Here is a 55,077-nt window from a genome sequence, read left to right as displayed (position 1 = left end):
TTCTATTAAATTTGACTCAGCTTTCCTCATCATCCCTATAAGACAAATAAACCACGTTTTTTAGGTCTTTATCATAGTTTAAGTTACTTACATACTACAGTACAAAATAAAACAGTTGATTATGAGGATACAAAGCGTTTTAAATAAATACACTAATCAAGAAAAAACTTTAAAAATACTAAAACGTGTTGTTTTGAAAATACTCCTGTTCCACACCATAAAATATACTAAATTTCAAAATAAACGAAAATGAGAGCTCTATCTGGTATACACATATTTGAAACGCTAGCATTGCAATGGATAGGGATTACAGTTCTTTTCAACATTGCTCCTTTTTATAAGGCGTAGTTATCACAATGTCGAAAACGTATCATAGGACGAAAAGTCTATAAGTATTTACATAATACACGTGTATCAACAAGTAGGATAGAACCGACTTTAATTTTATATTCATTTCAAATTTAAAATTTCTTAATATAATACCTATAAATAAAATAACAGCATTGGCAAATGACGGGAACAGTTCAGATTTAGCGGTCAATTTGCCAACAGCTGTGACCTATAGGGTACTAGGACGCTGCAGGCTGCCACAGACAGCCGGGTTATCCAGACTTGTGGTTAGGCAAGGTGCGAGGTGTTCCATAACCTGAGTATGTGCTAACTTGATCAGCGGTTCTCTCCTTGCCATTTTTTGCAAAAAAATCTCCAAAAAGCCGGCGATTTACTGCAATGAATGAATCTGCTAAAAATCCCAGGACTATTTTTCCTGCTTCGCAGACCTTAAACGATTTTTAACCGATTTTCAAGATTTAAATATAGTTTTATTCAGAATGAAATGATAATAATTTAATAACTATGGAACAATAAAGGTGATAAATATATTTGTTTTTTAAATCTGTTTTGCTGAATAGAATTTGCCTAAAACCCTTTTCAAACTTTATGTGCTGTTATTTATTGGAGGCACATTTATAAAATAACCACTTATACGATTACCTTATACAAATATGTAGTTAAAATTAAAAATAAGAAACAGCACTTAATTTTATTAATTCATCTTATTAATGATATTTTGGTATACCGCAAGAGTGAGCTAGTTACGTTTTATATTATCTGTCAATTTTTTTAAATTTTGTGTATACAGATCCATCATATAACAAGGTGGCACTAGTTTTCCCGTTACTCGAAAACTAGCAAATATTTTCCAGTATTTTGACATAGGCCACCCAAAATTGCCACTAAATTAATCTGAAAATATTTTCCTACCAGTATCAATATTTCCTACATACGCACACATAGAAGAGATAAGATATAGTAAATAATTTAATAGCATGCAAGTATAATAGTATGTAATATAATATATAGTATCACTTTTTACCTCAGAGAAGCCAATTTTGAATGCCTTACGTGCATACATGCATAGTTGTTTGAATTATCGTAATTTTTAAATGCATATAACTTCATTAAATTATTAAATAATCAATCGTAAGCCATTAAAATTTAATGTTATTATTTCGTCACTGGTGTCATTACTGTTCGGTTTCAAGGCTTGAAAATATTGCTCTAAAATAATATTGCTATAAATACACTTTTTGGGTAAAAATTATCCTAATTTATTCATCATCTTGGATTATGCCAATTAATAATATACATACTTTTGTATACAAAACTTATTATGGTAAGTAACAAGAATGAGATTAGTAAAGACTTGTATTAGTTTTATGATGCCTGATCCAGACGCCACTACACATTACACGGTGTCGCTGTCATTTTTCATACTTATAAACTAATAATTACTCTTTGTTATTCAGCTAGCTTTACAGATGATTGTATGTAGTTGCAGCTGTTACTAAGAAACCAGGGAGTATTTCCCTACACAAATAGCCCTTGGCGTATACTTGATGCCGATATCAATAACAACGGCATCCTAAGACGGTTTGGAAAAGTATGTGAGAATTAATTTTTCTTCTCAAAGGCAAACAACTAAAACCAGTATTACAGCATATGTAGACAAAAATACAAACAGAGCATAAACAATAATGTAAAAAATATTATGGTTGCCTGTAAAGTCGGTTTTACGGGCGAAGATTTTACGTGACAACGTCTTTTTCTCGGTAGAATATTTATTGATATGAATATTATTAAATTGCACAATAGGAACAAGGAATTGAATGAAAATAAGAATTGCACAAATTTTAACTATAGAAATATATTTTGTTTACTAAAACATTGTACATAATTTGAAATTAATTAAAATTTGTTATTGTAAATGGTAAAGTTGAATAAAACATTTACTAACATTGGAATTTGAAATTCTTGCTAAACACAGTTAAATTCTAACTCCGCGCGTGATGATTGGTCGGTTTAGTTCGTTTGTTTGGTCGCACTGTTATGACAGGTTAGAGGTTATAATTTGTTATTTTAAATGTTTGACTAGCAATACGCGCTGTTTCTTCTCAATCGACTGAATTACGATTGATTGCAGAGTGATTTAAACTAATAATTTACTTAACACTATCAACATTTGTCAATAGTATGACATAACCTATAAACTCAGTTTCTCAACTTTTGTGTCAATCTAACAATTAATCAATCAATCATAGTTTACGATAATGAAATATCAGTGTACAATTATTTACCTTTATTGTTGTAGTTGTTGTAAATGACGAATCTAAGCACTCCACATTTTCACGAATAAACATAGTTATCTGCTTTATCCCGTGCGGCGGTCCCACAGTTATCTGCTTTATCCCGTGCGGATCCCGTGCGGCGGACCCACTGGACGGGCATCGTAACGTTACCGGGCGTTACACTTTTTTCATGAGTGACTCCGAGCCGCAACCTAATTTAAGACGTTGTCACGTCAAAATAGATGGAACAATAAATACAGTACCAACAGCATAAATAATAAACGTGCGTGTTTATATACGTTTATAAATGATAACAACCAATAATAGATTACATCAAGAAAAATATTTTGTAATAAGTAGTATAGTTACTAAAATATGTTTTGTAATGATATTTTTTGCATTAAGTATGAATTACGAATATTAAGTAATATGAAATTTAAATAATAGATTACTCATTTTATATTGACAAATACGAATAAATTTTATAATCTAAACATAATATCTATGTTATTAATATCCATGTATTATGTGAACATATAGTTAAAAAAAACTAAAATATTAATATTTTAAAATAATATAAACAATTCAAATTTTACGCTCAATCTCTCAACAAATATGACCAATCACAGAAATCTAGGATGCTGAAGGGTGCCATAAAATAAATAAATAATTTACCATATATATTAAAGGAACTATTAATAAGGAAATGTATTAAAACATTCACATCTTACGGCCTAATCCAACACTGTGTGGTGTTATACAGCAGTCTCAGGTGAGTGATGTATTTATAAACTAAAACTTAACCATTCTTAAAATCGCCCTGACAATACAAGTGTAGAACTACAGTACATTAATTATAGTTCAAAAATTATAACAATTGGCACCTCGCAAAAGTACGGACGATGTCCAATGAGATTTTTCAAGAAGAATTCTAAAGCAAGCCAGTAAATTCTCCGTTGCCTTGAGGTGTTGAATATGGGTTCATTTTTTGACGAACGTGATAGATTCCAGCGCATCTTACACCAAATCCAACAACCGTAAGGTAAGGAACCCCGATTGTGTTTTATAAATCAGACTGTATGGAGATGTTAATATATTTTGAAATATTAGTATATCAGAAAAAGTACATTATTATATTTTAAAATGGAAGTATATAAATTAACTTAAAATAAAATAAACTTAACCTAAATTGAAAAACAAATAAGAAAGTCAGCGTGTAAAATAAACGTACCCAATAAAAGTAAATAATATAAAAGAAAATTATTTATGCTATTCTTCACAGCTCTATGCTAGCAAATTGTGGTAACCACCATTTTGCCTTTCGTTCAGTGCAGCATCTGAAATCTGACGCTGTCACAGTCTTGTTTCCTGGAATCTGGAGTCAACGTTCGTCTGAAGATATACTAAAAGGTCGGTGACGAAGAAGCTGAAAACATCGCTTAGCATCATTTCGACATCAGAATCACCAAGAATCAAGTGCAATTGAGTGTACTGTGATGTTTCAGACACGATCGGAAATCACGGCGGAGCAACCGAGATTTCTACACATAACGTAACTGTGAAGGGAAGGGTTGATTAAACGGAAGGTAAAATGGAGCAGTACTCAACATTTGCATTGAATCAACCCTTCATACCATAGCAACGTGTGTGGTAACGAGTTATAAATTTAACTATTGTGTGCTTACTAAGCTGGGAATGTCCTCGGTACCAAACGCCAACAGTTTGTGCGCCAATTTGAGCAGTTTGAAAGACATTGGGTAGATACTGTATTTCAACAGGGGTTTCACAGTGAACTTCTAATTTAATTTGTGAACGTGAGTTACTAAGGCACAAAATTAATGAGAACCCTTCACCTGGCGTCACGTCGCGCCCAGAACGAAAGTAGACCAGGACCAGGGAGAGACGGCAGGTGCTGACACAGCCTTGTCCTGCTGCGGATAATTGGGTCACAGAGTTACATTGCCGATACAATTGTGTTCTATACGACAGTGTGACACTTCCAGCTGATTATTGTCACAATTTAGTGACAATAAGATATGTCACGCTTTAGCGTGAAAGACTGTAAAACTGTTGCTAATACAGTGTACAACCAGTTACCGAGCGCACATAACGCTGGAAAGAAGTAGCGAAATCTTTATAATTTCTTAATAAAATGTGCTGAAGTAACTTTACGAAAAAAATCCGTTTTAGTAATATTATGTAGATATAATTTAAGCTTGATTATCTGATATACTAAAACAAAATACTTTAAAATTGTAAATCGTTATTTTTGCTTTTGCGTATATTAAATTACATGATTTTATCTATCTTTCGACAAATATTTATGCAAGGCAGTAGGCACATTGCCTAATATTATGCCTAATTTTAATTTGGAATCACTTAAAAATTGCCTACTATATTTAAATATTGCTTAAGTAATCACTTTTTTACTGTTAAACTTTTATATCCATTTACACTTTTGAATAAAATATTGCTAAGCCACATGTTATGTATTCTGACATTTGATACTATAATGTAATAAAGAACCTGTATTCCAGGGTTTTTAAACATGACGTCAAAGCTACAAATCCTCATATGGTCTACAACGAACAATACACCGTAATTCGACACTCAATATTTCTCGGTGTTGACAAACTAAGGAAATACCATCGCGGCAAATAATCCCTAATCAGAAAAAAATATAACAATAATATAAAAAATAAATAAATAAATAATATTTATTTATAAATAAAATCTGGACTTTTTACATTCTTATAAAATAAATTTTAAGTTTTAGTTTTACAAAAAAACCTGAGAATTTATACTGAAATTTCCCAATATACGAATATTTCAACTTTATACTCTTAGAAAGATCAATACAATAAAAGTGTTGTGATATACACTACATTTAAACAACAATACAGATGTTGTAAAAACTTTCAAAAAAATTTAAACAACTTAGTGACGTCATTTTTGTTTCTAAATAGTAGGTAAAATACCTTACTCACAAGGATGATGAATCTCTTGTAAATGCCAGGGACTCGCAGAGAAAGAGAACAACTGGAAGTAAAGAACAAGTTCTGTAATCAAGAACAAGATAAATAAATCACAGTAAATTGCAATAAAATCCGATGGCGACTGAATATTTTCACCTAGACTACGTCCAATTACCAGTAAATAGTGTAAGAGAACAACTGGAAGTAAAGAACAAGTTCTGTAATCAAGAACAAGATAAATAAATCACAGTAAATTGCAATAAAATCCGATGGCGACTGAATATTTTCACCCAGACCACGTCCAATTACCAGTAAATAGTGTAAGAGAAAAACTGGAAGTAAAGAACAAGTTCTGTAATCAAGGACAAGATAAATAAATCACAGTAAATTGCAATAAAATCCGATGGCGACTGAATATTTTCACCTAGACTACGTCCAATTACCAGTAAATAGTGTAAGAGAACAACTGGAAGTAAAGAACAAGTTCTGTAATCAAGAACAAGATAAATAAATCACAGTAAATTGCAATAAAATCCGATGGCGACTGAATATTTTCACCCAGACCACGTCCAATTACCAGTAAATAGTGTAAGAGAAAAACTGGAAGTAAAGAACAAGTTCTGTAATCAAGAACAAGATAAATAAATCACAGTAAATTGCAATAAAATCCGATGCCGACTGAATATTTTCACCTAGACTACGTCTAATTATCAGTAAATAGTGTAAGAGAACAACTGGAAGTAAAGAACAAGTTCTGTAATCAAGAACAAGATAAATAAATCACAGTAAATTGCAATAAAATCCGATGGCGACTGAATATTTTCACCTAGACTTCGTCCAATTATCAGTAAATAGTGTAAGAGAACAACTGGAAGTAAAGAACAAGTTCTGTAATCAAGAACAAGATAAATAAATCACAGTAAATTGCAATAAAATCCAATGGCGACTGAATATTTTCACCCAGACCACGTCCAATTACCAGTAAATAGTGTAAGAGAAAAACTGGAAGTAAAGAACAAGTTCTGTAATCAAGAACAAGATAAATAAATCACAGTAAATTGCAATAAAATCCGATGGCGACTGAATATTTTCACCCAGACCACGTCCAATTACCAGTAAATAGTGTAAGAGAAAAACTGGAAGTAAAGAACAAGTTCTGTAATCAAGAACAAGATAAATAAATCACAGTAAATTGCAATAAAATCCGATGGCGACTGAATATTTTCACCTAGACTACGTCCAATTACCAGTAAATAGTGTAAGAGAACAACTGGAAGTAAAGAACAAGTTCTGTAATCAAGAACAAGATAAATAAATAACAGTAAATTGCAATAAAATCCAATGGCGACTGAATATTTTCACCTAGACTACGTCCAATTACCAGTAAATAGTGTAAGAGAACAACTGGAAGTAAAGAACAAGTTCTGTAATCAAGAACAAGATAAATAAATCACAGTAAATTGCAATAAAATCCGATGGCGACTGAATATTTTCACCTAGACTACGTCCAATTACCAGTAAATAGTGTGTAAGAGAACAACTGGAAGTAAAGAACAAGTTCTGTAATCAAGAACAAGATAAATAAATCACAGTAAATTACAATAAAATCCGATGGCGACTGAATATTTTCACCCAGACCACGTCCAATTACCAGTAAATAGTGTAAGAGAAAAACTGGAAGTAAAGAAAAAGTTCTGTAATCAAGAACAAGATAAATAAATCACAGTAAATTGCAATAAAATCCGATGGCGACTGAATATTTTCACCTAGACTACGTCCAATTACCAGCAAATAGTGTAAAAAGGTGGACAGCAGTAATGAGCAGGTAACGAAACGGTTTTCAACGTTACGCCCGATCGGTGGCCTCACAATGTACCGCGTTCCGTCGGTTTTCCGGCCAGCTTTCCTCGAGAGAAAGGACCTGGTAAAAGTGTTAGTAGTAGTATCATATCAGTACCTATCAGGCGGCCGTGGCGCGGAGGCGGTGAACTGGTTCGGGCGCTCAGACTGGAACGGAAAGCGGTCGTACTTGGGGGCGGTCGCGGTGCGGCCTGTGACTTATTGTGTCTGACAGTGATTTATTATTTAACTTTTATACTCTTTAGTGACAGTGGTTAACATCAGTGACAACTTAAAGAAGTGCGAAATTAATTATTGTTATTGACAGTTTTCTCGGGAATGTACTGAGTTCTAAAATGTTGAAAATCGGAGTAAGATCGTTATGGATCTGTAGTTTCAAGAAGTTTGGTATCCTTCTTTTATTTCTGAGCCATTTTTCACTTTTTCAGTGCCAGATAATTCGTAAAAGCATAGAACTGCCTATAAAAGATTATCTGTCCTCGCCTAGATCGAGTAGGGCTCATGGGGATGGTAAAGACCCGTTGTACGTTTTAGGCGGTAACATCGACAGTGTAAGGAGTTTTGAAGTGTTGTCACCTCACACTCCTGCCTCATCGTTGATGTTCGCAGACCTGGCAAAACGGACCAACACGAAAGTCAGTACTCCCGCATCCTGATCATCCAAACGTGGAACCAGTAGTGGAAAACAGAGGTAGGAGTGGAGAAAACAAAATTCCTAATTTGTTTTTACCGGCGACACCCCCCACTATTGATTTCTTGGATTCAAGATTTAGCTATGGTAAATTGTCTAGTAATAATTTAGTTTCTTCCCCTGTAACTTCACCTCGATCACTAGACTTAGTTGTAAACTCTAAGAAGGGATATTCATTTTCATTCACCGCGCCTTCTGTTGATTACCCTGAAAGTCATGGACAACAAGCTGCAGCTCAAGAGTTTATCCCAAACTATAGCACTCCTTTTCCTTCTTTATACCAAAATAATGATGCAGTATTCGGATATTTTAATCAATTTCAAACTCATAACCCCACAACACCAGAAGATGTCGTCGGGCGACAGGCATATGACTACTCACATTATGTAACACCTGTTCCTCCAGAGTATATTGCATCTAGCTACGAGGACGGTGTTGGTTCCTTGCATAGTATCCCACCTTTGCCGTACAATATTCCTCCGATATACAACCAATCGAAAGGATCCGATGAACGCTACAGTCAAACTAAAGAAACTCATGCTCGCTCTAAAAACTCCGGAGAAGAGGAAAGTTCACCTGAAAAGTCTGATAAAGATGAAAATCCTTTGCCTTCTGTTCCTCCGACGATTGGCGTTATTGGATGGAAATCTAATACAGATCATGATACTAGTTGGAAGCCAAATAAAGCCCTCATGGGAATAGCTAATGAATACATTAAAGAGGATATGAAAAATGATGGTAATAAAAAGGAGAATTCGACTCACTATCCGAATAAAAGTGTAGAGGAAAACAGTGGAAAATATGAAAGCCATAAAAATATCGAAGAGGAAGGAAATAGCGAAGCGGAAGATCAAGGAGATGATGAAGAAGAAGAGGAAGAAGAAGAAGAAAACTCTGAAGAGGAGGAGGAAGAAGAAGAAAATAACGACGAAGAAGAAGATGAAGGTTATGAATCTGAGGAAGTAGAAGATTATGATGATGATGATGAAAATAAGAGTGAACCACCTGTGCCACCACCGTCATATTCACCCCCATCTTATTCGGCTGAAAATTCAGGTAGTTCCGAGCATAATCAGTATGAAAATGACCCGTATCCTCCTATTTTTTACGATGATGCTCCGACTCTACCCCCAGGCCCCCCGTATTACCCACCACCCCACGAACAAGATCCGAGAACTAACTTCGGTGGCTACGTACCCCCACCATCATTTTCACTGGGAGTGCCGCCTTTTGAAAGTATTGAGAAGGATGTTCTCCAGACTTGGACGCCTGTGACACCAAGAACTAATGGAGGAAGTTGGCCCAACAGCGGAGAATCGGTATTGCTAAACGGTTCTCCTGAAGAAGGAGGATTCCATTTCTTTCAATGGAATAAGTTTCGTCACTCAAAAAGTCCAAAAGAAGAAGAAAGAAATACCTCAACAAAAAGCCGTTACAACTCAAGCCGAGAAGATTCGAGATATGATGACGAAAGAAGAGATAATAACGGCCTTACAACACCATTTAGAAACGGTTACATCAAAAAGAGAATAGTTAAGAGTAAAGTACATCCCTTAAAACACAATCGCCATCGGGACTTAAGAGGAGATCGAAGTGAAAGTTACGAAGTAACGGATAAAGAAGGATCCGGTCCAACTCCGCCGCCTCTAGACTCTGAAGAACGAGAACGCGTGAGTGACCATGAGTTTCCCCGCAAAGTACCGACTCGTCTGCGTTATCCTGGAGGTGGTCTTTGGGCGAAACCACAGCCAGACTCAGGTATTGATCTTGGGTTTGTGCCTAAAAAGACTTATACCCAAACACGGCGACACAATACCGTGAAACATCTGCCCAGAGATGCTGCTCTCAGCCAAGCATCCACCCAGGAAGAACTGGTCAACGCCCCCCGCTTGAGAGAAGTCGTATCCCACAAAAAAACTCAAGAGGTAATTTACATACTTTCTTTGGTATTTCCCTTTGTAATTTGATATACTGTATTATTACGTCCATCAACACATTTTTATTTACATCAACATAGTTTCATTAACATTACTCTGAAGACATATCACTTACACACATTAAGCTATACTGTTTCGTTATGTTAGTGAATATTTAATAAACAATTTTTCTATTTTTATTCACGAATAAAAACATAGGAACCTTTTGTAAAAGTTAAACACAGTTCTTTTACAAAAGACTCCAATATACATAAGTTAGATATGTTTGGTATTTTAGAAATTGGTATGTACTAAATTAGTCTGATTTAAATCACATTAATAAGTATAGCTAAAAAATATATACAATATATTAAACGGTTCGAGCCAAAGTTATTTTTATATATTTAGTTCCAATATGAGAGTTTTGTTGCTTTGAGAGGATTTTTCTTCGGTAAAATAATGCTTGTGGAAATTTATTGAGATATATATTTTATAATGTTTCTAGAAATGTACCAGCTGAAGCATCTTAAAATAAAACAACACGAACAACCGTAAACTGTGGTTGTTTAAATTCTTACTATTGTATCATTTTTTTTATATATAAGAGTGTGATTTTCATCATAAAATACAAGCTGATTTTAAGTTGGTTATTAGATGTTACAACCAATCAGCTGATATACTTATATTGAAATCAATTGTTTGGTTAGTGGATTGAGAATAACTAACTAAGCAACACGTGTGTTTTCGTAATCAGCTGTTTTAAACTGATAGAGTATAGAAGCTTTCGATTAATACTAAATATGTACATACAATATTGTTTTACATCACTGCAATCTCCGTAAAAAATCTAGAAATTCTTTTAATAATAAAGAGAGATCATTATCTAAGTAAACCCAACCAAAATATTGAGCACCAGAAAATGAGAAAAAAACATATATAATGAAGCCTAAATCCTGTTTTTTACCTCTAGAAATGTTTTCCATATATTTCCAAAATCCATTCTAAAATTATCTGTATATATTAGTTACATAATATATTATTATATAATCAGCGATATATTGACTCATTTTAATTTTGCAGGAAGAAACGTTTGCAAATGCTTTATATTATGACATAGTACATACTCTAACATGGATACTCAGAGATTATAAGTACTTCAAACAATAATCATTGGTTATGTCGTATTAGTTTTAACGTACAAGCGTTGAGAAACAGCAATTCATAGAATTTAAATTATACCAAAATACACAGATTTTTGTATATAAAACTTAAGATGGTGCAGCATTATTCTTGTTATAATGGTTTTGATAACAATAACTTGCCGATCGTAATACGGACTACTCTAGCTAGAGAACATGGTGTCTCTAAACAACTGATATCACTATCATTAACCACAAGTATTGGTATCTTGGCACCGATCTGTCTCTAGGCACTGAAAACACTAACACAAGGTACTTGACAGATCAGCTTAGAACCTTTGCTTGGAAGTAAAAGACAACATTGAATTTGGTTACTGAGGAAACAGACGCAAAGCACTTGGAAAAGCAGGTTCTAAGCAAAATCTTTAAAAAACTAGCATCCCTGTCTCTACATACATGTCAACATCATTCTAGAAATTTAATATCATTTTAAGCACTTATTACACAAGTATGTCTTTACGCAAAAAATGCATCTCTATATTATATGAAACAATTCACACCCTTAACATGACTCTCTTACTCAAATATTTTCCATATACACCTGAACTTTGACGTCATCTACAACTGGCTGTATTATTATGACACACACACACACATAGATGGTATGCACAGAAACAGTTCCTATGTATGCGACGGTTATGAAAAAAACCGTCGCCGTTAAAATAGCTTTATTTCAACTCAATTTCAACATATTGCTTCCTATCGTTATGAGCGTGTTTCTAGCTATTGAAGGTATATTGATAAAACATTTTTTTAAATTATATATTCCATCCACGTTTTCAAATTATTGATCTGTCTATAATGTATTAATGCATTAATATCAGATGTATAAATGTGATCTACTTTCTTCAACAATGAATCCAAGTTATAAACTGTGTTATTATTTTGTTTATAACAAAATAATGATTGTTTTAGCACAAACAACAATCATGTTTCATATTTATCCTGAAACAAAGTGATACAACCTATAATTTCATTTAAAAGAAATTTATTAGAATCTCCGACACTATCCTGAGAACTTCCTTGATCTTGGAGCAATTGATCAATGTCGACCGTGACTGGGCATTGTAATCGATTATTCGGTTAATTACTCAACAGGAAATCAATTCTCGACAGTCGATCTCGTCATTTCCGGATAGCCCTGCCTTGGTTTCGGTCTTTACTGCCAACTGATACTGGCAATGACGTTGATTAAACCTTTATGATTTAAATACCATAATTTATTTTTCTCTGCAGTTGGCTATACACCCGAGTTGGCTATGCATTCTAAAGGAAGGACTTGTTTGAACATCACAATTTCGATTTACACGATGGAGGTGATAGCAGATTTCGCTCCTTGCACTGAGTACAGTTTACACCACCGAATTATGCTTGGAGAATGCATAGAATACATTAGAAGGTGAGCTAGAGGGAGTACACGTACGGTCCATTGATGTTTGGGAGCAGTTCTTGGATAGCTAGCTAATGAGACAACCTTCTTACTCATTAATGTAGATATATTCAGCTTTCTTTTGCTTTTGCTCTGTAACAATCTTAAAAGGGGTGATTATAAGTACTTCTACCTCTCATCCCCAAACAACAGATTTATTTCGAACAAAGACGACTATTGTAGAACAATATTTCGTTTGCGAAAGTTTCAACATATTTTACGTGAGGATTCTGACTCATTCTTCGTTATTTCTGTTTGATAGTTCCCTTATGTAGAGATTGGAACAATAAATAGTCAAGTTTCACACGAAGGTAAATACCATCTTATTAATTGGCCTTAATGAATAATGGACGAAGAAAGTGAATTAAACATTAAAACAACACTTTATTTAACAGCAAATTGTTTAATACAGTGACGTATCACATTTTCCATGTCCGCAAAAGGAACTCATCTCGGAATTCCTGTTTCAATATAACGAGGACGCGGTCTAAGAAGTTAATGTATAAAACTAAACATTGTATAATACGTTACATCTCTGCTTGTAGGCGCGATAGTCTGGTGGAACTAATAAGAGGATGGGGAACTGCAAGTGTGAGTATATGACGTGACTTGACGTGACGTGACAGGATGAGCTGGAGCAGGTGATAGATCTGGCACACTTCTGGCACGTCACAAGTAGTCCAGTTATCTCATTCACTGACGGTTATATAACTGTTACTTGAAAGTTTGTCAAGTTAAAAATCTGTAACAATTTATCGTTTTTTATTTCCTTGGTTGTTAGGCTTATAGCACAGAGTGTGCTGACGCTTTCATCACTGACATCAACTTGTCCCGTTCTGATCGCGTCGAAAAATGTGTAACACAATACAAATATTTATACGTTAATAGCCTCACTGTGGAGATTCACTATCTGTCAACAGCTGTTAGACTAAAAGTGGCGGAGTCAGTAATGCGTGCAACTTTGTTTCGTGATTACCTGAAGGACAACTAATGGACGTGATCTGTTTAACGCCCAATCAATGATCAATATGGCTTATTCATTTAGTTTCCCAAAAATGTGATGCTATTTTTTAGTTAATTAATTTTCCTTCTTGATAACATCGAACATTTTAATACGAATAGCAATATAGACTTTTTTTTAATTGAGTTCAGTTTGTTTTGTAACTGAATTCTGCTATGGACGACTTATGCATCCTGATACTTTGTGTGCCTATGTGTTCACGTACTCATTTAAATGTTAATGATTTTCTTTCCCGGGGTAAACTGAGACAAAACAACATGCAATTTCATATTATATTCTATGCGTATGCAGTGAAATCGTTCTTTTATATTGTGTTAAACCGTTACTTACGCTGAATTGGATGAATTTTAATAGTATGTCTTTTTGATACCTAAAATTAGTCTAAATGAATTAACAATCTAAATTGCCAACCTTTTCCTTTTTTTTGAGTTTAAAGAAGGTATATCAGTTTTTAACGTAATGGCATATACTGAAGGTACATACTGACATCTACACTATCCAATTTATATTTTCAGTTGGTTTAGGCTAATCTTTGTTGTAGTGCACCTATTGTACTGTTGTATGTTATATAATATCCTCTTCTCTGCATTTCACTTATTTTTATTTGATACATTTACTAATTTCGATTTCCTTGCGGTTTTCTTGCCATATTATTTGAATTTATTCAAGAATTAGCACTTTGGTGAAGAGTGGTTCAATTCTAAAACTGACAGATTGCATTCGTCTTATTTTATATTAGTAATGATTTTGAATAAATGATGATGCATAACATATTTAATTAGTTATAATCGGATAAGCAGTATAGGCTCTGCCAACCTTTCTTTAACATATTTTGTTGACTAAGGAAATTGTTTTATGGTTCTACACATGGAAGCTGAAATATCTCAAGATTTTAATTGAGATAGTATTGTTTTTGACGCGTTGTAAACAAGAAAACTTGTGTTAATCGTGTTGTGTATTTCACATGTTTTTCACACTCTCGTTAGCATATATGAACCATATATGAAACCTTTGATGAACCATAAAGTAATCTTAATTATAATTACCGTCGCGATTATGATGTACTGCAATATAACTTGAACTTGGCTCCTCTTGGGTACCCTAAGAGAACTTGGCACCCCCGTGAGTATACAAATGGAGGTATAGTCCACTTGCATACTGAATTTTGTTCCAGCTCAAATGGTTACCGAGAAGTTAAGTGGATTTAAGCAACACAGAGAGATCATACGGTCAGAAAAACATACAGATCCTTGTGGTATTGTTCGCTTTTCTTTCACCACAGTCAAATTTATACTGTACAAACTTTTCCACATGTTTATTGTATTCCTTACTTCTTCTTTCCATTCAAAAACTAATTCGAACTCTTTGGCCATCATAATACCCAATAATGTCTCTTACAGTGCAGCAGTGTTATTCAAATTGTCTTATTATTTGTCCATTACATATCTTACTCTGTCTTTTTAACTACATATATTGTGTCCTATTTTACTTTCCCTCATTTCGTACTATTTCTCCCAGAACTTCCACACTCGAGTGTGAACTGATTGTCACACTACGCGAAATACCCGTGTACTCCCAGTTTCATTCTTATGCTGCTGGAGCTCTCTATTTTCCAAAGTTAACACTCTATTCTGGTATGGTCCTGTTAAAAAAGAAACCTTCCCATAAAATGTTCCAGTTGTGTGTATGAAGTTTTAATTTCTTTATAAACCTTGGGTTTCCGCTATCTCCATTACATCAAATGTAACGTAATAAAGCAACGGTGTGTTAATCACGTAATTTCACTGTGATTTTACACAATTATTCATAGTTTAATTTTGAATTTTTAAGCGCATGTTTATATGACAGTTTTTGTGACTTCCATTAGTCCTTTAACTTTTAAAGTCGTACGTACATATTGTTCCTAACTATCAGTAGGGTTATTGTAATGCTATATTTTGTATTTATAAATTTTAACTAAATGCGAATATAATATATTTTATTTAATAGAAAACTAGCGCATTAAAATAACAGCTTGTGTCACACGATGCCTTTTGCAAATCCTAGCAGTTTTGGGAAATAGCCCATTACTATACGGAGTGATGAAAAGATATTTTGTGAAAATAGTACATGTTAACTTGATTTTGTTATTGTATATGTAAAGGAACTCAAATTGGCTTTATGAAGAGAATCTGAGTTATTTATCTGGTGAGTACACTACGGCCTGTACATTGTAACCTATCAGTTGTGCAACCTTGTGGGTGACTCGATCAACTGGTCCGCGGCCAACCTCTCACATTGGCGCACTTTTTTTTACCTTCCTTGTGCCGCTATGCCGCGTTACTAATTACTTTGCTCTTACATAATTGTGAGTAATGAGAGTTTCGTAGTGGAACGTGTAGCTGAACGAGTTTCACTATATTATTGTGTCTCAACTGCTGTTTATATTATCGATTGTCTATTAGCAATATGAGTGTCACTTGTGAATACAGTAATACGTTTTAACATTTAGATTGTTAACAAAATCACACTTGCATTTTGTATGTGAAACGGTCCTTTGCCTCAGTTACAGCACTCAATTATCAATACCTCATTGTGAACTTCTAGTAAAATTTATATCATGAACCTGCAATAGATAGGATTATTATTTGTGGTCTCATAGACTTAGTTAAATATGCAATGGTATCCACACTACGGCATGACCTTATCTGTTGTCAAGAGATTGTACACGATGGTTAAAATGTGTGAATGGGAACTGTCTACCAATCGTCTAATTTTTTAAAACGTCTAATTTAGTTACAATTATTATTTGTGTTTCTTTATGCTTAATGCGTTCCTCACCAAATTTAAGTGTACAGCCCTCCTGTCATTGGATAGAGCAATAATAATTTTATTGCATTTTTAGCCTAATTAGTAAAACGTGTAATTTGTTTATTGCTTTTAGATATCACGGTATATTTATTGCTTATGTCTCCTGAATTAAAATAGCAACATAAATATATATGTTTCTATTCTATGGGGAACATTTATTCCTTTTGCCGTTGAAACGATCATTTCATTTACTGTCTCCACATTGCAATTTGTTTAGACTACAGATTGTTTGCTTGGAATAATATACAGTGATTGTCTGGGCTACGCAGTATTCGCTAGGACTGCACAGACTTTGCTTCCCACGCTGTGTTTAGTTGATTGCATAGTGGTTTCTTAGACTACACCATGTTTTTATTTGACTACACAGTGTTAGCTTGTACTTCGCCGCGTTTGCTTGGACTAAGAGGGATTGCTTGGACTTGGACTATACATTGTTCTATTGGACGCACAGTGTTTGTTTAGACTACACAGTGTTAGCTTGTACTTCGCCGCGTTTGCTTGGACTAAGAGGGGTTGCTTGGACTTGGACTACACATTGTTCTATTGGACGCACAGTGTTTGTTTAGACTACGCAGTGTTTGCCTGGATGTTGCATTCATTGCTTGGACTACACAGGGGTTGCTTGGACTACACATTGCTCAATTGGACGCACAGTGTTTGTTTAGACTACACAGTGTTAGCTTGTACTTCGCCGCGTTTGCTTGGACTAAGAGGGGTTGCTTGGACTTGGACTACACATTGTTCTATTGGACGCACAGTGTTTGTTTAGACTACGCAGTGTTTGCCTGGATGTCGCATTCATTGCTTGGACTACACAGGGGTTGCTTGGACTACACATTGCTCAATTGGACGCACAGTGTTTGCTAGGACTGCACAGACTTTGCTTAACTAAGTAGTTTTTTTATATAGTACTTCACAGTATTATCTTAGATTACACAGTGTTTGCTTGAACTACACAGTGTTTGCTTGGCCTACTCAGTGTTTCCTTGGACTATACGCATTGTTTGCTTGAACTACACAGGACTTGCTTAGACTAAGCAGTGTTTTCTTGGACCTCACAAGGTTTGCTTGACTACAAATAGTTTGCTTGAACTACGCAGTGTTTGCAGTGTGTTCGTAAAGAGGATTGTTTCATTCATGGGAAAAAATATTAGTTAGTCGCATGAATATTAGTATTATCTGGATGGATATACTATCGTCTAGTGGAACATTACTCTATTGCCACATTATTTGGCTAGTGATACAATACTGTTCAGTAGTACATTCTAGGCAATTCATAAGTTAAAAATTGATAGTTTTGTTGCTTAAATTTTATTTTTGCTTTTAAAAACTGTTTTAGGTTATTTTGTTTAAGCTCTTAATCCCTTGTTTTGTTATTAATTATAATAATTGTTATAGTTTGAAGGTATCATTTTCCTTAAAAAAATAAATGTGTTATCGCTACAGCGGGCAATATGCTTTCCCACTTTGAAAGCATATTGCCAGTATCAACTACTTGTAGTAAGGTACCTTGAAAACTGTTATTTACTTTGCATTAAACGCAAATTTATACCTAATAAATTACAAATGATCAACAATTTCTTAATATACTATTTTGGAAAGTTAATTTTTCAATGTAGTTTATATAGAATGTTATAGTATACAAATCCGAATTATAAGTCTGATTACGAGTTGAATAAAAGTGATTTTACCGATAAAAACAATTTGGCGTAATACTTTGCTGATTCCTATCAGATTTCAGTAATTTTAAAACGGGTTGTAAGTTTAGTTAAATGTGTGATTAATAAATAATTTGTAGTACTACGTGCGCACAGTAAGCTTAAATTTCTTTCTTTCAATTATTGCACAAAACAGTTATAGGTTGACTCGAGTTTACGTAAAAAACGGTACCTTAAAATCTTTTATGTTCTGAAATAGTTAAACATTTTCTTGATATAACTTTACAATCCCACAAATCGAAACTGTAACCGAAATAAATTATGGTAATACGTTCAACGAACACCAACGCTACATATCCATATTTATGGATCATTTTAGTTATCTTGTCCAAATTATTTCTGCTTGATGTATACGAAAAGTTATTTTTAACACCATTTTCAATTTATTTTACTTTTCAAATTATGTTTGTACTGTGAAAGAATTTTTCGAGTGCTGTAGTCTACGCTGTGGTTAGTTAGATAGACACTGATCTAGAGCTTGCCGGACCGGTGCCTCGATAAGGTAGGAATGAGTGGAAACCTGTTAAAAGTAAGGAGATGAAGAAATCTGGTGTACTTTTACTGAACTCTTTAAAGTGTGACAGCGGTGGCGCTGGAGTGATGCCTCCACTGGAGCGTAAAGCCGTTCAGTCCGGCTCCAGCTGGAGAAGATCAACTGTCCATGATTACTATCGCTCAGTACTTCCACGACCAGGAAGTGGATATCAGATCTACTGGTACCGTATTGTTCCTGTGTAATTCATGGAAGGAAACATAATTATAGTTTATGAAATTGCGTTTCACTTCCTAGGGAAGATTAATAAAACTTAATGTGATTTGATACGACTGACCAACGTTACCTGAAGGAGATACTGACTCTAGTCTAGAACGTTTAGAACAATAAGAAATCTTCAAAATAAATCAAACCCAAATTGATTTTCGTTTTCGATTTTACATATTATCCTCGTCTTCACTTCTATTAGTTGTAATACCTTCTTTTTTTGTTCTTTTTCTCAGTTCTTGCGATCAGTCATAATTAAATTATAATTTATTTTGAAATATTAAATATTGTAAAAATAAATTAAATAAAAATACAAAATTGTGATAAAACTAATTGAAACTTATTTGTAGATTGCAAGTAAATAAAATAATAGGAATGTGGATAGCCAGTCAGTTTTAAAATTTTTAGGATGAGTATTCCTCTTGACAATTAAAAAAGGTAAATTTAAAACAGATTAAAAACTTCCGACCGTACTTCGGTACATATAGCCAATGGGCATTCCTAGCCAAAGTACTTGTAGTCTATGGTTACTTCTAGCCTGGGCTAAGTCTATTCCCAGAATCAAGATCTGGATCACAGCACTTTCTTTACTGTCACCGAGTTCTGAATCCTTCAAAAGTCTAAAACAATCTTCCCAGAGAAAGATTCCAGAGGATCCCTGGCTTCTAAACCTACCAGTCTTTTGATGAGGACGTTTAGCTGACTCTAATGCTTACAATCCACATGCAAAAGCCCAATTAAAATTTTTGGGGACTCGAGTTTCTGAAAACATAACTATGATTCTTTTTAACATTTGTATCTTTCATGTAGAAAACTGCTTGTAATAACGTATTAACCCCTATGATATCTCAAATTCTGCTCGGATCTATGCATTATTAAAATCAGAGCGTAAATTTAATTACTGACATTTTTCGTTATGGATTCAAGTCCTCTTTTACAGATTAGAATATCATACAAAGTTCTAAAACTCACTTCGTACTCTATGTCCCTGGCTTCTTTGTCCTCTCACATTGGCGAATGAAGATATTCGGTCGTCTTGCCTTAGTGAATCATCACTAACATGTACTGTTCATTGATTGATGTTTGTATTTTATGCTTTTTGTGTAATTACACTCTGTTTTGTACCTCACTGTTTCCCTCGCCTTTTGGCTCCCTAATTTATCATTTGAATTGATTATTTAGTACTCTGTTTTATTGGAGAACTTCCTCTCTCTTAATTTGAGGTGCAGGTATGTAATGGTGTTTAGAAGACGATGCTAATACGGGGCTTCGCCAATCACAGGTTAAACGTGCCAGGATTAGTTCTAAACTGAACCACTATGGAGCAGCACCAAAGTGAAGCAAATTTATTTTTCTGTTTATATCCCTCAATTTTCAACCAATTTTAAATTTTAAAACAGACTTTAAACTATATTACCATATAATTGTATGCATAGTAGAAGAAAAGTTATTTTATTCATAATAACAAAATTATTACTTACGGAAGTATATAAATTTAAAAATCAAATTTTTCAGATAGTAACTTTATCAGCAATATTTTTTTTACAAATGTATAGATAATTAATTTTAAAATTGGTAGTATAGTTCGACCCGAATCATTTTTTTCCTTCCGATACTTATTTGTAACTTATGCGTCACCGCCGCCGGCCCGCCTCATCGCAAACACGCCATGCCTCCTGGCATCAGCAGTACTCGACTCTCACTCAAATAAAACAGCTCACATGCAATCGACTGTTAATAACTTCCATTGCACACTTATCCAAGAATCGGGATACTATATCATTATGGCAATAACGTTATTTATTTTTGCTCCAGCAATTGAAACATTGTACGCTTACTTCGACATTTGGAAATAAAACTATTCTATTTGATTAGTAAACTTCCATAAACTGTTAGATGAACTTATATACCAGTACTACTCTAGCTGTAGTACGGAATGTTATTTTGGCTACCAACTTCTGATACGTGTGTCATCATCCTTCGCCTTCGGTCCCCTCAGTAGCGAATGAATATAAGGGTTTTCAGACTGTGGTCGTACAAGATTTGAATAGTAATCTATACATCAGTATCATTGCGGAAACAATGCCATAAGTTTTAACAGACGCAATCTAACCTGGTACTGAATTACTAATGCATTGCTTAAATAAGTTCGGAGTCTAGTCTCAACCAACAAATATTTCAAGAAAGCGGTCCTTTGCATTTATAAAAATCTTTATCTACCTCAGACAATTTCACAACATAAACAAAAGCTTAGACTTTTATAAAAGAATAAATACATAACAATTTCAAGCAATTTTATCCTCTAAGTTGATACATCAGGTTTCAAGGTGGGAGCCATTCAAAGGAATTAGAAATACACAATGACATATGCTCATCACGGCTTTGTTTCGTAAGGTTTCTAAATATTTGAATGAATGAATGAATGAATGAATGAATAATATTTATTTCCCAAATACAAATTAATAACACGTACAATGTATCTATATTACTATAAATCCTACATCCATTATTAACATAATAGAAAATCATCTAAATATGGTAAAAAAAACGGCTGCAAATATTCAATAATACTATTCCATCAGGGAAAAATAGGGTCTACATGGGCAAGTAGCCTGTGCGTAGACCTGAGCCATTATGGCAACGATATAGGAACGGATTTTTAGAGAAAAAAAAATTAGTTATATGTGATAGAATATTTTGTAATTAAGAAAAAAATTAAATAGTAAAACAATAAAAAAAATACAATACATTAATGTTTATAGTTTTGGAGCAATCAGTTAACGATGACAACAAATCCACCTCTTTAAGCTAAAAATAAAAAATAAAAAAATAAATAAAAATATATCAAACCATAAACAATCTAATATCTGTCGGATACAACTATTTCCTTCCAGGGGCAGCCGGACGCAACAATACATGACGCAATGACTGAGGGGTAGGTGAGGGGGGGTCAAGGTCAGGTCCGCCTGTTGTACCCAGCGAGAATGTTCTCGCTGGTTGTACCCGGTCACAATGAGGGCCTCGACTTCCTCGTCACTAGGACTGATAAGCAGTTTCCGACACTTTCCTTTTAAAAGTCGATAATGCAGTTGTTTGAAAAAGTTCTACGCCTTCATATTTTAAGCACAAATTTCGGTAGAGTAGTTGAGAAATGTAATAACAATTAGTAGTTGAAAAAGATTTAATAAGATTGGAGGTAGTAATTCCTATGTTTCTAGAGTATCTAGTGCTTGTAATTATGAGTAATTGGAATAAATATTTCGGTAAAATTATTGAACGTGTGTATTAATACAGTTTTAATGAAAATTTGTCTGACCGTAAAAAACTCTAGTCTCTTGGAATAGGGTACTGGTCGGGCAACGCTTACTCTTCCTAAAAGCAGCTTTTAATATTGATTTTTGAATTATACTAAGGTTATGAATTAAAGTTTTATTTGCTCACCCCCACGCAATAATACCAAAAGACAGAATCGACTGTACAAATGTAAAATAAGCTACTCTAATTTCGTTTTACGTTCAGAATATTTGTTAACTCTTTAAAAGCAAAAATATATTTCCTTAATCTGTTTTTTCAAATACTCAACATGTTCCTCCATTTCATACGATTATCAAATATAATTTCCCAGATATTTGTAACTGCTAACATGTATATTTCCACAGTTACAATTAGTGTTTGTGTAATTTCCACAAGAGTGAATGGTCAAGTCAGAGAGTACATAATCTGATTGTGTAGACAACGAAATTGGCATAAATTTAGTTTTTTGAAATGTTTAGTGTAAAATATTTTGATCGAGCCATGTTTTCACTATTGCCAAATCACTTAGAGCATTTAAGCGTACTTCATTCCAGGTCTTTCCCCGCGTTAAAATAAGAGTGTCATCGGCAAAAAGAAACTAATTTACTTGTTATATTCAACTTAGATATATTATTGATATATAATAGAAATAAAATGGGCCCAAGTGTGCTTCCTTGGATCACTCCGTAATTAATGGGCATTTGATCGCTGTTGACACCACATATCGTTGTTATCTGTCGCCTATCTGTGAGGTAGGACTGGAACCACGAAAGAGCGCCGCCCAGAACACCCACAGCCCTTGAGCTTATCTAAGAGCTTATTCCTGTTTACAGAATCAAATGCCTTTTTTAGATCTAAAAAAATTAACATTAGACGTTCTTGACTTGCTATTGCTTGATTTATTTCTCTGCAGACATCGAATAGAGCATTTGAAATGTTTTTATCTGACCGGAATCCATATACTGATTCTTCGACATAATATCATCAGTAAAGAGATATTCGACCAGCTGTTCTTTTATTATTTTTCCAATATTTTAGACAAAACACTTAGCAGAGATATCGGTCGGAAATTACTTTTATCGGTATATTCGTCGGCTTTATGAATCGGTATAAACTTTAGCTATTTTAAAAATATTTGGGAAAGTACCAGAACTAATGCTCAAATTAATTAATTGTAGTAAAGGTTTGCAAAGAATATTTAAATTAAATTTAAGAACTTCAGCTGAAATGCCATCGCAACCGGGGGCAGACCCTCCCCGCAGACCGGATACATGACGTAAGATGTGTTCCTCTGTGACAGTATGCAGTGTGAAACAATATTTGAATGTGCTACAGTATATTTTAATGAAAATCTTTTACCATCGTACCAGTCTTGTGCAAATTAAAAGTTTAAACTAATAACGCATCTATAGTTTGACATAATGAGATGACAGACCTTACCTCTAACTTTGGTATAAGGTATATTTATAATTAGAATCGGTTTTACGGTTTGATAAGAATCGCTCTTCGCGATAAAATAAGTTATTTCTCTCAATGAGATAGCTTCCGGACTCTTCCCCACCCTCTCCCTCAAAACACCATAACATTCCGATTACATCAAGATTCAATCGGCCACTATCACATTACAACCACCTGAACTGAATAACAACAATTACTATACATATTTGTTAAAGCTCAAGACTACGGTTTCATTATTTGTGATTTACGTACTTTATAACCTGGGTTTGTACTCCCATTCGCAAGAACAACACACCAGTACATGTCGATTTCCTAGACATAAAATATATATTACAAACACAACTTATTGTAGGTGTTTACAGTTGATCGCTCAATCTTCCTGTATAATATTTTGTTGTGTAAATGGAAGGTCTCTGACATATTTTTGGCCCTTAGATTGTGATTTTGTATGGAGTTTGTGAATCGTGGAGATACTTGTACTGACTGCGTTAGTGGACGTAGATGCTTAATACATAGTCTAACAGTAAATATTGCTATTTATTGTAGTTGTTACGCTACGTGAAAATCGAGGACTGCCAGGACTCGGGCAGCACCGCGCCCGTGGCAGCGACGCGACGGCGCATAGCTGGCAAGAGATAAAAACCCAAAAAAAAGAAGGATTGTGATCGTACTATTTAACCAATTTTAAAAATTAAAATATCTAAATCTTAAGCATTATAGCCCACAAAAAGACTGCCTGAAAAGTTTAATTTTCCAATTTAGAAAGAAGTTTTCTACAGTAATTTTCATATTATAAATAACATAATTGTTTGCTTCTGTACACCAAATTCTATGATTATCTATCTTAGAAATCAGTTTTAAAAATTAAAATTGGTTGTAAATACAAGGAACATAATTTCGGTCACTGAGGTGCTGCCACCCAACGGATAAATTTCGTAATATTTTCCGTTATAGCCTTATTTCCGGTATAGCCTTAAACTATTCACTGACCAATTACGACTCGTATTTACTCTGTCTCGGCATCAGTCGACTCTAGAGATACCACGATTATATATAGGACAAGGTAACACACTATATGTATTTATTATTACCTCATATTCGTCCATGACGATATCCGATATTTTTTTCTTGAAGCAATCAATAAAATATTACTCAACTTGTTTTATATGAGCAAATGATCATAGGTTACATTTATAGAAATGTGTTTGCAGTGTTTTACGTTTTAGCCTCACTAGGCTGAAAGTTTATTGATCAGGTCACGAATGACCACGACCACTGTTTCAAGGACGCTGAATGGTATTACCCGAGAGACACTTGCGTCTGGTCAAACATTCTACACAGATTCTTTAAAATTACGATTAGAAGGAAACTCACGTATTAGAACAAGTTTGCTCGAACTTTATGGTTATAACTAACAACCATTTGACATGGACAACGTACGAATATAAAGGACGTTTAAGTTGCTATGCTAATTATGTTATTTCGCTTCTTGGAACCTGTTCATTCTGTTTCCTGGCTTTCGTAATACTTAGTGAGTTCTGGACGCGGACGTTTAATGTCAAGGCCTGATACTAAATAGAGTTTGTTTTCGTACTCCTTGTAGAGTTGGGACTTTAAAAATTTTGTGATTTTATTTATTTATGTGATTTTTTCAGTATTATTTATTATTGGTAACTTAGAAATCTCTCTTAACTAACGGATGATTAACTTTCGTGTCTAGCAGCTCAGAGATTAGCATCTAAATTATCTATCTATCTAGACCTCACGATTATCACGATAATAGTATAAATTACAATCCACTACAATTTGCTGTTAACTACTTACTCTATTATGTCAGTTGAATTTACAATGTGTAATTTCATGTACTTCTTTTTTCTATAAATATATTTAAATTTCAAACATATAACAACATTTCAAGATTAACCAGTGACTTCGCCTTCCGCTTCGGACGCTCTTATGCGATATATCTGATAAGTTCAGTCCTTTATAAGATTTAGCTTGTATGTTTACACGGACATTCGATTTGTTAAATATTCAGTTGTAGACAATAATGACGTTGTAATACTGTAATATTGACTAAATCGTCTTCTAGAGGGCCACTATTATAATAATGTATGGCTGTAACGTTATCGGGCTATCTTCGTTCAAAAATAACCTATTTAAACATCCAATAGAGGTTTGAGCAATCTAACCTTGCCTGGAGCCTGGAGCTGAACGCTTTCACCGTAATACACAAGCGCACTTTGGGAGTGGGCACAAGACAGGCGCTACAGGTCCCGACATTCACCTGACAATGAGAGCCATAATCACACGCTTGTCACCTCGCGTTTGTTGCGCTTGAATGTTTTCTTCTATTTTTTTCTCCCTGCTTACAGTTTTATTCCCGGTAAAGGTAATATAGGTGGTGCAAGTAAGGTGATTTGATAATGCATGTATCACGAGGATCGCCCTCATCGTCAGGTATCGGTGATGTGATTACATTCAGCCATCCACAGTTTCCATGATTGGTTACAAATAAATCTTCTAGTCTGCTTATTATTAGTTTGTATTTTTACTAGTTTATAATTATTAACTAGCAGTTACACTCGGCTTCAAAAATATTTTCTGCTGAAGGAATGCCATTGACATATCCTTTTTAAGCGACATACCAAACACTCCTGTGTAAGCGATGGTCCCTCGAAGGTATTCAAAATTATACTTAAATAACAAAGCGTTTTCTCCCGGTATTTTAATATACTTCCGGTCTAATTTATTTTCACTGTCGAGTTTGATTTGTTGCCCCGACAAAGAAAATATACATCGTACATACATACATTTTTCATTCTTCGGGAAAATCAATCTACTTACGGAACTTGAAATCTACTTCAGGGATAAGAGAAGAGTGAAAATCATTTCTAAGTTATTATATCATTTAAAAGTAATCATTAATAATTGGTTTTACGTGATAGAATACTTGTTGTTTTTCCCACGATAGTCTGGAACTGTAATAGAACTGTACACATTTACATAAAACATAACGGAAAGGCCAATCAGTTTAGAGTGCATTATGACCCAAAATTACAGCTCTATTCACTGTGATGGGTTTTATAACAGTGTTTACATAGTATTGCCAATGCATTAAATGGTGTAGATGCGTTTAGCGAAACCTGTAGTAAAAGACAGATAGTAACTTTGTTATTGTCATCTGCATTACACGACTGATCTAACACTGTAGGCCTATACTTGAAACTTTCTAAAATGTTGAGTTAAAATTACGTTTTGGTTAAAATGACAAAGTTTCTTATCTAGATAAAAACTATGCTCCTTACAGTGTTGCTACTTTTAAAACTTAATTTATTAAAATGTTTTAGTCTTCATTGGGAATTTCAGCTGAAATAGTTAAATGTCAGTTAAATTGAAAATATGTTTCATAAATATTATTATTATTCTCCTGAATTAAAAAGTACTAAATTTTTTACTTCATAAATCTTTTATGGACTTAGTCGAATATTTGAAATAAATGAGCAAAATGTTACTAGTCTAGCCGTTCTGGAATTTGCTCTAAGTAACGCACTTACCGATACATTTATTACTTATTATAACATTGTTTTATGACGACTTGTGTCCTAAAAGGCTATATAAAGCTGGGTTTTAAACGTCATCGACCTCTATTGTTGTTGCAGTACCATTTTTAATTAAGTTGAGATTTACATTGATGACTACTTTTCATGGTAGTGAGCATTTCAATATAACTATTTACTCAAGTTTTAGCACGTCAAACCAGTTTATGATTCTAATGTCGAATTCTACTCCCTGAGGGATCTAATTTCTCTATTATCATTACTTGGAGTGTCGATTTGATATAGGTGTATCAACAAAGGGAATTGCTGTTACCTGGAATCTCTGGTTGACGCATGATTGCCATCTTTCCATTTGTGACGTGTTTTGTTTGATAACCTAACTTGAATTGACTTCAACTTTTATCTCTCGGATCACACACTATCCAATTCTAAACACTATATTGGACACAAATTTATTCACGGTGATCTATGTGTTTGGTATTCTTATAAATATCAAGTGATATTTGTTTCACTTTCAATAATTTGTTTCAGGTTTACGAAGAAGAGGGCTATGAGGATTCCGGTTACGATCATGGAGGCTACAAAAAACATGGTGAAAGTGAAGTAGACACTAATAACCACAGTTTTAATGATGATTATGTTCCAAAGCAACTAAAGGAATCAAGCGTAGATGATACCTTGAAAGATCACGAATCTCATCTGGAAGCGATTCAAGAAAATGATCCTTCTGGAGAAAGCTCTTCAAATAAATCAGTACAAAACAATGAGAATCCCAACGTTAAAGTATCTTGGAAACAAGAAAAGACTACTTCTAATGAGCGGAGCATGGCATTTCTGGATGATAGGGGTAAAGGTGGAATCCTCACGCAGAAACATCCTACAAAAACTGAAGGTGTCATTGGAAAATATTTGAACACTGAAAAGAAATACAATCCTGTAATAACTGAATCAAATCGAGATCCAGGAACAATTACTGGTCATAACAGACCCGTGTCATTCCAAAGATTCGCTTCTTTCCAAAATGCCAATCCTTATAGCAATGATTACACTGATTTGTCAAGTAAATACGACTGGACTACATCGAAGCCAAACACTGTGAAGTTTAACTACTACCAAAAGAACTGGAATGGAAACAAAAACCCCTTTCCGACTGATATAGGAAGGCAAATCGGCAACGATGGTATAACTTCTGATGCAGGTTCTAGCCAAACATCTATACCACTAACAAGGCTCGTCGATAAAAGAATGCGTAGTTCTCCGTCATCTTCGAATTCGAAAATAAATAATACACCGTTAAACCCCCACTTACGAAATACTAAGCCTCCACAGAAATATCAATCAGATACTAAGAATGAACCCATTTCCCAAAACTATAATACTTACATTTCAGGCAGAAATGTACACTACCGTAATCTTCATAAGCCTGATTTAAATGATGGACAGAGCATTGGAGAGTTTTCTAAAGGAATATCTGACTATCCCTCAAATAAAAATAAACATTCATCTCGTTTTACAAACTTACGACCAAGTGAAAATGAAAAATATTCAGAAGAAAGTATATCAGTTTATTCACTGGACACACAACCAAGTAGTAAGGAGCGGAGATCTAGAGATCTCACGGCCTTTGGTGTAGATGGGAGAGAATTTATTTCACAGAGTGACTTTACCCATCCTACGCAAGCATTAAGAGCAATTGAAGAACAACTCTCCTCTATATCGACACGAAGATCTGGAGGAACTCCAACAACTAGGCCGATTTCTAAAAGTGGAGAAGAACCCTCAGGAAGGAAATACAAGGAAATCGTTAGGGACTCAAGTCAAAGTCAGGAAGAAGTTACAACTAGTAGAGGTGAAAGACTTCTAAGAGTTAAATTGAAGAAGGATGATCTCAATAGTAGACACCCTTTTCTTCCTATAGACGGAGATAGGGATGTTCAAATTGACTATGTTCAAACAAGAACAAGGGTACAACCAGATACAGATCTGACAGAGAGGAGACACCACTACAACAGAGATGACGTCGATATTCCTCCAGTAACTGAACAGCCAGTTATTACAACAACACCAAAACATACCACAGTCACGAGTCCAACTACCACGGAATATACACCTGAGGATCCAGCCCAAACTCTTGGCAGACTCAGAAGTAACGTTTTTCTTTCTTCTGTTTTTTCGAGTCAAGAAAATAAAGAAGAGGAAAGCTACCAAGCTGATAAACAGTCGACTACCACACCAAAAATAACAACTTACAGAGCAAAGACAACAACCGAAGAAGAAGGATTGGTAAAAGAAACCCCAGAAGAGACCTTTGAAAGACTTAAATCTAACCCATTTCTTACTGCTATATTTCTTAATAAGAATGACTCAGCAGAGACTGACGAAAGAAAACCGCTAAAAAGACGCGGTAGAACCAGGCCTATAGTTGTACTTCCAGATGATTCTGACATAGCAACTGATTCATCTGTGAAACACGTTGAGCAGCTTACTCTTGCCCATTATTCCGGACCAAGCAACGGTCTTTTATATAAACAGGTTCCTACGACAACTCAACACAGAATATCGAATTTGGCAAAGCATCTGAACAGAGAAGGAGTGGAGCCTATGCATATCGTTATTCGCAGGAGCGTTGACTCTCAGTATGAGCAACAGGGCGATATAGGAACAACAACGGAGATGTCAGTAGACTTGGAGAAATATCCTTTCTACTATTCTCCTACATCAGTGAACCTCCCCAAATATTCTCCTCTTAGATATGCAACCAATCCCAAAGATATTCCAATAAAAAGGAATAACAGAATGAACTTTTATGAATCTAGAGACAAAGCAGTAAAATGTGATGAACCGAGCCCACCTAAAAATATCATTCCAAAACGGCACAAAGACGGAGAATGGAATAAAAAACCTGAAGTGGTTGGTCAGCGTTTAGGAAAACTAGGAGACCAAATTGATTGTTTAAAAATGAAATATTTTGGGATAGATCCTTTGGACAGCCCATTCTTTAAAGAGAAAGAAATTGAAGCTGTAAATACGGCGAAACATCCTACAAATGAAGACAGATACGGACTTTATTTTGATGTTGTACAAAACATTAAATCAAACTTCCAAAGTGAAAGCAGAATACAAAGTGACAGTAACGTTAATGCTAATCTCTTTCCAACACCGAAAATCAACGATCGGCTAAAAACAGCATCATATTTTCAGCATGTTCCTGGTAAAAAGGGTTCAGATCTAGATATTAATAAATACAACAGTAGTTATCAAAATAAGGACCCAGTGGTTTTCGAAGAAAGTAGAATTATTTTAAAACCATTGATAAAAAGAGAAAACCGTAAAGAGATGTCCTCAAATTCACAAAATAAATCGAATCCATTTACGCCTATTAGTGAAAAGTCAAATATATCGTATTCTACAAGTACATCGGATAGCACTACAATTTATGGAGACCAAATTAGGACTAAGCATGATCTTACACAGTTACACTCTCCTAAAAATGTATTCATTTCTTTAAGAAGTAAAGGTACATCAAACCATCCCAGAATCGGCGTTATAAAGCGAGCTTCATCGCCTTACAATTTAAATATTAAAGTAGTACCTATGAGCACTGTAGGGTACTTAAAATCCCATCCTCCTCTTCACATTTCACTAAAACATGCTTTAAACTTTAACAACAATTCGAATAGTAGTGGTGAATTAATTAATAAACTTGAAAGTATTTCCAGTCAAGTGAGTAAAGTTACGAAAAGAAAGAAATTTCCCGAAGGAAGAATAAAGCATGATCTTACAGGAACTTTTGTTTCAATTAAATCTGACATTTCTGACTCCAAGTCTGAGCCATATTCCGATAAACCTAGTATCAAAGAAGTTAATATAGAACCATTGCCTAATAATGAATCGTCAAGAAAACCAAAATATAGAGTTAAAAGAAATCATGAAAACGATAAGTATATAAATTCTAAGGAAAGTTTGGAACTTAAAAATCTTCTGTTCCAAAAATACTCTGAGATTCTGGCCAAAGAACATTCTGAAGCATCCGCTAAGGGTAATAGTGGGGAACGCAACACATCTGAAAAAGCTTTGGCTAGAAAAAACATTTCTACAACCACTTCAAGAAATATTGGCGGTTTTTTTAACAGAGGAAACCATCCCTACAGCAGCAGATACAGTGCCGTACAAGAGAGCCCTGACACCAGCAGTGACGTAAAAGACGCAAAAGTCAACAAATTTTCTGTAAAAAATCCAATAAGAAACGAAAAATTAAGATTCCCTAAGCTTAATATGAATACCAGGACAGTAAGTGATTCTAGCAGAACTAAGATTTCGAGTTCACCGGATCCAATAACTTTGAGAATGTCTACAACAACAACCTCAACAACGACAGAGGAACCTCCCACGACCACAACCAGAATGTACAAACCCAGAGTAATTTACAAGAAAGAGTACGGAAAACCTCTGGACAAAGTAGTAAACATTTTTGCTGTTTTAAATCGCCAGCCGCCTTCAAGTATGGAAAAGGAAATAACAACATCGACTGAGTACATCGATGATATCAGATCGTCGACACCAGAAACTACATCTAAGCCTATAAAGAGGCTCAAACCAAAACGACTTCAGCAATTTGAAAGAAGGAGATTCACCAAAGAAGAAGTTGTGAGAGAGACCTACACTCCAGTTAGTGAGATAACCGAACGATCAGACAAAATAGACGCTATCTATGACCATCCAGACCTTAGAGGTCCAGTTTCCAGGATATCTCGAGGTACTCCTGACGAATACGATGAAATGTTAGTTTATATCGTGAATCCAAGAACTGGAATTGGAGAGTGGAAGATGCTGCCAGTTGCAACAAAAACGATCTCAAGAATGGATGATGATATTCGAGATTATTTACAGAACCACGGAAATATATTAAGACAATCGAAAACACGTAAGCAAACCTCCAAGGACAATGTAGAACATGTAAAACACTCAAGGCTGAAGCCAGTTGAGGACAAATATGGAGAAATGGCGTACAAACCCAATACAGGTAACGCCCCTGATGGAAACAGTGGAACAGAATCCGATCCAAAGATCTCCAGAAGTAAGAGCCGAAGAAAACACACCTCTAGAACACACAAAAACAAGGTAATCAGATGTTTATACGGTAAGGTTAACTTTAAAGTTGTTGGTATATGTATCATTATATGAAGAGAAGAAGGGAATGGAAGTTCACAGATATGAAACAATACCAAGAATTTGTAGACGTGGTGGAACAAAAAATATTAAAATATTATAGAATGTAATGACTAATTTCTTACACTATCCTACAGTATTTAATTTCAAATCAAAACTCAGTAAACTTTTATGAGCTGTGTACAGTATTCAGGTGGAGATCTGTTATTTGTAATTTATACTATTATATAAAAATATATTTGTGTCTCTGTGTATTTGTGTCAGTGTTACACAATCACGTACTAGACTGACTGTACTGAAATTTTACGAGGAAATTACTACTGTCCCTGGTAAACATATAGACCTATTCAAAAATCCATCCGGGCTACGTCTCTTTTTGGCTTAATCAGAAAATGGTACATGCGTTTTTCATTACCTAACAACTGAAAAATAATAAGTATAATAATCTACGTACAATAAAACAGGTGATAGCTAATGCTTGTTGTTATTCATCTGTCAAAGTCAGTTACAGAGTTTCTTTGTTTGTGTTTGTTTTTTTGAAATTTTAATTAATTACGGTAATATGTCATCACTTATTATATCATAAGTGTGTTAAATGAATAGCTAAGGACTTCGTCTTTAGTCTTCCTTTAGACTTATGATCTCTTAAAAATAGCCTAAAATAGTTGATCGTTGAAGCTAGTGTTAAATGTCAGGATATATTGTAGAGAAATTCAAGAGGTACTCAGAAACACAGTTTCATTCTCCGACATTAAGGCCCTATCATTAAACTTAAATCTAAAATAAGCGAAGAGATTTGAATATCTTTCGGTGAGTATCACTTATCTCAGGATTGTTTGGAATATCATTAAAAAAACAAGTTCATGGTGTCCCTGTTTTTCAAAACGAAATTGCGCGCGAAACCGCGAGTAACTGCTAGTTCTATCCTAAAGTGATTAGTATATATAGCTTATAGATACCATAACAGGTTTCTTTTGATTAAAGTGTTGTATCTAAATTCGATCTTTCACTACACAGAATAGTTAAAAAATAAGTACAATTTTATAGGCACTGTACAAATAAAATTCATTTAAATTCAATTTTAATAATCATATTAATAGTTAAGAAATTATTTACAAAAGTTGTAAAGCTTCGTAATGTTTTTAAGTTTTATTATCAATAGACTGTTTCACTTCTGTTTAGATGTACCTGAACAGCAGTGAATTGAGAACGATGCCACCACCAGCGAGTGAGGCTGCACTAGAGTACGCTACTCCCGAGTACGCGACCCCCGAGTACGCCACCTCTGAGCACGTCAACCCCACCGAAATTCTTCCTACTTCTACATTCTCATACACAACATTTCGACCGAAGATTATCAGGGATCCTCAGAAACGAAGATATTTTTACGCCAAAATCTGAACTTTTCAATGACTCCCCTTTATTAAGTTTTGTTAATGTGTGTGAATATTAAAGTCCTTATTCAAGGATTCATTCCGCGAACAATTTTCATACTTTAATCTTAAGTGTTCTTGTGGCACTGTGTCTTAGAGAGTTTGCATGTCGCAATAAATCATTTATTTTTTAAATAGCCTATGTTTTATTAACATGTTACAAGTTTCCACCACCAATCCTAGACTGTATGCTTAGAAGCACTAATCCCAAAGGATTCTTTGCTTGGTGACAACCTTACTAAGGCATAACATAGGGTCCAGTTTTGAGTATAACGCAAATTCACTTTCTTCACTTAGACTTTCTAGTGGTTGAGACGTAATTACAGTGAAGTAGGCTGTTTTTATAGAAATGTGCAAAGTTATAAACGTGTCGATGGATACGATTGCTTTCAAAGCACAAAATAACTCTTTTCATATAATTTGGTTAAATACTTGACCATGACACATGAGGTAATCATTTTTCTCGTCCAATAAATTACTATTATTCCTTGTTTCTTGATAATTGAGCTGGTTTGGTACGTGAACTTTTTATAGGACTGCAATCTTAAACACACCAAATGATTTGTTTCTTTTTTTATATTTATCAAAAAATTCCTTTCTAATTATTATATTTTATTACGTTATCATGGATATTTTATATTTTGTACATGCTTTCAATTTTGACGTATCTATGTAGTATTAAAAAGCTACGAATCAGCTAACCATAATAGATTTAGATTGTTTTGTTAATTATACCTTAGGTTTCTTTTAGCTCAGTTTGCGAGAAAGTTGAGCGTTGTAGGCCTACTATTAGCCCAGGAGCGGCACTATATCACGGCTAACGATAAGACAATAGCATGTGACATGTCAACTAAAAGCGTGCCGTGTTTTGTCAGCTACCAATGGCCAGTGTCCCTTCACTCTCGTTCCGTTTCCCGACTTCAGGGCCGTGGTGGCGCAACCTGGTGCTAGGTCGCCGAACTCTTGCAACTATTTCTATAACCTCTGAATTTGTTACTGGGCATAAATATACTTGTGACTGTCTATTCCACATTCGTAACTTTCATCTAAATCTCCCAGTTCACACAAAGTATAAAAATTGTTATCGCAACTAAAATCCCAAAAATTACTTCCTCACAGTAAAGAGCCGACTAATCAAAAAAATTTTATTGAACCGAAACTGCAATTTTGGAAGTGGTGTGAACCCGAAAATTTCGATTATAGTTAATCACGTATGTACTAGGGTATACTGTAAAATACCCCATAACCCCATGTCTGACAGCCCCATAGCCAGCGTTTTTAACAGCTGGGATAGTAGTTGATCTATTTAATTGAGACTTCAGATTATATGAATTTTCCTGTGGTAACCTATAGTCCTATAGGGTTCTACCTCATATTATCTGTCCTGAAATATAATATAAACAGAGTTAATTACTATTTCGTGCTCTCTCGTCGTACACCACTGCTTGTAGACCATTGTGTAAACCAATCCATATCCACTGCCTCTGAACTAAAAGAATCTATAAGCTAGGAAGAATAATTACAAACCATACTCATTCCTTGTCTTACTGGCTCTTTCATTGAGAATTTATATAACTAAGGTGGAAAATAACCTGGTCGTAGTCGAGCTTTATTCCATCCCCTAATCGGCAAGATAATGTAAGCCAGCAAGACCAAAGTCCGTACTTACTTCTTGCCCTATCGTCATCTACACGACAAGATTGTGTTAGCCAGCAAGATAATATATTGTTCATGCGGCTTCTTCTTTTAAAGGGTGGCTTATTGCCAAGCACTTAAGCCTCAAGGGCATTTTGAGCACCCCGGAAGTATACTATGAGGCCAGCCAGTTTACAGTCTCAGCAGCTCACAAACAGCGATAAACAACCGATAGATCCTCCTGGGACAATTCACTACCCATGTCCATCCAGAATGCCAAAGAGTGCGTAGCACTCTCTTGTTATTGCGGGACAACCAAAGAGCAGGTGTTCAGCAGTTTTCTTCTGCCTGTCACACAATCTCCAGAGGGGCTAACCCTGTAAAGACGCTTCCTCAGGTTGCCATGTCCCGTAATTACATCCACAACCTGAGAAGACACTGACCTACCTAAGGAAAGAAGATCAGACGCCACCCTGGTAAGAGGCGAATGCAGGACTAGTCTACTCTTCCTCAGACCAGGATGCAGTCTCCACCTTCTGTAATTTTAAGTGTAAACCCACTTCGAGAAGGCTCCAGAGAACTAACACCTAGAAATACAACAGAAATGTTGAGGCGTAGTCATTTTAAATAATGAGCCCAAGATGGACAGGACATCAACTCCTTCGTTCCCAGAGACCTCCTTATGACCAGGAATTCAAGAAACGGCCACATTGTTGATTCTGCCAAAGGAAGAAATGACTTGATAATAATAGTTTGGAGTTGAACACACAAGGGCCCAACACCTTCCATGCTGCCTGGTTATCTGTAAAGGTGGTAATAGCCTTAATCCAATACCGCAGACAAAGACTTTCATAAACACATAGACACCACTAGCTCCCTACATGGTCTCTCTCACTCACAATCTCAGCGGCTGTATCACTTTTTGTTCTAGAGCCATCCTTAAACAGTTCAACCTCCGCTGGCGGAAGAGGTTTTTTTCCTCCGACCAAGCCTCCGAAGGAACATTTTGGAGACATTCTATCGTTCATGCTTGCTAAGAAGAGACCTAACATCATTTGGACGACTAAGTTATGTAGGCCAGCAAGATTACATTTTGTGCTTGCTAAGAAGAGATCCAACGTCAACTCACAACCAAAATGTATAGGGCAGCGAGACTACTGTTCGTTCTTGGTAAGAAGATAGCTAACGTCAACTGAACTACAAAGATAATATGTATTCTAATGAAAAATGTACCGTTATTTGTTTGAATGACTCCTTCAATGAATGAGTTTAGAAATAAGATAAGAATTAATAATCCTTGCTACATGTTTTGCCATCGCCAGAGAGAACAGAACAACAACTGTGCCACTATAGCTTAACAATAGCTGTGGTCTATCTGTATTTTTAATAGAACACAAGGTATCCAAATTAATAAATTAAATTTATATACATAAAAGAAAAGCAAAGCAAGTTTACATCGAAGTTGCATTATAAAGTATATAAGGCCAGCCAAAGGCAAATCAGAAGAAAACAACATCTCAACACAGTTTTTACGTTTAAGTAGTTTTTTATCTAGGGTGATGGAAGTGGTATAGCATTTAGAAAGGTTAAAAGAAAGTTTCCCTTGAGCGTTCTATATGGAGAAGTTATAGAAAGGTGTTTGAGAGAGAAAAGAAGCAATCTCCTGAGGTATTGAATTATTGAGAAAGTTTCTCTGGAGATTATATTCTGATAAATAAGGTTGTAGATGAGACTATTCCAAAAGTACTCCAGTATTCCAGACGAAACTGGCGTTAATGGCAAGAGAGATGAGACATAGACTTAAGAGGCGGAGAGGGAGAAGAACAGAAGACACGAAAGAGGAATACGTTAGCAACCACTTTCTCGTGTCTTCTATTCTTCTTCTCCTTCTTAGTTGTATCAACAAGATGAGGAAGTGAAAGCTCGAAAGCAATTACTTCAGTTAGAAGGACTGGATCATGGAAAAGCCCTATATCTTCAGTGCAAATATAATATAATGTAATATGGCTCGATGGCATCTAATTTATGCGACGCTGCAGGGGTTGTTGATATATTTAATAATGAGCAAAATGATGATGAGTCTCTGCTAAAAATAAGAGTGAAAGTGGAGATTAAAAGAGCCCAGATGCTGAAAATATTATCAGAGAATAGATTACGAAGGGATAAAAAAGAATCAAAATGAAGAGATATCTTGGAAAGGATAGGCACAGCTGCTACCACAAGAAGAAGTAGCAGGAGGAGAACAGTTAGTAAAACAAACTAATTGGGATCTTTCGGGATTCGCTTTTTTAATTATAGGCTTTATACTCTTATTGCATTTTACAACTAATGTCATCATAACATTTAACATGTTTTTAATACATAATAATAAGTCATATGAACTTATTATTTCATAATACTTTCATATTATGAAATATGGCGTTTGTGCCATTCATGCATTGTTGTGACGTCAATTTGAGAGCTATTTCATGACGTCACCACTATACAACACAGTAACGACATGTGATAGAATAACCATATGGTACTAATTATTTCTGACAAAGAATATATCGTATTGTAATTATTATTGTGTTTCATCAGAAAAGATTTAGGTTATTTGATCTTTTTCGTTGAGTAAAAGACAGTTATATAAAAATTACTAATGGGATTTCTACAAGGTTTCTTCCTGGTAATAGGAGCATCTGTTGGTATTGCCATTTTCGAAATAATACTGGATTTTACTGTCAGCTACATTGCCGGCGAGGTGAGCTTTGACGATGACGAAGAAGAGATGACATTCAAAGAAGAGTTTCCATAACACCTTCTATCTCAACAGCCGTATCAATATGTGATATAAACATTTCTTATATATTGCATTCTAAGGTAAATAAATATTTCCAAAATGTATAGTATATCTTTAATTCAGAGCTTACTAACTAGTTTTTGCACATCCAACACTTGTAAACTAGGCGTCAGACCAAGGGTTGATCTTATCGGCTCGTATTCTGCAATATTACGTTGTAACCTCCGAAAAATGTTATACGACATTATGGTGTTGATCGTGTTGGCTCGTCATTCACAGTATATTTGTTACAAAATACATCACTCTGATTCTGTTCATTGCATAAATATATAGCGTTGACTTTTATATACAGTAGTTGTATATTACACGAAGGGTTTTAACCTTTTTATAATAATTTTAATTTCTTACCACCAAACTGTTTTTCCAAAAAAATCTTTACGTAAAAATATCATAAATTTAATTATCATCCATCTATATAAAAATGAATGTGTGTGTGTTTGTCCTTTATAGACTCAGAAACTATTTGACCGATCATTATGAAAATTTGTATTTATATGTATTTTTCCACGTAGAAGGTTTATATGCTATGCCCATTGATATAACTCACCACCAGGAGGCGCTGCAAAGTATATAAGGGTACTTTGGGATTATACCGACCACACCCAGACATGAATCGTTATTTCACATTTCGTTTCTACTGATTACTAGATTAGCGTAGAACAATATTTCGTCAATATAAAACAGGAATTGTCTTATCGCAAACACCTCCCCATCCTCAGACAGAGGTCAAAGTCGAGCGTCTAGTAGATAACGTGATTGCAGAGTCTCGCCGCCCGTTCAGCTGGTGCATCGCTTTGTTGTACTTCCGTGTTTTACCTCTACATTTCTCCAAACACAAAAATTCAACAAAAACAAACATTTACCAAACTAAACTTTTTATTAAAAAAACACTCAAAACTTGTTTTTATTCTTGATCACATTCCGCCACCCAAAATGCGAGTGCCTCCGGCCATCAGCGCGGGCTTCGGCAGCACCTTCGGTGCTGCCCCGCGCTGATGTCGACGAAAGAAAAACATCCCTCGAGATAGTACCTATCAGTAAAATATCAAATTCTAGAGGGGCTAATCAGAAATATAAATTGAATTGTAATGGAAAGGCAATGATGTACCGTGCAAATCACGTGATGCCGCGCGGCCTGCCGTAATCAGGATTCTCGAGAAAGATAAGATAACAGCGACAACAATACCGATCACAATACCTGGAAATGCTTGTAAGTTTGTAATTTTGTAATTGAAGAGTTGTTTTTTCGTTCTATCATGTTTGTTTCTATAAATTTCTATTTTTGTGTTCTTCATACTGGTGTGGTCGGTATAATCCCAAAGTACCTATATAAGTTATCAAAGCGCCTGCACATTGTAAACTACAATTACGAGATTGTTGTGTATAATAACCACATACTATGTGAAGGCGCTAAGTTTTTATGGATATTTGTCTTTCAAATGAATTTCTGTTTGGCCTTATAGCTTGAATGTTAGACCACTTTATTCTTAAGTACATGTACGTGTACAATGGCTATAAACATACACTTTTGGCAGATTTTCTTGATAGTGTCAACAAGGTAAACTCTACATCGGCGTTGACAATATAATTCACTTGAACCAGAAGTGCTCATACACGAGCAAAGCTTACAAAAAGCATGCGAAGCCGCGGGGAACAGCTAGTTCAATTATAAATTTTATTTTTTCTATGTCCGAAACGTGCCCTAAGCCGATGTACTTGTATCTATTATGCTTCACATATATTTTGTATCAATTAACTTTTAGAATTAACAAGTTAATAACAGACGCCCTGCATTGTTATTAATATCAATTAAATTAGATAAAGCACGTAAATAACAAAATATTGTAATGAAACAGTATACTCCAGTCAGTGAAGCACTTTGTGGGAACAAATCTGACAGACGTAAAAAGAGACGGACGGCGGCAGTAACCGCTAATCTAAGACCTGTCTTAACGCCTGAAGAAGAATATTGCTACCAGCAGCTCAGTCAATCCTGTTGTTTTATGGAGCGGGGATATGGGCAGATACGAATAGTGTAAAAACACGCATTCTTGTGCGTGTGGTTCATCGGCGTTTTACGTGAGAAGTTTTACGCATTGCATGCATGTACTTCAACGTGTCCTAATCCACCGGCTATTTGTAGCAGGATCGTCCCTATAGAGCTGGTGGCGCAGGAAATAACACTAGTGTGTACCCTCTGGGTGGAAATTTAAGGGGTGCTTTGACCGTGCACAAATTATGGTCGACTGTCTGGCAATTTACGAGGACTTTCGTTAGAGGCCGAAGATCGTGGACAGAACGCTCTCATGGAAAATATATTTTTACTTCGCCCAAGGCCTAACTGGTCCTACTTTCGCGTGTACCAGCACCGCATGTGAAGTAGCAAATCGGATAGGCATGTACTGCATGTTCGAGGTCGACCACTCTAGGCATAACGATACTATTTTTGAATGGGAGCTTTCGTATTTGTAAGAAGATCTTTCTAGATAGATCTCAAGTGACTTGACCTCTCGATGATGTCATCGAGATGAGATGCTTTTGAATGTGACCAACTGGAGTGCAGTGAATCTATTCATAGGGGCTGTTCTCAAGCACACGAGACAGGATGGCTGTCTGAGAGATCTAGAGAAGATAAGGGCAGATTGGAGTTTCTGGTTTTCATGCCTAATACCCCAAGTTGTGAAATTATAAATGAGGATTAAAATTAAGGCATCGTTTCTGTGACATTTAAAGTCGATTGGGGTTTAGAAAAACCGTCCTGGGCATGCCGACCAACATTCTACATTTGGGTAGATGCTCAGACATGGTAACTCAATCTTGGGATTGTTTTGAACCACTTGTTATGGAGAAGGCGATGGCACCTTTTACAGCTCTTTCAAATATCTTTACATTCCAGAGATTTCATCATCACCCTTACATTTGTTTTTAAGGAGAAATCGATCCCTTTTTAAGCCTTACTCTGCCCGTCCTTATGGGCTACTGACCTGTGCGAGGACCTTATCAAACAGAAATGGGGGGGGGGGTAGTCTTGATAGAGTACAAGTCGATAGTACTGACAAAAGTGCAACGGTCACAGACAGGATTCGAACCAGCGCTATATCTAACTCAGTCTAAAAGTCCAACGTCTTAGGCCGCTCGCCCATCGTCACTGCCAATCACTTCATCCTGCTGTTGTCACAATTCACCTCCAGTTTAGTATTTTATATTCTTTTAAATTCACGCTTTTCTTAGTTATAGACAAATATAGTGCCGCATTCATTAACTTATCAATTGTATTAAATTCCTCCTACAGTATAAATCTGATATAGTATAAATCATTGCTAACGACTGCCTCATCACTACTTCCCCTACTGTTATAGGATATCTCAAAATTTAAGGTTGGTAGTAAGTTGGAAGGTTGGAAGTACTGACTCTGTTACAAATAATTCCAATTTCCTACAGGGTAATTTCATACTTTGAATATCAGGTTAGCCATACACACTTCCTTTCCATTCAGTTCATCAAGTTGTATGGCCACTGGTAAAATTTTCTTTTTCTAAATGGTCCTAAATGGTTTGCTTCAATATTTTATTTTTATAGATTGGATCCACTCCTTTTCTTACTATCACTGCAATATATTACCACAAATTGTTTATGTTGTGAGATTATCATGGCTAGTAAAATTGCCAAGGAGATTAGTCGCAGCCACATCACAACTACATTACGAGTGGATATAGTTGTCTAAGGCAGTAAATAATTAATTTGACACCTCGTTACTGTAGACAAGCCACGTGGGAGAGGTTGTGCTTGTGCGACCCGACTATAATTAGCAATTCACTTTGTTACGCAACAAACAATTCGTCTGGTGTGAAGGCATTCCCGAGGTCGCAGCCCAAGGTCACGGTCCATGCTATAACCACTGTTAACATGTCATCAATAATGAGACGTCCAACAAAGAAAGGGTCATATCACTTCTAGTTTATTATTTGTGTGCTATAATATCAAAGCTTAATCGCTATATTGTTACAGTTCTACATTCCCAATGAGCACATCCATTATCAGGGTGACAAGAGGCTGGTCGTCGCTGCTTTCAATAGCTGCAGTGCATAGAATTATCATAATAAATTCATGATAAGCAAATGGGTGTGCTTTATCATAATTACAATAATTAAAATAACTATAACTAACACACTTGATTTATTAGAGTAGAGATTTAAAACTGGATCTAGTTTTAAAATTCAGTAGGATCATAGCAATATCCAACCCCTCATAGGTACTCGTTATCTACCTTCCACGATAAATAGACCTTATTGGCTGAGCGTTAGTCTGCTTGTCGCATGATATCTAAAGAACGAACTGACCTATAGACTTTACATTTTGCTTGAAACTTCATTTATATATGGGCAACACTGAGTTCGATGATGATTCATGTCACTATATGAGATTTGAATAAACGACAATATTTTACATTAGTATTAATTAGGTAAAAAGATGAAAAAATGCAAGAATAAATAAATTTGTAAACAAACTGAGTGGAATCATACGAGATTTTAATATTTTACATATTAAAACTTGTAGTCTACAAACCCCAACACCTTTTGGTGAGTTTGCGTTTAGAGTAAAAAGAAAAATAATATAGTGGGAGGGCAATGTTAAAAGTAGACGAAAAGACATTTCATTTCAATCATGCGTTTATGTACCCTCCCTAGCTCTCTGGATTTTTTATTATTTAAACACTGCTATTAAACCTAAGTTAATGACAATAAAATTTGAATGTATCATAATGCCAAATCTAGAAAGAGCTCATCTATAAATTTTAAATTAAACATAAAACTTAATTTCTGTATGGACAAAATTTAGATTTATGATACGTGTATGTCCAATTTGGCTAAACGTCATCGGAGGTCAGTAGGTTGACACAATGTCTTTTTCTGATTCAGATGAATGTAATAACAGTTTTTATGCGTCTTCTTCTGTCCCCAGAATATCTCAAGAGTGATACGACCTTTAGTCTTGATATGTATATGCAAACTCAGCGAAACCTGCTACGCTTGACGTGGTGTGGCGTACTCCTAGTTTACAGGCAGTATGTCCATTTTTACTCTCGGGTCATCCTTACTTATGCTTTTAAATAACAAACAGCTCCACTAAGACTTAGTGGAAGGTGAATTGAAGCTGAAGTCATCATTCCCATTCAATTAACCGCTCCCGTGTACGTTAAGACTACGTCAGAATTATTTTGAAGATACCTCCTGTAGTACAAGTCCATTTACATTTGTATAAATGCATAACAATATTTTTCGATTTTAATATTACATAATTGATTTATTGAATCGATTTGTAACAACATATGTTAACAAAATATTACTACAAATAAATAAAATCTACAACTCACCGTCCATAGTCTACAGTAGTGTTGACTCCCTCAGCTAGCTGTAGCACAGCATTGCCTATACTGTGAGATTCAAGCTTATGTTCTTGATCTTAAATTTGTAGTTCACTTATCAGCTTTGGGACAGGCTTAAGATCCAAAAATAATTAAAAAAAATAAGAAGAATTGCACCAAATTCAGAGTTCACAGCTTTTGGAAAAAGAGTCTGGGTGCACTTATAAGATCTAAATGCTGCTCAACAATCCTTTGATGAATCTTTGTCATTCTAATAAAATACTTGTATTAATATCGTCGATGCGTTGAAACCCCGTCTTATTTGGTTAAGTGGTTCTTAGAGCCCAATGACAGCATATGGAAGATGCCTCTATGTTCACATCTTGGAGTTTTTGGAGTGTTTAAAAACTCCCTTTCAAACCTTTTCCTTATTGCCCCTTTGCAATAATGTGGCGTAGCGCGTGTGACGTTGTGGATAATGGCTTGTATTTATAACATAATGGGTGTTCTTTTGAATTTATTTTTGGAGCCATCAGTTTGAAAATATTTAAAAAAAATCTGTAATATCACAATTTATTTTCAGTACACTAATTTACAATATTAAGCAATAACGAACTACTTCTTTTACAAAATATTAAAACAGGCTATTATCTTGAACCTTAATACATTGGTATATATAAAGTGACTATGGTGCAGTCCTGCGGTCATAGTGAATCTGTGAGCGGACGCAGTGAGTAGTCTGAGGTGTACTATAGTATATAGAATGATGTCTAGTACTAATAAACAGACCACATGATACTTGCATGATATAATGCAATATTCTCACGAACATGTGCATTCGTCCGAGCAAGGCCACGTGGACGGCCGTCCGGTTTTGACCAGCAAGGCAGTCTTGTATCCTAATACCCCCATTATTTATTGATCCAAATTCTAATTTCAGGATCTATGTAGAGGTCTCTTAATGCCTGATGTTTATAGTTTAGTTCTAAATTTGTTAGGAACTAAAGTCTCGTACAAGGCAACGTCGGCCGCCAAATTACATAATTGACATTGGGACATACAACTCTCAGAAATCGTAATTCCAGGCCAACAACTTCTTCTGTTCAGTTTTTTTCTTAAAACTGCTACGGCTCCTCTTATTAGATCACACAACTGGCAACATCAATTCAAATAAGTTTTCAGAAATTAAGTCCCTATTTGTTATTTACTATCAGAAATTAAGTCCTGTTTAAATTATTTTAAATAGGATAAAAACATAAATGTATCCTTTAATGTAACTTTTAGAACATTACAGAACTAATTATAAGTATTAGAATAACTGTCAATAATGAGGAATAATCTCTTTTACTTTTAGACTTCGTCTACATGCCATTTTTAGGTTTTATTTCAGTTTTTCATCTTTCAATTCTTTCTTTTAAATAGAGGACAGCTCCACAAAAGCATTTTACCCAAATATTCGCGTCAATATCGTATATAATAATTTGTACTGCGCAATGGTAACGGACGCTCTACTGATGTATAATAAGGAAAATGTGCAAGCAGATTATATAGTCGTACAACAATGATTTTGATTACATATCATGGCCTATTACAGATAGGTAATGTACAACGGGGTGGCTCAAATATCGTGCGAACATCTAAACCTATCAGATTGTAGTCAAGTAGCGAACTGATTCTACCCTACATGACTACAGACTCTATTTCTACTAACGTGTACTAACGTGTAGTGATGTGAGCTGAGGGAAATATCTAGCAAAATATTGGTACCTATTATCCTGTAGACTAGATGGGGAACTGAGAAACTGGATTAGGTATTATTGAAAAGTGGTAGATAATTAATAAACGCACAATAACAATAATACCTTCTTAAAACAAGAGTGCCACAGGGCACTTGATTAGGTACAATTGTGTTTACCTTGTACACTGTCTTTGTATTGAGCACTACAATATGTATGTATATGCTGTATCCGGCTTATGAGCCTAGAAATAGAGCAGCATTGTTATAATATAGAATGTTACGAAAAAACAACCATAACTGAGCAAGCCAAAATTTGTATACCTTAGTAAAATACCCATCCAGGCATTATTGCGATGATTTCCTTTAGAATAATTGTCATGCCTTAACCACGAAGTTAAAAATCCGCTGGCTTTGCCCGTAAATAATAGTTTTACGCATTATATTAGTTAGCAAGAGGAATGCTTACATATAATATATTACAGTAAATCATAAAACATCTTGTTTTGTTTTTTATGATTAAGGCTATTAGTGAAATTTGCACGTCCTTAACACTACTAGTGAAGCAGTTTTGTTTTGCTAATTAATGTCTTAGCTTAAAGTTTTGTTACTTGTTACTTTGGGGTTGTGGTTACAGATATCATGGTCTTACAGTTTCGTTGAAAGTAAACATTCTAAGTTCCTGCAGCCAAGATTTGTGGTCTCATTTTTATGTAGAAAATTATTGGGGAATTTTGCGATTTCAGAAAAGAAATTTTATGATTAAGCATACAGTCATTAGCATAATCAGAGCGTTACAAAAACATTAACGAGGACATATTAGATGTTAAAAATGAAAAGAACTAAAAATTATTGAAAACATAAACAGACCGTGTAACTAACATCTCCTGTAAAGTATTAGACATTGTCAGGAGTCCGTTTAAATATAGGTCTAAGTTGCTGGAACCAGGAAATGTCCAACACGTCGTAACATATGTACATATATTACTACGTTGACTTGATAGCGATACCAGCTGAGGCAACCCAACTGAAAAGACTGTTGGGCCAAGTCTACACTCTGCTACCATCGTATGTAGAAGGGTATTCAACCCTGAGAGCAGAGAACAGATACTTTTGACCTAATAGCAAATCAGCTGAGGCTACCTGGCTAGAAAGACTGTTGGACCAGGTCTACACCCTGCTACTATTGTACGTAAAAGGGCTATTTAACTCTAGATAGCTGAGAACAGGTGGGACTGACCTGATAGCGATATCAGCTGAGGTAATGACCTTGCTGACAAGGTTGGAGGGCCGGACGCTGCTACCAGTTTTAGTCCTCATCATTCATTCGTGACTCTCGCCATGACGCACACAACTTCATTACTCGTAAGTTTTATTTTAGTTAAACTTTGTTAGTTTTTACATTTTATAACGTTCTAATTCTACAAATAATACACCCCTAAACGATTTTAGGACTGAATAGTTGATTCAAGTCTTGAAGTTTTATACAGAAACATAGCGTTATTTCAAGATTACACCTACCAAATTTTTATTTGATCTAAATATAATGTGTTTACCAAAAACTTAACGTATTTATTTTTTTATCTTTACATAACTGAATTGAAAGAGAAAAACTTTATGGAACATTAAGAGATAAAATTTTAAAAGTACATTAATAGATCATCTGAATTCAAATCGTTACGTTAAGTAATTGTTGAGCAAGCTGGGTTTCCTCGGTTTTAAAGGGTATGTGTTTGAGATGTGCTAAAGGGTACTTCTCAAGACCCGTTACAACTGGTACAGGAACTCTCCAGTAAAGATTACAAATACAAGTTACAAAGTACTCGTGAGTACTTAATGTTACAGTGGTATGTATTGGATTGCAGACAGTACAATTAAAGCTACTGCACTATATTATAAATAGTATAATTTCGTAATAGTATGTTATTTTTGCGTTATTTGTACAAAACTTTTCTGACACAGTATTATTTTGAAAAAATGTTATAAAAATATGTTATAAATGTTAAAAAAAATATGTTATAATAATGTATCATTACAACATAGAAGGAATAGTTCAAAGTTACTATCATTAAAAAGGCATTGCAACAACAACAAAAACTAAACCATTAATTTTACTTTCCATGGAAATGTGTACACAAATGTATACGTAATATTGCCAAAAAAAAAAATAATCAGGTTTTAAAATATGTAAACAAATAATCCATCTCCTTTATCGAAAAGGGTTCTGTGGCTTTCTCAGCAAATGAGATATGCGCATACTTTGATATACGAATTAGTTCAGTCGAGTTGAGATATTCTTTTAGGGATCTGAAACTGAACTTTAAGTTTCAGGGAGTAAATAATGAGATATTCAATATTTCTAGTCAGAAGGATACAGACATGGAAGTCAGTACGCCAGGCTGAAGACAACTAGGCACTAGTAAAAATCATCATTGTCCAAACAAACTAAATTTAAAGGAATAATGTCAATATTCCTATGAACAATGCAATTTTTGTATTTTAACCTAAACAGGAATGAGTTTATCACTTTGTGTCACTGCAGTCATCGCCGGAATAAAACTAGCATTGCAATATTTTACAAATATACCTATATAAGTCTATTAAATCCGTATTACACGGACATAGATTATTGTACACACTAAACAAAAATATCAAAAGTTCCCAATTTAAAAATGTACATACTACACGGATATAGGTGACTAATGCGGTAAATTATAAGTAATAAAGTAACTACAAAATTTCTTTGCTGTCGTACTTCACGGGATAAACTATATAAAATATAAAAGAAGTAGAATAAATAAAAAGGAGCTTTGGCAATAAATCATAAAATATGTTGAGTATAAACCAGTACAAACATTAAACCTGCACTACTCAAATACGAAACAATAAGTAGAAAAACTGCAATCAACGAGCGACTAAAGAAATATAGATTAGTAGTACAATGAAATATAAGGAACTATTAGTTACCCACGGTGTCGCATGCAAATCGCAGGTTTTGCACCTGTATAAGGACTCTTGGTACGACTGAATTATGTTTCCAGCGCCAATGCTGAGTTTGCCTTCTTCACACGATCAAGCAAGTATGTTAAAAAGAGTATATTTTAATTTACTCCGATGTTATTATTTTTTGTCATTGCTGATTGTGCCTTTTTCCTGATCAAGAACATATACATACATATACAACTCTGAGAAGCTTTATATTTCATAACAGTCTGTGAATTTAAAATAAATTGTCTCATATCCGCAATGCTAGCAGTTTCCGCTTCTTTGCACGCAATTTAGTAGGTGTTGAACGTGTATGACCACTGCTGGTTCGAGTCAGTTATATTTCCGACGACAATGTTGATGTTGCCTTGTCCCCTGATAAAGAACATATATATTATAGATCAGAGAAGCTTATTTCTGTGAAAAGTGAACTAAAATAGGTTTTATATTAACTTTATACAAAGTTAAATAGTAACATTGTCTTTTAGATATCATACTTAATATATTTTAATGGACTAAAAGTTTAAAGTATATTAAAATGACACTACGCGTTTGTTTCTTTATAAACTGAAATCTATTGATAATATGATTGAAAAATTTAGAGCTGGAATTGTTACCTCAGTTCAAAAGAATAGTCCAGCGAACTTTCATCTACCATAGTTTTTGCCGACTGTTTCAAAGGAAGTCTTCAAAGTCAAATTCTGACCATCTCATCTTTTAGGCCATTTTCTAAGGTACCTAACACGTTGTGAAAAATAATGGTTATTGCTTATATAATTTACTTACGATAAATGTAAACATATTTAAAATAATAAACGATGTTTACACACAACGGTTGATTACATTAGACATGCTCTTTTAATTAATATTTCACAACTTACAACTTTAGTGACCAAGATTGGATTTTTCGCTACTTTTTTGAGACCAGCAATGCGTAGACCGGAGGGATTTTCAAAATAGATATAGACTACATTCATCCCTGGGACCGCAAGAATGTCCGTGTAAAATTTCAGTATAATCGGTTGAATAGTTAACGCAAAACAAAGTAACTTATTATACACTTATTATTAGGATAATGTTAATGCAAGATTTCTTTGCTCTTGTACTTTACGGACTAAACTATATACAATAAAAAGGAATTATAATAATTAAATAGTGCTCTGGCAATAAATTATAAAATGTGGTTAGGTAGAAACAACTTAAAAAAAATAAAATAAAACCTAAACTGTTTTAAATACGAAAGATAAGAAAACTGTAATAATTCCACACGTGCAACTAAATAAAGTAGAGTTAAAATTAACTGCTTCGCTTCTCTTATTTACATGGACCTGATATGGATAAAATATTGTTTCTCGGTGCCGTATTTACAACCGTACATTGTAATGTACATTTCTTAGAATGCAATAAAATAACAAATTTAGATTTAAAGTTTTATAAAAAGTAAAAAACATATATTTAGAAATTTAGAAAAAACTATTTATAACAATCACTATCGAATATATGCCTAATCCTTTTGCAACTTAATTGAGGTTAGCACAACGGTGTACTGCGAGAGCTAGACCGTGGATGGAAGGCGGATCGCAGAATGCTTGAGCGTCTACGCGGCTGGCGTCATCGGTCGGTCCATCTGGTTCAGGTGACATTCGTGCGCATGCGCTAACTTTGAACATGTTACTCAACTTTGAACAGATTCCGGTGTTGGAGTAGGACAATTCCACTCGAGACGGGTTTTTTCACGACGCAGACGTGTTAATTGCCCTCAGGAGAGCTCACAGTTATTTATTGTTGACTTTATCTACTCACGTTCCTGATTTAATAATGTATTAAGAATATCAGTATTGCTCGTATATTAATCAGAAATAAACTAAATAAAACAAAATTATCCTATCAAAAAACTAAATAAAAAAGGTTTCTTGAACCATTACAACGCTATTGTAAACGATCCACACGAAATATAATATAAAAAATTGGATTCGCAATAACCATACATTATGGTTAAATGTAAAACGTCAAGTGTATTTATAAAAGAAGTGTACATCTGGAAAAGAGACAAATATACATATTCAAGCTTTATAACACGGCAGTAGATATACAACAATATTAAGTATTTGTTCAAAACTTTAAATACTTTATAATAAATAATTTTACCAAAACAACAACAATAAATGTGGGATTTGTTTTTACTATTTCTTGTGGCTTGTATCAGTACGTGATTGAACTTGAAAGTTACAGAAAACTTACTCCTAATGTGATAACAGGTACATGTTCCAGTTACTTTCACTGCTAACTGGGACCGAGTGCTTTGCACCTGAACGTAACCAGTACGTAACCGTTTAACGTACCTGTATCGTAAAAGTCCTTGTAACAGTACGTAACATGTACTGGTTTGTGGTAACAGGTACTCTCGGTACAGACGAATACCCGTTACAAAGTATCTGTTACAGTAATCCCAAAGCACCTGTAGGAAAACATTCTTACTGAACTTTGATGCGATAATGATACCTTAAACTTTTTAATAGTTTTCTGTATGAAAGGACTGCTATGCAAATTAGGACTGATTCTCTCATGAACGGAGTGTTTCTTGAATTTTGATCATCTGTAACTATAACAACGGGTTGTTCTCCTCTCGACCGATCCACTAAAACACAAGAGGTAAGGCCTGTGCTCGTGAGCCGACTGGGCGTGTGAAACTGAAAACGCAGGCTCCAATTATCATTGTCTGAAGGGTATGACGAATGAACCACGGCCACTAGCAAGACACAGTGATTTAGAGTGACCGGACTTCCGCAGTTCCGGGAGTGATCTAACCTGATTGGCGGGCATCGCAGATCACTGTCATTGTTATATCACAGGATACCGGGTACCCACTATATCTGCCATCATATTATGTTCCCACAGAACCTATCTGAGTTGTTCGACATTTCAGATAATTAAGTTACATCACGTACAGTTGTTCACGATTTGGTGCGGATATCGCGGAAAGGCTTATTTCTCATTTCGAACTAACGTACACTCTCGAAAGAGTGTATTACGAGTGTAAAGAGTAGCTATACTCAGTCAATATTACACGTGAAGTTGGAGACCGACACTTTCCTCAAACATAGTTTTGAACATATTCAGAAAGGCGATTCTGGACACACAATGAGCTCATTCTAGTCCATAAAATCAGACTTGTTCATCCCATAACACGAAAAGAGTTAAAGGGCGCACAAATTCCATCTTCGGAGCTATGAACATTGACAAGGTATATGCATTAATGCCCCTTTTGGAGCTGTAAATATAAATAAGGTGAAGGTAAGAAAGTCCCACCTTCGGAATTATAAACTTGGACAAGGTATTGACAATTAATGCCCCTTTTGGAGCAATAAGGGCAAGGTATTATACAACAAAAACAGTTTTTTTTTATATACAGTATTTTACACTCCGGCATGTTTAGTTTAAGGATGTATTTCATTAAAAACGTTTTAATCGTCAATACTAAATACATTTTTCTAATTGGTACAAAAAATGTTAATTAAATATGTCATTCAAACTTTTATAAACAAATACGTACATCTGTTTGCACATCTGTTACGACAAAATATCGGGTAAAATCTCTGACGCTTTCAGATAAGTGTGACTGATTATTTGGCTGATAAAATGGTTGATAACAAAGGTTGAAAATTCTTAAAATGCTGTAATTCAATTATATAAACTTGTTAGTTTTAGAGTCTGATCGGACAGTGATTATCATATAATTATATATATTCACTTGTTCTATGTTATGCAATTATCACAGTGTTAGGAAAAAATCACAGAATCAGTAATAAAATTAAATGCTCTATCACGAATTGGATTTCAGTTAAAGCAATCAGTCAGTATTAATTTTCAGTATTTAAATAACAAAGTGACCGGTGACTAGGGAGGGTACACAAGAGTTCGCTAACGTTTGACATTAACTCCCCATTGTATTTTTTTTACTTTACGAATAAAATGTCCCTGTTAAGTTCTTATATGATTGTACTCAGATTTTTACAAATTTATTTTACTATTTCCTTGTTGGAATCAGTGCAAAGTTATTTACTAGCGCTCTGTTAAATCTCATGGAATAACATGTACCACCATATAGCTAAGTTTTTCCTATATATAAATGAAACTTAATGCACAATTTCAAGTCTATAAGGTCAATTTGATTTCAAGATATCGTGGAGACAGACAGATTCCAGCCTTTCAAGTCATAATGTTGGCTTACGCTCAGCCAATAAACAATCAAGTGATCAATATATAGCTGCCCGATACAAAATCAATTGATAACTGGGAAAAGTATCAATTACGTAGTTACAATACTATTAGCTTATTAAAGTCATGCGCGCTCTGGAGACTACCGAAGTTTAGCACTTTGAATTTCATTGTTTGGTCGTGTTAGAAGTGGGGACCTCTATGGGTTCATATTTGAGCTTGTTACGAAATAAAGTCCTCTTTGATTCCGGAAACCAATCTGTCAACTCTTTGGATTCTTGTTGTACGATTAGTCACGTTTGCTTCTCATAAGACCATCTGATTATTTTCCAGCCACATTGTGTTAAATATGGCCTTTTCTGCTATCACTGCCATTAAGTCTTTATCATTCCGATTGTTCATCAGTCCTATGCAAGCAATTGTGTTTGTGAAGTCGACAGTCTACTAATCATAATCGAGATAGTTGTGTGAAGAATGAATCGAATTCGTACCTTGGTAAGCGCATCACTTGTGAACGCCTAGGCTGTTCGTAATAATCCAAATTAGATGTTTATGCGGTAAAAAATATAAAAGTGAATATAATTATATTTTGAAGATTCCACGGACGCGCGAAATTGAGAGCTTTTTGAGAGGTAATGGTGTTTGCAAAACAACAATGCCAGTATCTAACATTTCCTATAGATGGTGTTAGTGAAGAGTTGAAATCGGGTTCGAGTATTCAGTATATTATTTTAGCATGGCTTTTAGTTTCAATTTAATGGCCAAAGTCGTGTTTATGTGCGTGTACAACGCCCAATAACTGAAGGAATAACAGGACCCGATCACCAGCATGACTCAATAAGACATTCTCTCCGTGACTGAATTGAGGAAACAAGTGAGCGCAGTGAGACCGAGACCATTGCAATTGGAATTACAAACCTCACAAAAAATAACTTTTTTAGGACCAATAAAACTGTTAAAGGGCAATGACTCCGTTTTACACTAATACACTGATCGTGCGATGTGGTGTGGTATTATACTCGTAGTGTTCAGTTACATTCAAATGTATATAATTCCTGGACTGAAGCAAAACAAAATATAACATAGTGAATTAAGATCGGAGGGCAAGGTATTACGTGCAATGGTTGCACTAGATTTGCTAGTATTCACACTTTCCAAGAGCGTAAGCAGTGATTTAACGTAACCGTAAAGTTATAGATATTATACTTTGTACTGTATTTGTCGTATAATCTTCTGCTTCCGTCATCAACAATCTACTATGTTGGATAGGAAAAATATTTATATGAACACTGATTTAGTGTGTACCTGAAGTATTTCAACATCTCTTTCAACATTATAATAAGACTCCACCATAATATTATATCCAAGAGCTCTCATAAAGAAAGCTACGGCTCCGACTTTAGAAATCTTTCTACTGGCATAAAAAGAGTTCAAATATTGTTGAAATTTTTGGAGCTATTCAATCAATTATCTTTGAAATGTTCATAGAAATCCAAGTTATTTCATTAGTGGTTATAAACATATTTTCCACTCTTTGGCTCAGGGCTTATAAACATTGAAGTTTAAACGTAAAGTACGATTATTCTATAATGGATCTTCTAATCCATTAGAATGGAATTGTAATATCTTTTAAAGACTATTAGTCTATCATGAATCTGACGAGTTCTATGCCATTTGTAAATTCTGATTAAATATTTTTGAATCGGTATTTTAATTGCTAAATAATTAATGATTAAAATATGCAAAATGAATCGATAATAGATTGTAGTATTTTAAGTTAAACTATTAACATTAAAATAATATTAAAATATAAACAGCAAAGCCTGATAATGAAATTATTGTGTTGTAATTATTAGCTTGCATTAGCCAAGCTTGTCACTCGAGGAGCTAAAATAACTTAATTTCAATCTGTCTGGATAATAACGCGAAAATTAACTAAAATATAGACTTAAAATTGTGCCTACAGCTTCATTTCTGTATGAGGAATACTGAGTTTGACTATGGTGTTTGGTACTGCATGGGATTTAGTTGAGCAGTAGCGAATATATTTACATTGATCTTATGGTTACAATGATGATAAAGAGAAAATAAATAAACTTGTATGCAACCAGTGTAATTATAAGAGATTCTAACATGTGATATTAAAATATGCAGCCTCATTATCCCAATACAAATCATTTTATGGTGACTAGTTTTGTAGACTTTTATTATTTAAACACTGATAAGAAACCCAATTTAATATACATACATGTGAAATGTATTTTCACATTTAATGTGAATATATCATGTGGCAATGAATCTTGAGAAAGATTTCATCTGTAGACACATGCAATATTG

The 55,077-nt window shown here is 34.7% G+C and overlaps 1 protein-coding gene across 1 annotated transcript; it reads left to right on the top strand.

The window, feature by feature from the left end:
• Positions 1-7,601: 7,601 nt before the first annotated feature.
• Positions 7,602-34,098, top strand: LOC124357203. The gene is made up of 3 exons (XM_046808742.1): positions 7,602-10,078; positions 27,890-32,479; positions 33,710-34,098. The coding sequence occupies exons 1-3, from the start codon at positions 8,846-8,848 to the stop codon at positions 33,926-33,928; spliced, it is 6,042 nt and encodes a 2,013-aa protein (XP_046664698.1). The 5' UTR covers positions 7,602-8,845; the 3' UTR covers positions 33,929-34,098.
• Positions 34,099-55,077: the final 20,979 nt, after the last annotated feature.

Source organism: Homalodisca vitripennis, chromosome 3 (genome assembly GCF_021130785.1).
Source record: "Homalodisca vitripennis isolate AUS2020 chromosome 3, UT_GWSS_2.1, whole genome shotgun sequence".
Lineage (NCBI taxonomy): Eukaryota > Metazoa > Arthropoda > Insecta > Hemiptera > Cicadellidae > Homalodisca > Homalodisca vitripennis.
Note: the sequence above shows the minus strand (reverse complement) of the source record. Positions and strands in the feature narration are given on the sequence as shown.

Bases quoted from the DNA above. Each gene is read 5' to 3' on its own strand.
- LOC124357203 (XM_046808742.1), top strand. From the start codon at position 8,846: ATGGGAATAGCTAATGAATACATTAAAGAGGATATGAAAAATGATGGT. The intron at 10,079-27,889 runs GTAATTTACATA...AATTTGTTTCAG, and splicing joins CCCACAAAAAAACTCAAGAG to GTTTACGAAGAAGAGGGCTA. The intron at 32,480-33,709 runs GTAATCAGATGT...ACTTCTGTTTAG, and splicing joins CTAGAACACACAAAAACAAG to ATGTACCTGAACAGCAGTGA.